The sequence below is a fragment of the Puntigrus tetrazona genome, chromosome 16 (assembly GCF_018831695.1).
Source record: "Puntigrus tetrazona isolate hp1 chromosome 16, ASM1883169v1, whole genome shotgun sequence".
Classification (NCBI taxonomy): Eukaryota; Metazoa; Chordata; class Actinopteri; order Cypriniformes; family Cyprinidae; genus Puntigrus; species Puntigrus tetrazona.
In genome coordinates, this window is record NC_056714.1 from 19,239,035 (window position 1) to 19,309,265 (window position 70,231).

The following is a 70,231-nucleotide window of genomic DNA, read 5'->3' on the forward strand; positions in this document are numbered from 1 at the left end:
TCGGCGATCCGTCTCCTGCGGCAACAACCCCACCAATAATAAGAAAGAGGCGGGGCCTGACATAAGAATCGTCAGGATACGGATGGATCTACACGATGGCAACTTATACAGAAGCATTCTGGTAGCCTAGCAAACACAAATACAAAGAATTCTTTAATCAAAGTAAAAAAAAAACTACGTGCTCACACTTTCGGGCTTTGGATTCTTTGTATTTCACAGCAGCAGCCTGGTGTTACATCAGACAATGTTTTGGCATTTCATGTCAGCTCCTGTTTAATATGAATGCAGTCGCTCTTTGTTCTAATGTATACTTTCTTTTCTGTGCTGCCTCAGGTCACCAGTAATGATAAAACACCCACTGTAATCAGTTCTGCATTAGAGAAGCACAACCAGAATGCTCAAGAAGCCTCCAAATACGAGCTGATCCAACTACTGCCGGAGGGGAAAGGTGATGTCACATTTTTCATACCATAATGTGCTGTACGTTTTTTGAAAACACATCATAAAATGTGAAAAACGTTATTCTGGGCATACTGATGGGACGGTGACTTTATGGAGAGATATATAAAAACAAGCAAATAAAACAAATATAAAATATAATGCATACTCTACCGTTCACATGTGAAATTATTATTTTTACTCAGTTAGTACACAAATTGATTAAAAGTGACAGTGAAGACATGTGATGATGCTACAAAGGATTTCTATTTTTAATAAATGCTGTTCATTTGAATTTCCTATTCATCAAGACATTGGCAATGATAATAACTGAGCAGCAAATCAGCCTATTAGAATGAGTTCTGAAGGATCATGTGACATTAAGCCTCGGGTAACGATGCTGAAAATTCAGGTTTGTAGCACTATAATAGATAATAAGTAAATTTAGAAAATAGGAATAGATAGAAACTACATTTTCGAATAGACAAGCTATTTTAGTCTTTTGAGCAAAAAAAAAAAAAGTTATTTATACCGATTATTTAAGAAAAACACATTTTTATGGTTTTCTGAGTATTTCTTTGTCTTTCATTTCTCTCTCCACAGAGTTATTAATACCACCCACAGGAAACGTCTTCTATGCCATGTCTTCAGCTAGCGTCGACTTCCTGTTGAGGAGAAGAGGAGGAAATACACCAACAGGGTCTCCGACTCTTGGCAACGAAACCAGCGCAACCTTTCCACGAATCAAAGCCAAGGGCAGAAGACTAGTCCGGACTCTATTTTAACACAAAAACAGGATATTCTCGTCCAAGTACTTTCAAAAGAAAAGACACAAAATACTCCATTCAGAGCTCTTTGGCGTAGAATCGACTCAAATAAGTCACGTTCATGAATTCTAATATTAGTAATTTGAGTGAAAGCTTGGTTGAAATGGCTCTAAGATGTTAGCTACTGCTAAACGTTGCACTATTTTTGCATTTCATAAACCCAAAATTAATTTCAAGACAAAATCCCGTACCTTTCGCTGATGCCAGCGTTTCCAGTACTTCCCCGTCTACCTCTAAAGCTTGCAGTCCATTCGTTACAGAATTTTCTGCATTATTAATGAACATCAAACGGAGAGAGAGCAGCTAAAAGATCCCAGCATAATAAACACTTACCGAAGGTACTTACACCTGTCTGCCGTTTCAAAACACTGAGCTGTTCTGCGTGGGCAAAAAGCTACTGAAAAACACCCACCTACCTGAAGATAAGTCGCAAAACCACTGCCGCTCTCCGATGTCCTCACCAAGTATGCAAACTGATAGTTGCTTACCGTGTGCTTCCTCTTTAAATATTTATACGGAATTCATTATGGTTATGGTAATATCGAGACTCTGTTCCAAAACTCAGCATACAATTTGTGTAAAACTAATTGGAAAAATCTCTTTTAAAAAGACTGATCTGAATCACTCTAAATTGGCAACAACTCTTAGGCCGCACGTGGGAGGCTTTACAATTAATTTCAGTACAGTTTGGGTTGTTTCTAAACTAACAGCACAGTAATGTGGTAAGAATTATAATGCGCTACTTTCCAAAAGTTTGGGGCCACTAAGATTTCCAAAAGAATTTATTACTGTGCTACATTTATTTGTTCAGCAAGGTTGTTACAGATAACTAAATCAAAAATTAAAACTGTCAAAATTATTTAAACGTTACTTAAACGTTAACTAAAATTATACATATATATATATATATATATATATATAAATATATAAATATATATATATATATATATATATATATATATATATATATATATATATATATATATATAAATTTCAGGTAATGGCCAAAGCAACATCTTTTATTTAAATAAATGAATAAAAATTGTATCGACGTGGGTATAAAAAAAGTTACAAAAACAAATTTGGTAAAATTAAAATAAAAACAGATTTAAAATATTCACGGATAAATAGAAATAAAATATTTAACAGTAATGATTTAAACTGATCAAAAGTTTGATCTAAAATGTATCTATTATTTATTTATGCTTTCTATTTGTTAGATAACCCTGAAAAAGTATCGTGGATCGCACAAAAATATTCAACTTTAATAATAATAATATTGAATATTAATGTTTTCTGAGCAAAAAAAATCAGCTTATTAAAATGATTTGTGAAGAATCATGTGACACTGAAGACTGCACTGATGCTCTAAAATCAATAATGCCATCACATGAATTAATTCGATATTAAAATATAAAAATATAACATTGTAAATTGTAAAATTATTTCACAATAGTACTGTTTTTACTGTATTACAGTGTAGTGAGCATAATACAATATTTTTCAAAACAACAAAAATCTTACAGACTCCAAATTTTTGAATGGTAATGCATGTATAATAGCACATTATTGGGTGATTATTTTGCAGTATTGCATTATTGAATAAAACGTATTATCGTTCCCACCGTTTTTGCTGTGCGTTTATGTATCCAAAAAGGATACATGCATAAAACAATGGCCAAAATGAAAGCGATCGTAATCATGCAGCCTACATTTGGAATAGCCTTTGAGTGTACAGCACTTTACAATGCCTTGAAGTGCTGTATACGTAGGCAGCCGACTAGGTTTTGGGACAGAGCCAACAGTGTGTCGAACTGAAGGTCTCCGGTTCTGGCTGTACTCCGATACCAAATCAACTCCTTTAAAAAAAAAAAAAAAAAAAAAAAAAATGCAACAAAGCTGTGCCTGTGACATTATTTTTGTACCGATACGAGCATGATGCTGCGATCAACAAAAATAGAAAACAACACAGTTGCTCGTGCCCCGATGAACCTCGCGTTCTCTTTCTCGTATGCTGTTGACGTCTCTGTGGGAACTGAGGCGTGCGAGAGCCCACAGCGAGGAAGAGGGGTCCGTCTCATGTTCGGAACAGCACACTTTCGTACTTGCACTTACATGCGCGAGTGTATGCTTACTACAACGTGCGGTATGCCAGAGTTTTTTATTTTTCTAAGATGATCGCTGGATGTCCCGTGCAGTCACGTGACAGCAAATGTAGCATTCTGTTGTTTGAGATCTTGGGAAAATGTCAGCCGCTTCGACAACCCTTTAAAGAACGCGATGGAAAGTATACATATACAGGAAGCAGTACGCTAGTATTCCGTTCCGATCATAGTCTTTGTTTATTTGTTCGTTAAGTGCCTTATTATCAGGTGCTCGTGTGTGATTGTCGTTCCGGTGTGTTTGCTCAGTGAAAAGCATGTTGCAGCTTCAATCCTGTCCCGTCAGATCTGTATTCTGACACCTTTATGCACTACATACCTCCTATTCTTGTAATAAACTTTAATTTTGATACAACTGACAGCTTTCGGGCCTGATTCACGCCTTTGAGATTTCACTACATTTACCCGTGATAATCAATAAAGGCATTAACTAGACGTCACTTGTCGATTAAAATCATTTTGGAGACAATTTTGGAACAAGCACAAATAGAAACTAGGCTTTCATTTATTTATCATTTTAATGTTTCTGGAAATTGTAATAATACAAATATTGCTAAAAAAAAAAAAATAGGTATCGCTGTAATACAGTTCTCTGTACGTTAACCGCTGCCTGTTTAGTTTATCATCAGAGAGAGAAAAAAGCTTTGTGTGTGTTTGCAAATCTCTGATTGGTCAAGCACTTTTATTCCTCCTACACTACCGAGAACACTTAAGTGCTGATTACGAGCAGCTGCGTTGGTGTAGAGCAGAGCTTTACAAGGCTTCTGTGATGAACGCGTTTAGGAGTTCATTAGTGCACCGCTCAGTTGTTTCATACAGTTACCTAAATCTAATTATAAAATTAAGATCACATTATTACTTAAAAGTTACCTGAAATAATATATATATATATAAATGTCAGGTAATTGCCAAAGCAACATTTCTCTTTGAATAAATTAATAGAAATTGCATAGACATGGATATAGAAAAAAAAAAGTTACATAAAATAAAATTTTAAAATAACAACTCACTTAAAATATTCATAAAAACAATAATTGTATCTCGATGATGCTCAAATAAAATATTTACCAATAATGTTTCAAGATTGATACTATTTCAGCTTTTTAAATTTTACATTTAAATACGTTATCTGCTTCTCTAACATTTTTTTTTCGATTTTATATAATTTACATAATATATGTATATATGGTAAATATTATTGTAATATAAATGTTGTTTATATATTTAATATATATACACACATATTTGTTTACATAAATATACATAAACAATACATAAATATAGAATTTTTTTATTGCATTTTTGACAGAAAACTGGTAATGTACACAGTCCATACTAGTTTTATTTTATTAATATTAATAAGTTACAGTACATTATTTAATTGAAGCCTATTTCAGTGGATGCTTTAGCCACCCTGAGTTATTCAGGATATTTTGCAGTACCCCTGTATTTGTGAAAAGCCGAAGCAGTGATAATGTAATTACAGACACATGAAGTGCTTTTATTTCCTCAATGTAATACAGCAACAAAAGCTGAAAGATTAAAAACACGTCCACCATACACATTCCAGCCCAATAATGCACTTCTGGCTTCCTGAGGTTCAAGGTAATGCGTGTAAAAATGCTGCACAAATTACACACTTCACCTTCTCTTCACATACTCTTTATTTAAAAAGAATGATGTAATCACAGCAAAAGAAAAAAATAAAATCAAATCAAATTTATAGCCCGTTTTAAGATATCAATCATAAATGTATCTGTTTGTCTTGCATTTGCATTTAAATTATTTACCTCCCATATTATTCCCCGAAAGCATTTGACCTAATAACCATACCTGTTTGACAGCTATACAGGCGGTCCTTCCGCATGACCCTGATTTAGTTGTTCTTTCTGCTGTGTCCCGCTTCATCAGCGATACCGAGCAGAACTGTCGCACGTCTGCACTTCTCTCTCGCAGGTCTCACACTGCAGGGCGGCCGAGCGATAGGCCTTCCACACCGCAGCATCCTGCCGGCACACCGTCCCGCCGCCTCTCTTCTCCTCCGCCTCGTCGCGGTTGATATCTCCCACACAGACCCAGCCGCCGGACGTCCCGCTTCCAGCGCTGACGGCCCACTTCGAGTGATCCTCCGTAGCTTTGAACGTGACGCTCTGGCCTGGGGAAATGAGGTCTACGTTGAGGACTTTCCAGCTTGGAGAACAGTCCGAGTGCAGGACGCCCGAGGAGCGACGCCAGAACTGAACCAGCAGGTCGGACTGAAGAGCAGGCGCAACCCAGGAGTGATACAGGTCTGATTATGAATGAAACAGTGAAAAAGTCATGGTTGCATCTTATTTTATAAAATGCATACACTAGCTGCATTTCCATTTATGCAAAACTTTGATGATATTTTACGTCGATTACAAAAGTTTTGTGAAATGGCGTTGTTTTCATTAACCAATTTTATGTAACTAAAACTTAACCTGTTGCTATTTAAGGCAATGAATTTTGCTGAAATTCTATGGATTTAGGCATATGCGTTTATCTTTACAGAGTGTGACAGCAAGATGCATCAGAACAGTCAAATCTAGCACTTTAATGCATTAAAAATGGTGCAAAAAGATTTAAGCTCGCCATTACAACAGTATTAAAAAGGAGTCTTACCATTGGCAAATGATGCACCTTTTGCAAAGCTAATGAACTCTGTTCCGGCCAGCGATTGGAGTGAGATACTGCGATTGGTCGGTGAGGAGGAAGTGTTGTCCCATCTGCCCAGTGTGTGTTTACAGAGCTGGGCCACAGCAGGTACAGCAGCGGCCAGTGAAGCAGGGATGCTGCAGTCGTATATGTGAGGCTGATTGATCTTCAGCTGCTCACCTGTTAAACACAAATAAAATACACGCTAAAAACATCTATCTGTATATACAGACAGACAGATGAAAAGATGGATAGACATGTATTTTACTGAGAAATAATTGCATTAAAAATACATACAATTATTATCACTTTTAATATGTATATTATTTTTCCAAAATATGGAGATGTTACAGAGAAATCAATTACATTACACAAAATTATATCACATTACAATAAGAAAGACTAATGACAGTGGACATAAAATTAAAAAAACTAAATTAAAGTACAATTTAATAGTACTACTGCTGCTACTACTACTGATACTAATAAGGTTGTTGTTTTTATAACTATTATTAAGGTTTAGTGGTGTCAAAAAATAAATGTTTTTGCTTACATAATATATGTATGCGTGTCCTGTATATATTCATCAAGTGTATAAAAAACACATGCATGCATAGCTTTAAGAAAAATATTGAATGAAAAATAATGTTTTTTGTAATTACGTACATATTTTCAACATTTACAATATATTTATATATATATATATATATATATATATATATATATATATATATATATATATATATATATATATATATATATATATACACAGTATGCATATATAATGTGAACATTGTTTTGGACACGATTAATCGTCTTTAATTGTTTGACAGCACTATTTTAATAATAAGGGAATGTATTACAAAGAAGTGAATTACATTATATGAACATCTATTACATTATCATAAAATAAACATAAGAAAATCAGATAAAAAAAAAAATCAACAACATCCACAGCAACAACATTAACAATAACACACATTACTATAGTTGTTGTTGATTTTGTTATTGTCCAACTCTGGGCTGGTTTTGGTATCCAGGCTAATAATAATAATAAACCATGTAAAGGAAGTTTAAGGCACTGTACGTCATGCCTAAAACATACAACCTTGACTCGTTCAAACTTTCCCCAATCTTTTTCCTGGTGACGCACCAAAAAAAAAAAATGCACATTTTGTACGTCTTCCTCATCTGATCCATTTATTTCAGGCCTTAGTTTCTCCGAGGAGCGCAATCAGGCATGTTTGATTAGGAATATTTCAAAATGTGTACTGCAGGTGTGTCTCCAGGAACCGGGTGGAGAAACACTATCTTATTGCTTTATTACCATTAAAGGAAAGTCTGATAATACTGTGATTCACCAACACAAGACTAAATGGACCTAAAGAGGATTTCAGTGAGAGGTGTTGTCACTATGGTTACGGTGTCAGACCATTACTCTAACTGTCACTATGGCAACTGCATCCCATAAATGTTTTGTCTTTAGAAATTGCACATGAAAAGGTTAGGTGAGAAGCATTTCAAGCAGCGTCTCCGACTCAGACTCACTTTAAAACAAGCATATGGAAATGTAAAACATGCATGGATTATATTAATCCTGCTCACTTTTACACACCTGCTTCATACTGACAGTCACAAACTATAGCATTAAAAGACAGTCCACCCAAAAATAAAAATTAAGTCATAGTTTTACCATCACGTCGTTCCAAACCTGCATAACAACATAAAAAAAGAGCATAAAAATATCGCTGGTAACCAAACATAGCCATAAAAACAATACCGGTTACCAGTATCCTTCAAAATATCTTCTTTTATGTCGTGTTGAAGAAAGATTTACAGGTCTGAAACAACATAAGGGTGAGTACTTAAATTTTCAGGGTGGACTATCTCCGTGTTTAGACTCACTTAATGCAAAAAAAGCTATTCACAAATTCACTAAATGTATTGAAATCGTACCTATTGTCTGAAAACGCTCTAAAGGATATGTGACACAGATGAAGTTCTGTCCATTACTTATGCCAGAGCTGGGATATGAAAACTGTCCCTGTGATTTAGGAGGGGGGAAATGAGGTGTGCTGTGGACCAACCAGAAGCCCTGCTGTTTATCAAAGACAACAACTCCTGGAAAAAAGATAAAGGGTATACATTAACGCTCTATTCTCCATAAACGTTTGTTTGTGTTCCATTAATATCATTTCAAGCTGTTAACTGCACTAAAACCGCACCTTTGGTGTGGCCACAAGACCTAGATGCATCTCCAAAAAGCTTCTCTTGTTGCGGTGGCTGATCATTATATAAAACGTATCCAACATCATCACTCTGGAAGAAAGTTAATGCTTAAAGCTTCTTCATAATAAACATGACTGTATGAGACGGCTGATCAGAGGCCCTTACGATGTGTTCCTCTTATTGTGAAATATGCAAATTCACCTAAAGCAAAAAAGTATACTTTTGAGTTTTGCGTAAGCGTAAACAGCAAATACTTGTTTGGTATTCTGCTACTTTTAGATGTGGTTCTAAATCTCAATAGATTTTAAACAGATTTTCTAATGAAATGTAAATGCAAACTCGGTGTTTTTATACTTCTGCAAAACTGGGAAAATGTGCCGACTACAGAACAGGACAAGCTGAGTAAGCTTCTCTAAAATCAGCCAGAAAATTACTAATAATGAAAGAAGAACCGAACAGGGTTATAGCAAAACTGAACATTTATATATATATATATATATATATATATATATATATATATATATATATATATATATATATATATATATATATATATATATATATATACTTTATATTATGTAAAGAGTGTAACCTGTACCTCATATAAAGGCCCTACTGTGCGCCCCACAGCACTTTGACTGTCATTAACTAAAGTCTTCCCATCCATCCATCCCTCACTTTCTCCATCCATGAAAAGATACTTCAGTCCCTCCTGCACAGGCTCATGAGAAAGATGCGGGAGCTTGTACAAATAAAACCTGTAAGCAGAGACAGAAAAGAGGGAAACACGATGTTTGATTACATTTTACAAAGACTATATTTATTTTATGAGTTAACCTACACGTAAAAAGTTATTATTATTAAAGTATGTTTTACAAGAAAATGGACAACTTCAGTTTTTTTTTTAATTCACGTTAAATTCATGATATTTGTGTCATTATCTGTGAAATTTACTATTCATTTCGTAATGAAAATTGTGAATCCTACACCAAATATTTACAGTGTGTGTGTGAATATATATATATATATATATATATATATATATATATATATATATATATATATATATATATATATATATATATATATATATAAAAACACAATAATTATCCTATAATAAATTATATTACATTTGCAATATGAACAATTATATTAATATTAATACAAGTACCGTTACATTAAGTAGCCATTTAATTTACTTAAATTGTTCTGTTGTAAAATTTGGTTTAATTAACTTATTGACATGAAGCTGCCTATATAATAATTCGAAAATAACTTTAATAATTAAAAAATATACATTTAAGTAATGTAGCTGAAGTACTTTTTTCTATTTCTCATGTGACTTATAGCCACAAGACTGTATTAATTTAATCAGTGATATTTTGATATAGTATTACAATATATGCATATTTTTTCTATTTGAATATTTTAAAATGTAATTGAAGCTGAATTTTCAGCATCATCAGTTTTCAGTGTCACGCGATCCTTTAGAAACCCTTCTGATATGCTGATTTGGCAAATATTTATTATTACTATTATCAGTGTTATCGAAAATAATTGCGCTGCTTAATATGTTTGTGTAATACAGTTGATTTTTCCTTTGATGACCAGAAACTTCACAGAGCAGCATCTATTTTAAATACATTTCTTCTAACATCATAAGTGTATTTAATGTCATATTTTACTGGCAAACGCTGCTTGACATGTCGACTACCATTCATAATCATAGAATTATTGGATAAAAAATTCAGTAAACTCAATTTACTTAATGTTTTCTGTTTTTAAGATATTTAACAGCATACAAACCAGTCTACAGGTTTCCCCTGATCATCATAACACGAGATGGAGGAAGAAGCTCCTTCTGAAGCACGAAGGAGGAGCAGAACAAGAAGCAACATGATGGAAGTGAAACCTGAAAGAGTGAAACATTTAACTTAACGTTTAAATACAATAACAAACCTCCTCGGCACTTTTAAGCGGTTTCAAAATCCGAACAATAACTCTGGCGCGTTGATTCGTCGCACTTGTTAGTTTTAATGCAACTTTACGTGTTTTATAGCTTATGGTCTGATGGCAAACTGCACGACTGAACTAGAAAATAAATCACAATGCCTATAAAAGATTGACATAAAGCTTACCCAACGGAGTACAGAGTGAAAATGATCGTTTCAGTCCATCGCTGAGCGAAACTTCTATTCCTTACTCTGTCACGTGCAGCAGGTCCATTCGTTTCTTCATAGAACAAGTGCATAGAATGGAATTTATCTTTAATCTTAAAGGCTGGCAAATATGACTGAGCATTTTTTTTTTTCATTTGTTGGTTTTGGGAAATGGTTATTTTCCACCGTGCAAAGGCTCCACCGTGCATTTTCATTTTAGTGCTATTGTAATTTCTCAAAGTCAGTAGTCTTGTATTCAATAGCAGCGCGCTAAACAGCAAAAGCGAACAAGATTTTGTCACGGGGGAAGTGTTACTTTTCTCAGCGGCGTTCAGGAAGAACCAATCACGGTCGACTGTGTTGACTTAATCGGGTCTTATTAAAAAACATTTTTAGCGATCGCTGGGTAGGATCTCTACTCGAATGCCAGGTGAAAGTCCTTGTAATTTAGGTATTTAAAATATGCGAGTGTTTTACTGTGCCGTTGTCTCTTACGAAGCACTAAAATAATAAATAGTTTTGAACGGAACTCAATGGAGTGCTCAGCATCCTGAGCGCCAGGGCGCCTCCTGAAGGAAAACTAAGTTTTTATTTACTACCATACGGATAAGTGTAGCAGAGTGAAGTAACCGCATAAACACCGGAAGCGATTTCCTTTATGAATGTCAATAAGGGCATTTAACTTTTGTTTACAAAGTAGAGCCCACCATCTTTCATTCGTCTGTTCGGCCCCTTTCAGTCTGTTATCGTTAAGGCTTCAACGTTGCTGAAGGATTTACTAATTTTTTGTTTGTCTGTTAATATAAAATGTTCTGAGCAACCAGTTAGTTAAAATTAAAATCTAAAAAGTCTTAAACATGAAAGAACTGTGATAGATTCTGTACTATTTCAACGAATGTTACTCTTAAGAAATTGCATTTAGTTCAATTTTCTTCTGCATTTCCAATTTCTTACCCCAAGAGGTCGCTGGGGTGTTTTTTTTAAACATAATCTTGTATTTTTAAACCACCCTGAGGCTGTAATTGTAGTTACATCGATTAATCCACAACCATGAGCACAAATTCGCTTAAAATACTAGTAGGTTGTAACTGGCTTTACTATAAGTTTTCAACAAACACCAGGTAAACTAGTATAAGTAGTAAAGTGTGTTTAGTTATTAACAAAATATATACATCAATACCCAATGAAGGACATAGTAGTATGCTTAAAGTATGATGTAATACTTGCAATATTATACTGCTCAACTTTTAGTTTACTGAAACTGTGCTTCAAAGTATACTAAATATGAATATTTATCACTATCGGTATACATGTGAGTTCACTTTTAGTACAGTTGCATGTAAACTAGTTGTGTACTCAAAGTATACTGTTATACTTAAAGTATATTTAAAAGTATACTTTTATATTAGAAAGTGGGCCAATTTTATCCCAAAGAGTACTGAAATACTACACTTAAGAGTATTTCTATTACAGTTATATTTGCATACTCGCTACATAAATGATACTTAAAAATATACTTGTGAAATTTACTTAAGTATGCTTAATAAAGTACTACTTTATGGTAAGGGTTAAGGCTAGCACATGACCAGCTAAGGATCAGTTTAAACCAGCATATTCTGGAGTTTTGTTGGTCAGTTAACCCATGGTTAATTTTCACAAAAAAATCTGTGGCTACTTTTGGTTTGTAATATTACTGAACTGTCTTGACACATCTTAAGAAAACAGAGTATTTGAAGTTATGCTCATAATTAATAAATTTAAAAATGATATATCTAATATTTCACAAATCTGTAAACTGTAAAGAGATCCCTGTAACATTAGAAAAGACAGAATACGTGTAAACTACCTATCCTTTTTGAATAAGGAAGGCAGCAAAGTCAATGTGTTTTAAATGACATGCTTCCTGCCGCCCCGGTTCCTCTTAACGTGTTTTTGTGTGTGTGAACGAGAGGGATGTGGATGTCAGCAACTTGTGGTTATTGCCTCGTGCACCTTGCTGAAGGTGGCGTAGAGTTTCATTGGAGACAGAGTTTAGAGGCTCAGAGAGACAGGAGGTGAGACAGTGGGATGGCCAGCCTATCACCACCCTTCAACTTCTGCTTTCTCTGGCTCAGCGTCCTACACTGTGTGTCTGGTGCCTTTCTGCTCCCTCTTAAACGCATGTGCGTGTCCATGCATCCACAGACGGCTGGCAGCGCTTGCTGAAGAGCATCAGAACCAGGTAGTGTTAGAGCAAAAATCACGTACCAATGTCTTGATTATTCTTGTGGTTACCAACAATCTCTCTTGTTTTAATGCACAAACAGGGCTGAGATGTGGGTGCATGTATTTGTGACCTCTGTGCTTCTTCTCTCAGGTAATTTTGGACAGGTTTCTTGTGTTTTTAACACACTAAAATGCTTGTGATTGCATCTACACTGTCTAATCTGTGCTCTTATATTACCTGAGCGCCCTTGCTGCACAGGTTATTTATATTCTATTGATCTGTATTTTTTCCTGTTTTTATCCCTGGCGTCAACAGAGCACACCTTGCTAAGGTCAGTACCAGCCTCTGATTACTCTCGTGTTGCTTTATAGGAGTCGGGGCGAGTAAGTGGCTGGTGTATTTCTCCAGGACGGACATCTGCGTTTGGGCCGGGACCACAGTAACACTGCCGTGCCGTTATGATTACCCTTCACCCTACAGCTCTACGCGGGTCATGTGGTTTCACATCTCTGCAGAAGGCAGACGGGAGGTGGCTTACCATACTGATGGGAATCTGTTGAGCCCTTCGTACAGGGACAGGATCAGATATATAGGGGGCCACAAAAGATGCAGTTTGCAGATCACGAACGCGAAGCTGAGCGATGCAGGAACGTACCATTTCAGATTCGAGACCGACAACCAGCAGGGCCGGTGGACCTCTCCTGACGCCATCACACTGTCCGTCACAGGTCAGACCATTTTAAAGGTTATTCTTCATATTAAATAAACCAAAGGCAAGTTTAATATGTAGACGCAGCTATACGCTGGTGTTTAAAGTTTAGGTGGCAGTACAGTTTACATTTTATTCATACAGTTGATTTGAAGTGACAGTAAGGTCATTTGTAATCGCTATGTTCACAAACAAATCTGTGGACCTCACAACTGTTGTCATTGTTGATAAAAGAAATGCTTGGGAAGCAAATCAGCATATTCGGATGACGTGACACTAAAGACTGGAGTAATGGCTTCCGAAAATTCTGCTTTAGATCAAAGAAATAAATTACATGCGAAAATATATTCAAATACAAAATAGCTATTTGAAATCGCAATACAATTTTACTGTTTTTCCCTATCAAATGAGCATAAGAAGACTTTTTTTTACAAACATACCAAAAAAATTATGGAATGGTTTCTTAGAGTTTTTTTTAACGCCGTGGCTACCTAATTATTCGACCAGTGGTGGAAAGAGTATTATTTACACAACCACCTCAAAACACGAAGCAACAGCCTGGCAAGTGTTTCATACAAAATCTAGTAATTCAGGAGAAATGAACACCCTTTTTTAGTATTTTTGTTGTTTATTTGCGTGGAATTGTGAAGGAAACCCACCAAAATGTCCTCAAAATAATTTAGCATGCCGCTTGGACCTAATTTTGTGAAATGTCATCCTGGTTCCAGAGCTTCAGGTTCATGTACATCCACCGAGAATAGGCAACATGTTTGCTGCTGGCGAGACAGTCTTCCTGAGCTGTGTGGCGCGAGGCTGTGCCGCCCCTGGCAAAAACTTTGCCCTTTATCGGAATGGGCTTAACTTGGGTCAATCCAACAAGCTGTCAGCCATCTATAACTTTGACAGTCAGCATGCAGGTACCTACACCTGCCGTCCAATACCTCCTCAAAACGTTCAGTCACCGGGAGTCTCCCTGGCTCTGGGATGTGAGTATTGTACATGCATATAAACAGTGTAACCGTGTGTGTATATCTAAAATGTGCTGCATGTAGTAACATCTAAATTGCATGATTTTATATATGTATTAATAGAAAAAGGATTCAACTGTGCATTAAATAGTGTGTATTAAATACATAACACTTGTAAATACACTGATGAAAAGAGGGTATTCAACTGAATTCTGCTGTCAGCATCCTCTCTCTTTCTCTGTGTCTCAGATGCTCCTCGCTACACCGCGGTGCAGATCACCCCTCGAGAGGCGGTCAGGGAGGGCGATTCGGTGACTTTGACCTGCAGTAGCGATGGAGCTCCGCCAGCAGAAAGTTTTGCCTGGTTTAAGGAAGGAGAGAGTGGCAGCGTGCCAGACAGCTTTAAACCTGAGCTGAGATTGTGGAGTTTGGACTACAGGGACCATGGAGAGTACTTCTGTGTGGCCCGCAACCCGCTCGGCACAGACCGGTCCAGACCGCTTTTACTCAATGTTACCTGTAGGTTATCTCTATTTTTATGTACCTAGAATTAATCATTTAGGTCATTTGAGTAGTGTGTTTCTTTATTTTTAAAAATAAAGGTTTGAAGAGGGAGGTTTGAATAGCAGAACCCTTTTCAGTTCCAGCCTTTTAGTGAACAGTTCTTAAAATAATAATTTGTGACCCTAGATCGCAAAACCAGTCATAATTTATACATTGTCTGTACATCAGCTGTCCAAATTAAATCCTTGGCAATGCATATTATTAATCAAAAAACTATCTTTTGATATAATTAAGGCAGGACGTGTATAAAACACGATCTTTATTTTTTTAACTCAAAAAACTAATTGAGAATTTTGACGCATACAATGTAGTTTTGGCTATTGCTACTATACCCATACTACATAATACATGTCATTATAATAATCTTAAGAAACCTTTTCCACTATAAAGACGCTTTTGTGCAATTGAAAGGTTGATGTTAAAGGTTCTTCATGGAACGATCAATGACAATAAAAACCTTTATTTTTAAGTGTATAACTGATTTTTATAAACCTGCATCTCTAAATATTGAAGCTTTTAAACTGTAAATAGGTCAAATGACAGCCTATTTTGATAAATGTCACCAGACATTTGAACTTTTCAATTCACCTAATGAGCAATATCTTGCCATTTTTGCTGATCTTACGTCTTTGTGAGTGCAGAGATTTATTTTAGTTACTGGAGCTTGTGTAATAACATTAATTTTGGCAGGACATTATGTCACATTGTCTGCCACCCTCTAATGGATCAAAGTTTAAATCAAGTGTACAAATATAGGGCAGATTGGGAAAGCACATGATGCTCAGCCATGAAAGGAGTATTTACTTCCTGTTTTCACTCGTTAGGTCAAACAACACGACCAGCATTGGTCATACTTAGGGTTAGGGGTGTGTTAAAATCATTCAGTATTAAACTTTGGTACGTGACTTTTCCCACATTGTTTATGCAATGGGCATGACCGATACACCACATTGGTTACGCTATGCTCTTTAAAACTTTGAATTATCATCTGGTGAATGATAAAACAGACAAAATCTAGCAATGAGTTTACAACCAACCAGAACGACCACATAGAAACCTATTAGAATGATTATAGTAATGATGCTAACAATTCTGATTTACATCATAAATTGTGCTAAAAGATTATTTAAAATTCATTCATCATCATCCTTGTGCATTTGTGAGACTTTTATGCAAAATGTATATTTGTTTCCAGACTCCCCAAAGAACACCAGAATCCTCATCGGTCCTAAAGGAGACATCAAGGAAGGGTCTGCTGTCAATCTGACCTGCAGCAGCAACGCTAACCCTGCTGTGCAGAAATACGCCTGGTACAAAGTGAACGGTGGTCAGCCCTGGACCAAAGGCGCTGCTCAAAATCTCACCTTTCCTAGCGTGCGTTCCCATCATGCTGGACAGTACTACTGCACCGCGTGGAACGTGTTCGGCATGGGGACGTCACCCATTATTTCCCTTATAGTACTGTGTAGGTTTTTGCTTGATTTAAACATATATTATAAACAAGTTTATTTTTAACATAGTTCTGAGAGTTGTGTAGCTTGAATGTGCACTGCTTCTGCTTCTGGTGTCGTTTCCAGTCATCTTAGATATAAATTCGCATTCCCAGAAAAAGGTTGTGAGAAGCTTGAAGTTCTGTTTCTACCACCATAAAAGCAATATACAATTGCTAGTGAAGTTACAATTCAAACGTTTGTTTTCTTGCAGTTTAGATTTTGTGAAGTGTGTGAGATTTTTGAAATTATATCAAGCCATTCTGTTCCATGAAAAGTTCATATTTTGGTTTTGGAAGTCCCCAACAACAGGTTGACATGCATGCATGATCAAAAAACACTTGTATTTTCTTATAATATGCATTTATTTTTACCTTACTTGCTCAACTACATCCAGATAATTCACTCATTGATGAATTTTTCCCAACCCCTCCTTTGCGTGACACTAATCTGCAGTGATTGGCGAGATTAGTTTCATTTTTGTTTCCTCTACCTGTAATGCCTGATAAAGCAGTGTTTGTGAGCGTAGTGTACAGCGTTTACCGGAGAAAGCACTATTTTTACCACTCCAAAAGCGCCACGAATGAATTTGCGCTTTTATTCAGACCGATGCGAAAAAATCAACAAGTGGACGGGCAGTATGCTAATGTTAGCTTGGGGTTCGATTAAAAAAAAACAACTTGTTTCAGAGTCAGAGTTGACTCTTTCATTTGAGAGACAATAACTTTATACGTGGTGCACTTTCAGATTTATAACTTTGCGGGATGTTTTTATTAGAGCTGTGTTACAAAAACCCGTAATGGGTTTAAACTTAAATATCTCACAAATCTGAGTTAAAATCTATGTATCCCAGAGATCTGACCTTAGATCTCTGTAAAAGTTAATTGTTAATAATAATATTTTTTTTATCCTTTAGAAGAAACAAGCTTCCATAATATAAACAGTGGTTTGTAACGTAAATAATCAGACCATTTAATGCACTTACCTAGTTATGTACTTATAGTGGCTAATAAATCACACGTTCTCAGAAAATAGGTTACTTCCATGTTGCAAAATAAGGTGGATACTGTACCTAGTCTATATACCTCTTTGAACTGCTAAATTTGTTCTTTTATTCATTTAACCTCCCCACCTCTCTTTCCTTTTCTCTCTCTCTCTCTCAGATGCCCCCAAAAACACCTCTGTGCTGGCTCGGCCTTCCACTGTGATCGAAGCGGGCAGCTCGTTGACGCTGACCTGCATCAGTCAGGCCAATCCGGCGGTGGAGAACTACACCTGGCACCGGATCAATGCGGCTGACGCCTGGGAAACCCGATCGGGTCCCAGCTACACCATTGCTGAGGTCAGCCCTGGAGCCAGCGGCCAGTACTACTGCGAGGCCCGAAACCGCATCGGAGCGCACAGCTCCCCGGTTCTGACGGTGAAAGTTCGAGGTCAGTGCATCACACAGTTAAAAAAAATGGGCAAAATGGATTTCCGAAGGAACACGTGACACTGAAGGCTGTAGTGATGATGCTGCAAATTCAGCTTTAGATTTAATTGCATTTTAAATATATTAAAATAGAAAACGTTTTTGAAATTGTGATCATATTTAAAAATATGATAGTTTTAGTGTGTTTTTGATCAAATAAATGCAGGCTTCGTGAGACTTCAGCATTTAAATTGTAGTTTTGTTTGCTTGTGTGTGTACGTGTGTTAGTATTTGTGGTTTATGGGGACACAAATTTGTTTATTTCAATATGAGGGTGGTTTATGAGGACACTGACAATATCCCCTTAATTCAAAAGGCTTAAAAACATACCAAATAGTGTTTTTTTTGAAAATCTAAAAATGCAGTTTCTTGTAAAGAGTAGGTTTAGGTGTAAGGTTGGTGTGGGGCAAGAGCACATACAGTTTGTACAATATGGGGAGTCCCCGTAAACCACAAATACCAACAAGCATGCATGCATGTGTGTGTTTGGTTATGGCTCCCTTGTATTGCTTACTGTTGATGATGTGCATGTACTGTATGTTCATGACTGAGCTGCAGTGGTTTATATGTTCAGGTCGACTGAAGGTTATCGCACTGGCATCTGCAGTAGGCGTTTCTGTCGGATTAATATCTCTAACCGTGGTCGTCATGATCAGGTGAATGTACAGTATGCGCGCTTGCTTTAACAGCAAAGACCTGATGTCTGTATAAACCTAAACACATCATTTCACGTCTTTTTTTGCAGTAAAAACATGCATCGCGTGGACATCGAAAATCTTGAGGAGGAAAAAGAGGTCTTTTTGATATCTCATTGTGTCATGGTATAAATTAAATCTCTATTTATCATAATAATCAAATGCCGTGCTTCTGCTCAAAAAACAGTGTTCGCCAGTAGTTGACTTGCCAGTGGACCATACACCGTTCAGTAAATCAACCTCAGAGACGTTTCTCATAAAGAACGCAAAAATGTCAGACATTCCGGTGAGTTTTCTTGGCTCAGATCTTCCTCCATTATTATGCCAGTCTCTGTTACAAAGCCTATATGGCGTGTGTCATCACTGTGTCCAAATTCACATATTTATTCAACACATTAAAAGTATGTGCCCTGAAAACAACATATACTTGTCAGTATGTGCAGTACTGTATCGATATAGAATATAGTTTAATTTCCCATCTCAGGATTCATCATTACATATTAAGTTTATGCTTTTATAAAGTCAGCAATAAAAAAGCCTCTGCCTCATTCTCTTCCACTGCACAATTAATTCTTATCAATATTAACCCCAAAACAATCTTGCATGTATTAGAAAGTTTGAAAGTCTACCAGAAATAGCATTACTTCACAGGCGCTATACAATGCATTTTATAACACTAATTGTAGCAACTTCGAAATGAGTTTTATTTGGTTCAGGAGGAGCCCGAGGAGATTTACGAAACCACCCACCCCGCCATCATGCCCCTGAAAGAAGCCTCTCAGAGCGCCGAGGAACAGGGAAAAATCAACTACATTACGGTGCATTATTCTCGCATGCCCAGGTTAAACACAATTACACAGTCCACGCGTGCTGGTTTGCGCCAGTCCTCTGTCGTATTAATGCCACGGTTATTGTGTCTGTTATCTTTATTTACAGTCGGGACCAGGCGAAGGTCACAAACATACCTCTAGATGGAGACAAGACGCTCAAAGATGGGCCTAATGTTGTTTATACCGTCCTCACCAACCAACCGATAGATGAAGTAGACGAATCTGGAGTGTAAAGCGGTCAGCCGATGGAAGAAATTGTGAAAACCGTTTTTTTTAATGACATGCACTTACGGACCATTTGGTGTAGCCTGAATGTCAGAGACTTGAAAATAGGATACAAAAGTAGAAAAAATACCCACTGGATGGTCAGTCTGATTGCGTCCAGCTGCAGCTTGCCCTGATCAAATCCAGCTGCTCAAAACTATACACTACTGTTTAAATGTTTGGGATCAGTAAGATTTTTTAAGGTTTTTTGAAGCAGTCTCTTACGCTCTTTATTCCTTTTCACCAAGAACACAGTAAAAACAGGCGTATAGTTAAGTGATTAGAATATATAATAACTTTGTATTACGTTTTAAAATGTAATTTTCAGCATCACTGAGCAGCATTCGGTCACATGATGCTTCATCAATCAGTTGCTTGCTGATTTTCATTTTTATTAATGTGTGATATTTTTGTGGAAACGCATTCTTTTCGTTTATGTTTGATAAATAACTTTAACAGAAATTTAGAAATAGGCATTTTTTGGAACATTATAAATGTTTTACTGTCACATCTGATGCATCCTTGCTTAAAAAACAACAACAACAAAAAAATATGTTATATGTTCATGTGTGATACGATTAAATGCAACATAAACAAATGATCCCACTTAGTAAATACTAAATTTAATTAACATTAACAAACAAAAAAACAATATCTATATGCATATTCTTGGCATTACTGCCATATCAGAATACTGAAGACACATGCAATATCCGTTGTTGTTGTTGTTGTTGTTGTTGTTGTGGAGCTGATTGAAGATTCAAGGGTAAGTAAATAACAACACTGATAACTGAAGGTAGAATGAGAGGCGGTTTTCTATGATTTACAATGTGAGATTTCTACTGTATCTAACCTGCTGTCTTAATAAATTCCTCACTATCTAAACATAACCATTATTTTCTCTTTTTACAGACTTTGTGAAAAAAAAAACATGTTGTTTAGTCTGTAGTTCAGTGGCTGAGGGCATAACCCTGAAACATGCAACACAGCGGCAGTGACTTGCAAAATGTAAGACGCGATACGATGATGCTAAAGGTGAAATAGGAAATCCAAAAAATAAAAGATGTGAATCAAACATCGTGCTGCTTGATATGCGGAAAACGATATAAGCATTTAAATAACAGACTCCGTAATGGATGCATAAATGAATGCAAAAAATGTAACCCACAAGCAGAAAAAAAGCAGAACTTTTGGTTAAAATCTTTGTTTTGATCAGTTTTTTTTTCCTCCTTTGTGGTGATAACTTGTTTAAAGTGATCGTGTCCTCTCTGCTCTGAAAAACAAAGCTACAATCGATTAGTTTCTAAGACCAGAAATGATGCCTTACAAGACATTTATTGAGCAGATGCTTTACTTACCGTGCCTTCCGACTGATGAATATCACAATGCCTGCTATTATGATAACCATGATAATAATTCCAAGCACAATGCCAGTGGTGGATGAAGATGCACTTCTTGCTGTGAAGAATTATTGTCATTAACAGGCTAGTTTACAATTACACAATGACTTCCTGTCTACTTGGTTGTGCCACGGTATTACATTAAAAAGTGTCATTAATATAGCTGCGCTAAATAATGTTTTTTTTTTTTTTTTTTTTTTTTAATAAACCCGCTACTGTTAAGGTCATGAATGCAAGATAGATTTCTCTGAGGAAGTGCTTCTGGAAACATGCCTTCTTGTGAAAAACTGACATTTGCTGTGGGTTAAAAAAGGAAGTTTTGATTTCTATGAATTAAACAACAGAAAACAGCCAAAAGATATTTACCAATTCATCTGGTTTTGTTTTTTTTTCTCATATATGTTTGTCAATAATCAAGATTTTTAATTCTACGTATGATTTGGATATATACTAAACTATAGAAACGATATGTCATTGTTGAAACAAATAAATGCCAAAAAAATAAAATAATAGCATTTATTAACATTCTGATTTACTAACTGCTTTAGTTACCGTTAGCTGTCAATTAAAAAAACTTTCTATATTAGTATTAAAAACTGTAAAAAAAAAAGTGCTGAATCTGCTAATAAATCATTAAAATCAGAAGTTTTGATTGTTAATATTATTTAATAGACCTGACCTAACATGAACTGTCAATGCATTTGTTTTAATACAGTTGTATTTTATTAACAAACATGCTGTAATGCATTATTTGCATTAAACAGTAATTAATAAAACCTTAGTTTAAAGTGTTAACATATAAATAATATAAATGTCACACTATTTAGTGCCGTTTTAGTGCATTTTATATGATATAAAATGTTTATTTATAACTTTAACATCCATGGAATGCAATGGAAGGTTTATCTTTACAGTAAGAAAAAGGTTCCTTTAAGAACTGTTCACTGAAAAGTTCTTTAAGGAACTCAATTCTATGCAAAATCCTCTTTTGGAGCTAAAACATTGCATGTCCAGAGATTGTTCTTACTTTCTGCCCGATGTGTGACCTGTAGATTCACTCCTCTCTGTCCTGGCAGCTTGGCCTTCAGGTGGTTGGTGATGAACCGGAACACGTACACGCCGCTGTCTTCTGACCTTAGATCAGAAATCATCAGAGAGCAGTTTCTGCTCCCCGTCTGCCCCAAGAACTTGACTCTGCCCTGGTACGAGGGCTCAGGGAACACCCCTGCGCTGTGGTACACGTATCTCGGAGTAATGCAGCAGCTTTCATTCAGACACCACATCTCCGACAACACTTTGTGAGGTATCCCTTGCTCAGACTCCTCGGGGTAGTCGTAGGAGCACTGCAGAACCACAGAAGAACCAAGAGGAGCGTATACTGGATCCATGGGAACATGCACTGTCCAGTCGGCTGCCAGAGCACCTAAAATGGTGAAGGAATGTAATGTAAAACAGCTGGTTCTGTATTCTAAACAACATTCTTCTGCACGCTTAGACGACTTATATTTTCTACGTCTCAGAGAACCTTCTCCAGTGAGTCTTACCCGACAGAATCAAAGACGTCAGGGTCCATATGCTCGCGGGGAGAATCACAAACATTGTTGCAGCCTCGAATGTGTTTCCTTACAGTGCAAATGTGGAAACGTCGCTCTTGTCTGGTTTTTGTTCCTCCTACCCCTTTTTTGTAACTACGTCATTAATTATGTCGTTATTTCCTGCATGTTGCCAGTCACTTGTTTTTTTTTTGTTTGTTACTGCATAATATACAACATTTTATAAACAACAATCCATTAGTAATCATTTTAAATTGTTAACAAATGGGTTTCACTTCATAGTTAATATGAAGTAGCGTGTGTGAGTGCATATATGGAAATAACTATTTTTATTTATAATACTCATAATTTATTACAATACACACACACACACACACACACACACACACATATATATATATATATATATATATATATATATATATATATATATATATATATATATAAATGCACAGACTGAGGTAATTAACACTATGTTTTGTAGCTGTGTGTGTGTGTGTGATTTTACTCTAGCTGATAAGTAGCTACCTTTAAATTCAAATAATTTCATATTTTATCTTAGTAACAACTGCTTTTTAAGTAATCGTTATCATCGTTGTTTAAAAATAATAAAGCTGGCATTATTAAAGCTTTATTAAAAATAATAAAGCTGGACTATTGTTACGTCTTTTTAATGACGTGCATAATAATCACTTACATAATAAATATTATTACATGTTAATAAGATTTGAGAACGTTATGATAGTCCTTATCATTATTGATCGATTCCAACGACTAGTTTTCGTGTTTTAAATAGAAGGCATCGTCGTGTCTCTCGAGCGCTTGATCAGAAGAGCCGGAGCTGAAGGGCATCGACTCACAGATTCACCTGAGATCTCCTGAGACTCGCTGCTGACCGGAAGAGGGAGGTTTCCACTCCAGCGAGCAGCGCAGAAAGAGCAGAGAGAGAGAGAGAGAGAGAGAGAGAGAGAGAGCGAAGCGAGGAGAAGAGCCGTCCCGCGCGCCGGAGAATAGCTTCATTTAACGCACAATAAAAGAGCGAAGGACTCCGGGGAAAGTGAAATGTCAGCGCGAATATCTCGAGGAAACCACTGATTTACTTCTTCGCCTCTTTGTTTCGCGTTCGAGAGTTTATTCAAGAGCCAAAAGGTAAAGGTGAGAACTTTGGTTTTTACTATTAAGGGCACTGGAATTAAATAAAGGCGCTAATCTTTTATCTCCTGCCCAATATGAGCATTTCCATTCAGCAATCATGCCAATAATTACTTAGAGATAATTTATTTTTTCCTGATATTTTCCACCTTATGTAACGGGTAATCAGGAAAGTATTAGATAGAGTTGGATTTTTCGTTCTTATATATATATATATATATATAATATATATATATATATATATATAAAACTTTATTTATTTTTTAACTTACACTGAATTAAAAAACATAAGTAAAATGATAATAATAATAAAATACATGTGAATATTTGGAAACAGATAAAAAAGTGAATATGTAGAAAAGCAGTTACAGAACAGGAGACACCTTGGTTAACTTTTTGTTAACTTTTAAAGACCAAATATGAAGTTATAAATGCATTACGCTTCAACCAGTTTGAATTTAATTATTAAGAAAAAAAAACTAAAAAATATTTGTAAAAGAATGCACAGATTAAAATTAGGGGAACAAAATCGGGTTGCGTTGCTATTATATTGAAAATATTTTTACAGTGATCCTTAATAACAGCACAGACTGTAACCCTCTGATTTTTTTTCTCAGTTTGCCCTTTGGTTTATTTAACTTGCTTAACCCATCTTTGTCCACGACAGCGGTCGGATTCATTTTTATACGAAATTTTATTGACGCTTTCAGGTTTGAAGAAGCAACAAATCGAGGTTTTCAGGAGGAATCATCGGAATCTACTCCGAGCTTATTTTTCAGTTTTTTCCGTTTCGGATAAAGATGCCAGAGAAGAAGATCGGTGAGTACTGAGCTCTTTCTCTCGTGTTTGACATCGGCCGTGTTAAAGATTAACATCGATGGGTCATGTACTCGATTTGTTTTGGTCAATCTGGATCTGTGTATTACTTTGACAAAAGGCCAAAAGGTGTCAAGACATGACATGACGTGATGTGTCATGCAGCTGTTTACCTGAAGGTATGATTTTGCGATGGGATAACTCCAGAAGAACAGACGTTTCATTGTTTGACAGTTTAGCAGTTGCTAGATATCGTAAGGCGCATGTCATATCGTCCCTACAAACTTGAAAACGATGGAGACGTATACAGTTCTCTCCTTAAATATAAAGAGGTCAAACAGATTATTAAATTTCACAAAAGCTTGGATGGGCAAAAATGTTTTTTGAAGATGTCATCGTTTGGCGATGAACCACACTGAACAATAATGGTCAGATTTGATATGTTTTTCATCTTTATGAGTGATAGATAGGGTCTCCGTGCCAGATAATATTTAGGAGTTAGTCCAGTAACAGAACGACGGCGAACATTTTCCCTTATCATTCAGACAAAACGGTTCATGAAACCCCACAAGCATGAGACTGAATAACAACGAAAATACATAAGCAAGGAAAAATGAATAAGAAATATAGAAACATAATAAATGAATGAATTAATCAATTAATTAATAATAATAATACTACAATAAAAAATAATGATAAATGTAAAAACAAAAACAAATAATAAATCATATGAATGACTAATGGTTGTAAAAAGATTATGTAAATAAATTATTATAAATGAATTAAAATTCAACACTTCTTTCTATTTGAATTATGTTGTCTTTGAATTGGAGGAGAATATAGAAAAATACTAATTAATTAATTAGTTTACTTAGCTGTGATCTGTTCTCTAAAGACTCACAAACTCTCTCTGACGTTCAAATCTTACAAAAATGATTTGCGCTCCTTGCTCCGAAGTTCTAATCTGATTCAAATGATTCTTGATCCATGCTGATTTGTGAACCATCATTCCAGATTGTGAACTTAGACTGCAAATGTGTAATGATTCAAGAACCCACTCTGAGGTTCAGATCTAATTCAAATAATCTGATTCAAATAAAATGATCTAAATCAAATGATTTGAGACACATGACCGATTGAACACGGTATTGGTTTAACCGTTTCACAGGTTTAAAAAGTACTGTTCGCACATTTCAAAATTACAAGACACAATGAATAGACACTTTTTAATCAGATTTTTGCTAATGAATGGCTTGAACTAAATGTTTGAGGTCATAAGGTCAATCTGGGCTAGGTTTCCCATTAGCATTGTATGTTGAACATATAGCTCCATTGGTGGCAATGGGTCTACAATGTTCTTCAGCCAACTGATATAGTTGATAGAGTGATAGAGTGATAGACTGATAGAGTCTACACTTAATATGATAAATTGCACTTCGGAATATATGTTAGATGGAAACACTGCTGGACCTGGAGTTAAAAGAACTAGATCAAAAGAGTCCTTAATAGTGAATGCGTTTCATTAGATTCCATCTTAGAGGCTGTTGTGATGATTTCATTTGGCCGCAAATCTTGAATCATCCAGGTAGAGAGAGAGCAGTGTACCATGAAGAAGCTCTGTCTTATACAACCCCCCACTCAGACAAAAGTACTTCTTGTTCTGCGGTCAAATGGGTCATGGCAGGTGCTGTAGAAATGATCTGAGGCAGTGGGGAACTCTTTAGGAATGAAACCAGAGAGAGCAAACAGGAAAACATCACACTGTTTCAGTTTTGTTCTGACCTCTAATGTAGCTGTTCAAAGCTGGGCTTGGACAAAACGTCACCAGTCAGGTGGGAGTCAAGGTGAGATATGGATGGTCTCACTTTCACTTGATACTCTGATATGTTTCATGCTCATTGTTTAACGGCTCGCATCAATGATCGAGGCATTTCAAAAAAAGAAGTGCAACAGCTCTCAGATTTTCAGTTTCAGTCCAACTTGTAATTTAAATAATAAAAATAGTTGTGTTATTAGATGCTCTCTGGAAAGCCGCTTAACGGCATAAATCACACAGACAACTGATTTTCTACCGGATAATTATAGACGGGGTCGTACTGACATAATAATTGTTCAGTTGATGAAACTTTCTTTCCAAAACAATATTTTTACGATTTCAAGTAACAGTTTTCTGTTCATATATAGTGTAAAATAAAATTTAAACATGAATTTTCATCATTTAAAATAATTTTCTTACTGTTAAGTTTTATACATTTTATTACAATTTATTTTATGATTCTTTTAGGAGTTAAGAGTTAAAAAGAATTTATTTGAAATGGAAATACTGGAGTGTATGTAAGATATAACGCTAGTGACTTGCGGGGTCCCAGGTCCCAGGGGTCTTGGTGTTTAAAATTTAAATCAGTTTTTCTCATCATGTGTTAAATATCAGTCTGTAATCTCTGCGACCATGACCTGTGATTCCCTCAGAACTGATGAGGGCATGAATCATTGAGTTCCAGCATCAACGAATTTCCCAGCAAACACATCACACATCATACCCCGAACGACAATCCAGCCAGAAAATTATAATGTCATTTACTCCCTTTGTCATTTCAGACCTGAGTCTCTTCTGTGGAACACAAAAGATGATATTTTAAAGAAAGCTTTTAATCAATTTGTTGATTCCATTTTTTGACCATACTATGAAAGTCAACGGGAGCTGAAATGCTCTTCAAAATATCTTTTTTTGTCCTCCACAGAAGATGGAATAATCTTTGAGTAGGCCAAGTAATTAAGAAATGTACAGATTTTTCAAATGCTTGTTTGGGTCAAGAGGATCATAAGCGCCTTTAAATACTGTAAAGAGATACTTCTGCGTAATATGTCCCTATGACCCAAAGGCTTGTGCGTTCAGTCCTGATGCAAAGCTCCAGCAACCTGTTTTGTGTGTTTGTTTGCTCTGGGCTTATCAGACAGCACAGTCTCTGCAGAAGTCTGATGTCGCATGGGCCGACTGTTAATCATCACACCGGAGCTTCTGCACAAGATCGTCACAGTCAGGAAAACACATTTTGTGATGCACAAATCCCTGCGCTTTTCAACAGAACCTGAAACCCTCCAATCACAAAATCCTACACATCTCATCTCTTTTTTACTTGTTTCTTACACATAGAAAGTTAAAATTCCTGCTCACTTTAAGTGGACTATATTGTGTCTTCTCATTGAATGTAGTTTGGTTGAAGCTATGGTTCATTGGTACGGTAATGCATTATGTTTGCAAATTTGTAGGAGACGCATGTTTGAATCTGGCTCATATATTTTCTAATACTCCAAAGGAAGATTTATTGCTCAGAGGTTGCCCTTTTTAGCTAATGAGACATTATTTTCTTAAAAATATTATTTTTGACTGAAGCGGCATTTTACACCATTAAAGAAAAAACGTAAAATGTAAACTTAAGAAGAGCATAAAGATGCATTAATGATCCCAGGTGTGTATATAAGTTCAGTTCATATATAATAATAATAATTATTATTATTATTATTATTATACATAATTAATAATAAATAGAAATCTTTGAGGTCTTTCTGTAAACTGTACATTTTCTCTGAACCTAAGTATCTTAGGAACCACTTGTGAGATTATTAGGGCCTTTTTTTACTTCAGGATAAACATTTGAGAAGCAGGATACCTCATTTGTATATCAAAGTCATATTTATGTTTATGTGATATATCTAGGATAATAATGGTTATGAATGAGGAATACTGGTAGAATGACATTTTTGTAAACAGTATCTGTGGTGAATGTTAAGCGCATGCAGGTCTGGATATGACTGTCACTTACCACTGATGGTTACATCTCTAAGAACATGCTGACACTGGTTTATGTGTGTGTTTGTGTGTGTACGGAGAGTGAGCCGATCATGGCACTGAGATGAAGTCCCACGTTTACTTTAGCAGTGAGGAATTGATGACTTTGGACTATTGATCTCGTTCATGGTTCTGTTCTTTTCATCAGCTCTTTCATGATTTATGTTTGCTCACAGGCGTGTGTTTTAAGGTTCACAAAATCTTACATTACTTCTTTGAATATGCGCTTCGTCCTGTGCTGACCTGTTTCTGTCCTACAGGAAGTCCAGGGATGAGCATCTCCAGCCGGTGTCGGGTGGCCGCTGCGGTAGCTCTGATCTTGGTCATACTGGGCGGGCTCGGAGCCGCCATCTGGGCCCTTGGTGAGACTTTCTGCCCGCTGATTTAATGGAAAACTGCAGCCGCCTCAGAGACACTTTACACTTGATTTTGTGTTTGTTTGTTTTTCAGTCACATATCTCAGAACAACAGAAGATACTGGATTATTTGATGGTAAGCATTGTTCATTTATATTTATGCATACACGCATAGATAGATCAACCGTTTGCATTTTACGTTTTCCAACACAATGGACATGGAAGTTGAGCACATTGCATCGTATCATGCTGTATTCGGCAAAGTGCATTCTGCTTGTATGCTGTATTCCCATGCAACATAAAAGCGCATTGGGTCATCTATAACTGTATAAACATTCTCATTGTGTTGATCATGTCTTGCAGTGCAGGTGAGCGCAGCAGACCAGAGACTGCGGGTGTTTGACTCCACCCAGCGGAGGTGGAAACACGTCTGCTCATCCAACGCCAATCAGCTCATCGCCAACATCAGCTGTGAAGAGATGGGCTTTGTCAGGTAACAAACCCGCAACACGTGAGAAATTTGGTCAAGCTGGTTTTAAATATGACTGGAATTCATTATCATCTCAGACATTTGCTTTTTACTCTTTATTCAGAGCAGTGAATTTCTCAGTGACGTGTGCCCCCGATAATGGTGGGGACCGAGAATTTTTCTGCGTAAAAGAGAGTGAGTTAACTTATGGCAAGAAGATAAAAACAGCCCTATATCCTTGGTAAGTAAATATATGCACCATTGACTATTTTGAATGGTCGTCAAGGCCATTAGCATATTAGCTGATTCATATTCATTTGATCGTATGAGTGTCATAGGATGCTGAAGACTGAAGTAATGATGCTGAAAAATCAGCTTTGCATCACAAAAATAAATGGCATTTTAAAATATATCAAAACAGATATATATTTGAGAATATTAATGTTCTTACCGTATTTTTGATCAAATAAATGCGGCCTTGACGAGCACGAAAGACTTGAATTGGTTTCGCTTGTGCTGCAGAACTCACAAGATTCATCTTTAACAACGAATCAGATTGCTTTTTAATCTGGCACACTGACTCAAAAAAGAACATTACCTAAAAGTGAAAAACTAATTTTTTTTAACCTCTCTAAAGCATTCTAATGTGTCGTTTCTGTTTCAGTAAATGTGACAAAGGTCAGATACTTGAGGTGATTTGTCAGGGTAAGTGCAACAAATCAAGCATGTTTGCAGTACATTGAATATGTGCACTGCAAATGCACGAACTGTTGTTTTTCCATCTTCGTAGACTGTGGCCGCCGTATGCTGCCCGAGGAGCGGATCGTGGGGGGAGTGGATGCTCGGCAGGGTTCGTGGCCGTGGCAGGTCAGCTTACAGTATGATGGAGTTCATCAGTGTGGTGGATCCATCATTTCAGATTCCTGGATCATCAGTGCCGCACACTGCTTTCCTGAGTGAGTGACGTGCTTTTTACCATCTTTAAAACATTCTAGAAACATGCTATCAGCTTGGAGGGGAAGAGACAGTCAGACTCTGATATCGGGTGACAGAATAACTTTATACTTCATAGACTAGGTTATGGAGCACATCAGCCTACTTCATTTGAGACGCAACTAAATCATGTCAACAATGTGCTAAAACATACTATCAGCATCCTAAAATAAGCTAGAAAATATGGCAAAAACATGTTAGCGGTGTGTTATACCATGTGTGAAACAATGTGCTAAAACTTGCTATCATTCTAGAAATCATGCATAAAACATACATGCATAACAGTATGTTAGTCACACATTAATACATGCTAAAAACCTGCTAGCAACATAACTTATGTTAGCAAATATGCTACAACATGTAAGAAACATGCACTTATACGATAGCAATGTCTGTCCATCTTGCAGATTGCATGGCTTTAAAACCTTGAAATCGAAAGGTTTTTAAATGACTTTATTCTTACAAATGCATTTTTAAAACTATTTCAAACTTTCTGGCTAGGCCCTGTTGAAAAAAAACATGCATATGCTAATTATAGATTTTTGAGCGTGTTGGTTCGAGCTGGTTTAAGCTGGTTCTAAGCTGGCCCTGAGCAGGAACGACCAGCTCAAAAACCTACCTAACCTGCATATGTTTGTTTTTTAACAGGCTTTCCCAAGTCAAAACCAAAAATTGTCTACAGACTAGTATGAACCTTTAGGTCTGACAAAACTTGATTCCTCAATTTCAATTATTAGATGTGAAATGGCACTACAGTATTTAAAAACATCACAACATTTATTTTCTTGTGCGGCCTCTAGTGACGTTTAGAAAAATGTCATCCTTTTGCAAGAATTACACGCATTTTACAAAAAACTATCTACGAAAAGTTTGGGTGAATAAGATTTGCTATGTTCTCTGATGCTCATCAAGGCTTCATTTGCTTGATTACAAATACAGCAAAAACAGTAATACGGTGAAATATCGTTAGCATTTACATAACGGTTTTCTATTTTAATAGATTTTAAAATGTCTTTAGTCTTCAGTGGTGCATGATCCTTCAGAAATCATTTTAATGGTTTTGGTTTTCTGCCCGTATCATCAGGAGGTATCGCCATGTGTCTCGCTGGCGGGTTCTGATGGGATCGATCTACAACACTCCCATCCGTAAGAACATCGTGATCGCTGAAGTGAAGACGGTTGTCTACCACAGCAGCTACCTGCCCTTTGTCGACGCCAACATTGATGACAACAGTCGTGACATAGCGGTCCTGGCTCTGACAAAACCTCTGCAGTTCACCGGTGAGTTTTTACTCAGAGCTACAGGAAATACTTAGCCGCCCACCGGCGGAAACCCTGCTCTATATAGATGATAGTAAACATCACGTATGTTCTGATTGGCTGTAATTATGCATATTTGCTTTTAGTTTAGACCAAAAAATTACTGGAAATGTTTGCTTTTAGGTCTCTGAATAAAAGTATGCTAAATTATAGTATTTGAGCAGTATTTGAATGCGTTTTAATACAAAAAGCATGTTCATAAAACAATGCATTCATAAAGGAAATGGTTTTGTGTAACAAGGCAGCAGTTCAAGCAGGGTCTGTTTTGAGGTGTTTTTCATCAGGTACAGGCCTGTCTGACTGAGCATTATAGTAAAACCTTGCTCCGGTCTCAGGTTGCTCGTCCTGAGAACAAAGCTCCTCTATTTCCAAGGGGCCTTGAATCGAAACAAAAGACGATACCTGCAGAATTTTCCAGAAGGACAAAGCTATTCCTCATATACGCAGTTTCTGTAAACATGAACTGGAATGTCGTGGAAAAATGATGGATTTGAATCTGAAATGTGTTTGTTTGTCATTGTAAAGCCGAGGAAATTGATTGCGATAAGCTAAAAAATCACTCCCTGTTCCCTCTAGTGTCCCTTCAGAGTATTGCGTCTGGCTGGATATGTTTCCGACTTTTGTTTTGGTGTTTTAGATTATATCCAGCCGGTGTGTCTTCCTACCTACGGCCAGCGTTTGGCGGATGGGCAGATGGGTACAGTAACCGGCTGGGGTAACGTGGAGTATTACGGTTAGTGACGTCTCAGTCTGTGTCTTTAATTAATGAATCAGTTCACTGAAGTGCTGTATTTCGGTGTTTATCATGTCTTTACCTGGAGCTGGAGACTCTCTGTCTGTCTGTCTGTGTCTGCCTGGCTTTGACCTTTGTGTCAGTGACCAGAGTGTGTGTTTTTGTGCTGGAATGTACCGCATGTGCGACCAGCTGTCGATTAAACTTCCCTCGCTAGTACACCAACTTGTCATAAAAGCCTAACTGGCTTATCAAATCATTCCAGTGTTATCACGTGTGAAAAAGAAGCATGCTTAACCATATTGATTATGCTTATCTTAATGTACAAATCTTTACGTATATTACATTTTTTTTAGATAATATATTATACTATAATATATAAAATATATAGAAACTAAACAAAAGAACACTAGTACAAGTGTTTTTTTAAAGATTTAAAGAGAGCACAGTTTCTTAGCACACCTTGACTTTCACTTTATAATGATGTCTAAGTAGTTTTAACGCTCTTAAGTTAATTGCATTTAATATACAATTATATTAAAAATTATAATACATAAAATCACAAATTTTACGTCAGTCTCAGTGCCCAACAGTAACTACAGAAGAGTCAAGCTTTAAATGAGAAAAATATCAAAACTCTTTGGTTTTATTTTTAGCAAGATGCTAACTGTCCAATCTAGATTCAATGATCTAATCTAAGCTACAGCTAAAAATTCGGCTGAATAGAGTTGAAAACGGTAAAATTCCACATCTAGGGCAATGAAAAATGACCTTATTATGAGTATTTTAGCCTATTTTAGCCTAAAATGCTAAATAGTCACAGTAAGCATGTATATACAATATAGATAAAAACTTTTATTTCGGATGCGATTAACCGCAATGAATAGATTGACAGCATTAGTTGTAGTACAATAATTCCAGCATGACATGAAGTCAGCAGTAGACACGAATATTTCTAGTTTTTTAGAGACTTTCACACAAACACCCTCCTTCACGTTTCTTGTTTTGCTTGCAGGCACTCAAGCCAACGTCCTCCAGGAAGCCCACGTGCCCATCATCAGCGATGCAGTGTGCAATGGTCCGGATTATTATGACAACCAGGTCACAACCACCATGTTCTGTGCCGGTTATGAGAAAGGAGGAACTGACTCCTGCCAGGTACCTGCCTCTCCGGTGGACAGGGCAGCATATGTCCACTAGAGGGAGACATTCAGAACTAATGCGCATGATGTGGCTGTGCGGAATTATATGTTATATTATATGTTGTCAGGGGGATAGCGGTGGTCCTTTCGTAGCAGCGGACGTCCTGTCTAAGACCAGCCGCTATCGTTTGCTGGGGGTGGTGAGCTGGGGCACGGGCTGTGCCATGGCCAAAAAACCCGGCGTCTACACGCGTGTGTCACGCTTTCTGCCCTGGATATCCACAGCCATGAGGGTGAGAGATGCAGGATCACACTTTCGACAGCACGTCTGTATAACACGAATGCAAACCCCCTCTCATGTTTTGCTCCATAGATGTATGAAAACTCCCCAGGAGTGCACAAAATGGCACGGGCGGTCACACCATAGCCGTTCGGAGCGTTTCGAAAATGTTTCATATGAGACTGAAGTGTTGCCTGTTGAGGGCAGATGTGTTGCTCGGGTCAGTGTGAGATCAGACGTCTGGCGTTCTCAGATGTTCTGTGATGATCGACGTGTCCCAAGGACATTATCTCACTCACAGAGGCCAAGAACCATTTCTGATGCTGTACTTTGGGTAAATATGTCTATGAACTTAGCATGTGTTATTAACATAGAATATGCCATTTTTCTTTGAAAATCTACCAAAATAATAAGATAATAAGATAATCAAATCAAATTATCAATAATGACAGAAGCCAAAAACTCCATATATATATATATATATATATATATATATATATATATATATATATATATATATATATATATGGATTTTGAGTTTGTTTGCAAAAACAGATAACTCTTTTTTTACATTTTCCAAAAATCATGTTTTTATTATGTTATCATCATTATTATGTTTTGTTGTGTTATCTGTGTTCATGATTTTTAAGAATTGAAAAATAACTGAAAATGATCTGTTTTTGCAAATAAAGTCTTCATACACACATACATATACACAAACACACACACACACACACACGTATGTATATATATATATATATATATATATATATATATATATATATATATATATATATATATATATATATACTGTATTTTTCCCAACACACAAAAAGAATTTAGAGTATGGGGTATTTTTATCCTACTTTATAAAAGTTTGTACAGTATGTATGGTAACGAAACAAATGAAATCCATTTTAGGAAAAAGTTTAGCTCAGATAGCAAAAATATTGGTATTCATTTACCTGTAAAAATAAATAAATAAATAAAAAGTATTTTTGTCAATTTAAATAACATAATGCTATACAAAAATAAATAATATTGACTCCAGACAGCAAAAAATACAACTTATTTTTAACACAATCCTAAATCTGACTCTCAACTTTATATCGAACTACAGTTATATCTCAATTTTGTTTACTAGTGGCACAGGTACAGTATGATACATAAGTCAAATCTGTAGTACATGAACATAAAGAAGGATCGTTGATTCGCTGAATAATACTGAAATGTGCCATGATTAAACATGTACTTAAATAGGTTTTAGACATTGAAATGGCCAGAATGGTGTATTTGAAAATGTTTCATGAAAACCTCACTTTCATGTATTTTACATGTAATATATTTTTATTTTCTCTTCTTTATTCTTAAAAGATGGGTTAAGCATTGATGTGACAAGCACTAAATGTAAAGATACAAACCAAAGACTGGTTTAAAAAGCAGTATGAATAAACTTATCGCAGTGGCAGTCAGTATTTTTGCTTATATTGTTGTACATATGAATAGCTCCATTCCTATGCAATGCACTGTTTAATTCATTTTATGTCTAATTGTATGTTAAGCTGCTATATTGTTATCCAGATTTTTTTTTTTTTTACCATAACCTTCTGAGTAACATTATGTAGTAATTTGGTAGCTCTTTAGGCCTGTTGAATATGACAACAATAAAACTCAAACAGCATTTAGCTTTTATTCTATAAATATGCTTTTTTTTTGTTTTGTTTTCATTCATGAAACTGCTATGAATATATGTACAGTACAGAAATTCTGACTTTTGATATAAAGTAATCTCACTACTTTTTCCTTTAAATTCTTTCGAACCAAATGCAAATGCTGCACCCATTATATGACTTTTAAATGCTGAAATAAAGACTTAATTTTTTATATAAATAAGTAATCATTTGTGGTTATTTTTGTTTGTGTTTTAGAAACTTTACACGACAACCCAAGCATGTAAACATTTAAATATACACTTATATTAAATAAAATAAATATTTGCGTAATGTGTGTGTGTGTAAAAAGTGCTTATTAATAAAGTACTTAATTGTTTTTTTTTTTTTAAATGTTCTAAACGTTTTAAAAATTGGCAAAATCTCAGCACATAAATAAACAAAGACATATATTTTAAATAAAATACTTTTATTTATTTTTTTATTTAAAATTTTTGTTTGTGCTTTAGAAAATGTACACACACACTTAATTGCTTTACTATTATTATTATTAATACTGTAGTAGAAGAGGTAATATTAATAACAACAACAATAAGAATAATGTAATGTGCATTTCAGGTATCGCAATACAGAGCTAATGTTAGACTTTTTTTAGCATTTTTATTAAAGATTTGTACAAATGAATGCAACACGACTGAACGGGCAACATAACTCCTTCATTCACAAAAAAAAAAAAAAAAACCTACCTGGGATCCATGGACTATTGCTGGGTGGAAAAAATGTGTCTTTCTGGCTGATGTAAATTTTAGTTTTGGCAGTAAAATGCCTTATACTCAAATGGCAGTTCAGTAATGCTTGGAGGAAGGGAAAGCATAAAGAAATCAGCGCTAAGCACACAAGGAAGTGTAAAGAGAGCGACACGCGTGGCTGTAAAGGTTGGAACAGGGTATGTCCCAGCCCTGCCTGAAACTTTCTTGGAAGAGGTCTTTGCAAATGAGCGTCCTCCGTCCGTCAGGGTGTTTTTCAGCGCAGTGTCTACTGAGAAAGAGCACAACTCTCATCCGCTCCGCTACTGAGCCATCGCCCGAGGGACTGGACCGGCAGAGAGGGCTTTTCTTGGCCCTGTGAGAAAGATGAAGAACCAAACCGCCGCTCATCTGATGTGGCTTCTGATTTTAGTGCTACACTTTGCTTCTCTTACGAAAGGTCTGTTTTTAGATTTCATTTTAATCGTCACTGTTGACTGTTTTACGATAGATACGGATAGCTCATGTTCCTCGACTTTTAAACTTAAGTTCAGTACGCTTTTGGATTTAAGAGAACAATACAAACAGCTGTTGGTAAAAAAATTTTTCAATGTTTTGTATTGCTCAGTGGTTCGAAATTTGAACATTTGATCTTTTTTGTTTACTTTTAGCCTTTATTGACTAGTTTGTTTACAGGTGTAGTCATTAGAATAGTCAAGTTCATCATTTCTTAGTCAAATGAGCGATGGCCTCCTCCTTACGCTTTTGCTTCTCTGCTCTGCTTTAGGCCTAAATCACTTTATAGTTCCTCAGAATTTGACCTCGGAGACCGGAAAAACTGTCACCTTTGAATGTGGCGTCGCTGGATTGAATGGGGAAAAAATCCATTTTTACATTATGGGTTCAAAGGTCAATGATTCCGTGTCTTGTCCAGGAGACAAAACCAAGTACTTGCCCGCTCAGGTGACTTCTGTTTAAATTACCGTGGCGCACATATTGTACGCTAGCAGTCGAGTTTGGACACACCATTGCAGAATAATCAAAACTAGGACACAATACAGATGGAGCGATTAACACCGGATAAAAAAAAAACTTGCAACACTGAAATGTTTTTTTTTGCTCCAAAGAACGTTTCAGTGATCGATTCTTAACAGAACCACTTTGGTTCAAAAAACATTTGAATAAATTATAGAAGTTTTTTTTCTATTATAAAGAACATTTGGAATGGAAAGGGTCCTTGGATGTTGAAAGTCCTTTGTGGAACCATCAATGCCAAAAAGAGCCTTCATATTTAAGAGTGTAGATTGATTACATCTCTTCACATTCATATATGGTTCATCCAAGGATACTTTTTAAATGACCTTCCATCAAAATGATACAAAATAGGGCTCAAAACTCTATATTTATTTATCAGTTTATTTTACCTTCTACCTTATTTTAAATCATCAAACTACTCCAAATTAACCTCAGCAAAATCCAAAATATATATATATATATATATATATATATATATATATATATATATATATATATAATTTGTAGTTATTGATAAGCATATAAAAAAAAACCTCTCATAAGTCAAAGAAAAAAAAATCGTACATAACAAGTTTAAATGGACGATCTTGACAAAAAAATGCTTAACACCACAAATTGTGTAAAGAATTATTTACAGTCATTTTTTTATGGATTGTGAAATATAAAAATCTAATATTTTATTTGTATTAATTTTATTTATTGATTGTAAATAATTCATTTTATTAGCTGATATTTTTCATAATTAAAATGTAATAATACGTTTGAGTTTTTTTCATTTTACACAACACATGTGTATGCATTACTATAATATTTCAACAATATTTTAAGAAATGTAGTTAAATTCAAATTCAAATTCAAATTTCATTTGTCACATACACATACATACATGGTACGACATGCAGTGAAATGTTCTTTACAACCGTCCAGCATCAAAATAGAAACAAAATTTAAATGTATATATAAATATAAAATATAAGAAATATGTATAAAAAAAAAGAAGTGTGCAAAGTAGAATATAAAAAAATAAAATAAAATAGAATATAAATATAAAGTATAAGATATAAAGTGTAAAGTGTATAAGTTATTTTTATGTACCCTTAAATGACATTAAACCATTAATCGTTTTCATTAACTCTTAACTCTTTTCTTCAGTCAATGAAAGCCTACTGTTATACAAAATCTGGTGGAGACGTAGCTGCTTGGGAGGTCGCAGGAACATCAGAAGATGACAATGGCACTATTTTTTTGTGCAGAGTCAATACTGCAGATGACAAATTCGGACACCTTTATGTGTACGGTATGTTACTAGCAGTTATAAATGTGTGTCAGTGTGAACAGACACTTGTCTTCAAGTGTCCCTCTCTGTGTTTCTTTTTAGAGAATGACTCTTACTACGCCAAGCTCATTGGATACGTGATCGGAGGATTTTTAGCCGGCCTCATTACCATCGTTGTGGCTTATATCCTGTTGAAAAGATCAGAGAAAGTACAGCACTGCTTCAGTAAGTTTCTCACTACTCGTGCGCTCAGTACATTAGATTATAAATGTTTCGCTCAGACAGATAATTCTGTCTTGTTCTGCGTTTTTAGGGTCAGTCGGTGGAATCCAAGATGACGTGCAATCGCCACGGTCTTAGCAACACTGAAACCCCTCTAATGCTCTTAAGAACAAATGTGGATTTGATAACATGGCACAAACAACATAATATAATATATGCGACATACGGCATACAAATAGTTTCTACAGATTTGACAGAAGGCCTGTGCTTCTCAGGTTTCAGTCCAGTAGAGGGCGTCTTTACTTCTCTGTTCACAAGCATTGATGTTTTAGTTTCTCATATTCACGATTCATAATCCTTTTTCGAACTTCTGGAATCTTTTTTTGTCATAGAGGAACTTTTTAAGCAACTACCATAACCATACTTCAATCTCTAACCCTAATGTACGCTAAAATGAAAATAATTTTCACACAGGAGTATATTTAGTTGGCTAATCCGCTTCAAGCAGCTCCACCTTTCGATGTTTTTTATTTATTTATTTATTTATTAATGCAGTTTTATGAATAATCAAGTACTCTGTGTCAATGTCATGCTGTTTACAATACGCACGTATTTTAGTCGTTTTTTTTTTATTTTATTTTCAGTGTAACTTTGACCAATTTCATTTCATTTAATACTGCTTTAAGAGGCTGAATGACAAAATTCACAGCACACATATGAGGCTTTTGGGTTGCGTCGAGTAGATCAATAGTAGATGGGTCAATATTGACACAGGTGGTTCTCTGCACCCTGGAACGGCCGTATTTCTATTCTACTGCTTTTCGTTGCAGATATCAGTCCGTGAGCATTCAGTTTGAAAGTTTTAAAGGCTCGGAAACTGTGCGTTTAAGCTCCGAGCATTTGCATATGTACTCTGGCATTTGTAAACAGTGGAGACGTCACATTACAACCATCTGCTTTAGCTCACAGTCACATTTAAGTTTAAGGTTGGATGATATTTTCAGCATGTGCTCGTATCAATTAAACATGTAAACATTATTGTAAACATCTGAAACGTAGATGAGAGCATTTCGAATCTGATTACAGTTAAGTCTAAAACATACTTTTATGTTGCCTTTGGTTTCATTTTGACTTTGTTGTAATGATTTCTGTTCTCTCGAAAAAACTTATTTTTGTTTCAGATTCTTGTAAATTCTTGTCAGTTTGACCTTGGTATAAATACATTTTAGAATAATAAAGTAAAATGAATAAAAACCAACAAGTGGCAGGTGAATATTTTTACGGTGTGTTCATCAATGAAAAAAATCAAACGGGAAAAATTATTGCATTCACTAAAGACGTTTCTAAGGCCCCTGATATACAATAGTTTTTAATGGAGAATTAAAATTTCCTTTAAAAAAAAGAAAAAATGTATTAAGATTCAGAAAAGTAAACCTAAACTTAAAATTGAATGTCAGCAGATTTAGATCTTTAAGTCATTTTATGTTCGTTTTCATTTTTTATGGTGTTTTGGACATCATCACAGCAAAATAATGAATGTTTCTGCATGTAATTATTCAGTCGACTGCTCCTGATTCCATGTGTTTGCTGGAGATGCCCCAGAGAGCAGCTCCTCCCTGACTGTGTGTGTAGGCATAAATACTGCGGTTAGGGAACATGATTTCTTCTGTAACGGTGCAGTAGGGCAGATTTTTTGTTCTCTATGTCCATGTCAGTAAATTGCACTGTGAATCTTTGTTTATAACCACCACTTTGGTTACTTGGTTTCTTGACTTGAAGCTTTTCTAGAGACTTCAACAACTATATAATATACACCGAGGTATAAAAATTTTTTCACGACAATTATATGAACAAAATAATAAAAAAACACGTAAGTATATATATATATATATATATATATATATATATATATATATATATATATATATATATATATATATATATACATATATATATATATATATATATATATATAAACATTACTGTAATATTACTAAAACATTACTTTTAGAAGTGTTCATTCTTTTTAGTGTTTAATACATATTTTTATAGTACATAATGCATACTGTATAAACACACACATACATACACACACACACACACACACACACACATATATATATATATATATATATATATATATATATATATATATATATATATATATATATATATATATGTGTGTGTGTGTGTGTATAGTAAAAATATTTTATTTAGATAGGATATCATATAATTTCTATTACAATACTCTAATAAAATGTCTTTAGGTAAGGTAACATTGTAATTCAAAAAGTGCCAATGGTGTATATCTTTCCATGAACCGAACCAAACAGAGAGACACTAACACCTTGCACCCTTCAAAGTGCCCTTCAGCGTGATGCTTACTTCTGCCCACAGTGACACATTACTGGTGACTGTTGGGTAAAGGACGTCAGCTATGATTCCTATAGTAAAGAACGTTTAAAGGACACTGATTTGTCGCTGTACTCGCGTCAGCCTTCATCTTAAACAACTTTTAAGCCGTGTGTAATTCATCAACACGCAGGTCATGTTTTGGGCTAAACAGTGGACACGATGACGCGATAATGCACACACCCAAAATGCATCGATCTGATATGCTGCGCTGTGTTTATGTGTATACAGCGAGGAGGAGTTTTCTTTAAAGGTTATAGAAAAGACAGAAAGGTTGTGAGATCAGCCCACCTGAGGAGCCTCATCCAACATCTACTGCTCAGAGAGCCATCAGTTCCTCTGCTAAGGTAAGATCAGGGTCTTCTGATATATCGGACTGTGCCGAAGTGACACGGGAATGATGCTATGAAGAACTACTTCCTTTAATAGCGTTTACTCATCTTGCATGCCAGTGTAAAAATCTTCATTAATGTTTGATTCATTGCCGTTTGCGAATTAATACATAACCTGAGTTATTTGAGCATAAATGAACAGCGATTAGATAAAGATTCCTTCTTAGAATCAGGTCGATAGATGAAGGTGACCTCCGCACCTGCCATTTAGAAGATATGCGAACTGTTCTACATAAAAGTCCCGTAATAGTTCAGAGAAAGCCATGTTTAAAAGGATAGTTCATGCAAAAATTCTAATTTACTCAACCTCAAGTGTTTCTTTCTTCTGTTAAACACAAAAGAAGATATTTTAAAGACTGCTGATAAGCAAACAGTTGCTGGTAGCCACCGACGTAGAAAAAATACCATGGACCATGGAAGTCAATGGCCACCGGCACATGTTTGGTCATCAGCTTTGTATATTTATTTATATTTTTTGCGCTCAGCAGAAGAGAGAAACTCGTACGGGCTTGGAACAGCTCGAGGGTCAGAATTTTCTCAAGCGAACGGAAATTGCGTCCAGACTTCAGGGCCCGCGTGTGGTCAATGAAAAAGAAAGAGCTGAGCTACAAATCCGAAGCATTTCGAGACGATTCTATAACCAGGGGAGGTGGGAGGGCAAACTTTCCAAAACACCTCCAGGCGTTCAAGGGTACACCAGCAGTGTCCTGGGACGTGCTGCGTCCTGACTGCTTTGACCCACGCTTTCTGTTTACTTTCAAAACACGAATGCTGTTTTCTCTCAGCTGCACTTATACAGCTGGAGTTTCTTAACAAACATTCCTCGTCTCGCTGTTGACCCGTACATGGGAACAGAATATGTGCTGGAAGCCGGCCCCTATATAATGTATTGACGTATGAATCATTTCAGTATAAAGCTATTTAACACGTTTACTGTAAAGACACATATTCAATATTAGTCATTTTTACTCACTCTTCAGGTCGATTTCAAGAACTGTTGTGTGATCTGAATCAACTGATTCGTTAGATTCGAAGATATGACTCAAAAGATTCATTCACATACTAAGCATTGACATTTCTGACATGATGATTGCATCAGAGAGAGCTTCAGAATGGCTTTAAAACACTTATTATAAATATTATAAATCACTTATATGACTAATTTAAGGTGCTTTTTGTCATTTTGAAAAACCAGACCTTATTATATTGGGTTTAAAATAAAATGAGGGTAAATAATTACATAATTAATTGAAATTAATATATTACAGCAACTTAGAAATTAATATATTACAGCAACTATTTTTGTAATATAAAAACAAAATGTCTCATTTAGTGCGTATGTGTGTGTGTGTGTGTGTGTCCTTGATCAGGAGAGGTAAAAATGAGCCAGCTCACAGAACTAGTTCTTCTTACAGGTAAGTCGTGACTATTTATGTACACAGTAAAGATTACAGCCAGATCTGTGCCCTTGGGCATGAAGGTCAAGCATTCAGAGAAGACTGTCCATATTTACAGTATACTTGCTGACTTGATGGAAGACAAAAACAGCTTTTTAGTAAAATTATGGTTAAAAATGCTCGTATTTTCTTTCTAAAAACGTTTCAAAATACACATTTTCATACTAAATCTTGAAAAACTATGAGCGCAGTATTTTGAGTGTAAACCCTTTTCTGAAAATGTCTGCTAGTTCATTAGCTTATTAATGTCATGAAGTATTTTCTTCTTTGTGTATGTTTTTTTTACGAATCTTCATTGTCATTTACAGTCTTCTTGGCATTCTTCGGTCAAGCTGAAGCAAGTAAGCCAGAGGATTTTGTTTTTATTCAACTGTAACGCTATTCTACTTGAGTCTATCAGTCTCATGCACTGAGAATATTACTTTTCTGGCAGAAATGTGGTCTGTTTTCAACAACGATCTAACTTTTCTTCTTATTTAATTGCCTTTGCAGATCCTTTCGTTTACAGTAAGTCCTCGGAGGCAGATGCTCATGAGATCCTAATAATATAACGTTCATTGTATATAAAAAAAAATATCCAATCTATAATAATGCTTCTGGTTTTAGACTATGAGGCGCTGAGGATCGGGGGTTTGATCTTCACAGCCCTGCTCGTAGCCGGAGGGGTTGGAGTTCTGTGTTGTAAGTAGCTCTGAGTTCTTACACGCGCATTTTACACCTAACCAAAACCTTATGTTTGACAATATATGCAAAAAAGAGTAACAGACTGTTCTCTTCACAGGGGGGCAGTGCAAACCACGGAGAAAGTAGGTCACATGACCTCACTGTCACATTCATACTTTTACATCTCAGCAAAATCATATTAGTATTTATGGTTAAGAAAATGCTATTATTACCGCATCTCTTTGACGCAGGAATGATGAAGACGCAAGCAAAATCTAAGGATTTCAGACTTCATCTGCTGAAAATTTCCATTGGATTTGATCGAGCGGAAGACTGTTGGGTTTTTTTCTAGAAAGCGCTAATGGCGAACTTGCTTCACTTCTCACCTGTACTTTATTTTATTGTTGATTCTTTCAATATTTTTCAACCATTTAATTTATGCATTAATTACAGTCCCTTCCCAAAAAACTGAGCTGCTGTTATTTTGAATTTATAGAATTACTCTATAAATGTTGATAATCTCTCAAAGTGGCGTTTTAATAAAAATTCTCAGTCATGGGCCTGCAAAACTGATTTGGTTGTCATTTTATGTCTAAATGAATTTTTTGGATGAGAGATATTCAAACATTGGCTGGCCTTGATGGAAGTTAAATGTATTTATTTTATTTTATTTATTTTTTTTGTAAAAATCTAAGTACAATGAAATACTGAAATGCATTATACACAGCATGCATTAAACATAGATGGAAATAAATAAAATAAATAAATGTGGTTATTCATATATTTATTTGACCTGTTTCTCAATGATAATGTCCAGGCAAAAAAAATTAATGAAAATAAAATACAAAATACTTTTCAGTTAAGTTAAGTTTATGTGCATTTCCTCCAACCCTAAAACAAAACAGAATCCAATGCATAATTTAAAATAAAACACATGTGAAAAATCTATACTAAAAACGTCTTTATGTTGAGGCATATTTTTTGCAGACTTTTCTTACGAGTTCTGCTGGATCATTGTGTTTGCTCCCAAGTAGAATAAATTCAGCCTGAGCGTGCATGACAAACTAAAAACTTAGTTGCTCTCCCAGAGAAAGGATCCTTCATTCAAAACTCAACCCACTCAGGACTGAGCCAACCTGTTGAGCGGATGGTGTAGGGTGTTGGTTTCAGTCTGTCTAGATCAGATCTTTACGGGTGGTTCCTTCACAACCACGTTTCAAACCTCAACATTTCACTTTCTTTCTCCTTGAAAAGGGTGAGTAATCAGCTCCGATACCGTTTTAATGTTTTTATAGTGAAACATATGTTACGGCAGGTTGATGGTCAAGTTCACTGTCTATTAATATATAATAATTAGGGTATTTAAGGTGTTTTGTGTTCATACTTTACGTGGTGTATAATAGGGAATCTCTGTATCGTTCTGATAATCTGTTCAACATTACAATTTAAGTTACTAATAAGTATTTAATAATAATAACATTACTATCCAATACGGTTTTTATGGATGGATGGATACGGATAGATGACATTATCTGACTCATGGTGTCTTAAAATCTAAGATCTGATTTAATATAATGTTATTTTACGAATTACGTGTTGTCAGCATAACAAATTTAACTAAACATATGAATTTCATAGTATTTTGCTTTCATGCAAAATGTGATCATCACAAAACATTTTTAAAAAATCAGCTTTTTAATGTGATCCCAGGCTTTTGGACCTCACTGTTGGTTTTCCTCCAGTGATTTGGAAACTGGAATGTCATGCAGCTTTACTCTGGAAAGCAGCTGCGTCCTGTTTCGCCGCAACTTTTAAAGCTCACAGGCACCTGAATTCATTGCTTCAGACTAAGTTTAGCCAGTCCTTTATTGGCATACGATTCTGTGAAGAACCATTAAACTCCATGGAACATTTCAACTGCACTAAAGGTGGAAAAAAAACTGTATATATATTTTTGTAATGTTTTTTCGAAGAACTCAACATGTTTTTTCTATTGCATTGCTGCAAAACCCGCTTTTGAACGCTTTATTTTTAAGAGTGTAGATCTTGGAGGCTAAATCAAGAGCAGGCCATGTATAAAACATGGATGAAATCCAGTCCTTCGATGAAGTAAACACATCAAACGCGGTGTTTAAAGTTTGAGATGCACCGAGACGGCCCCAGCATCTGTCTCGAAGCGTGTTTTGTTTGGTTAACCTCTTCGAATTTATAATCAGAGTCCAGCGTTCCAGAAAAAAAGTGAAGCGCGGAAGGGTTACACTTAGATGATCATGGCCATGTTTTTGAACTAAAAATGGCCTGAAATGTATTTGTACTGGGGGATAAGATTGGGTATTGAAGTGATCTGCTCGTGGAAACTGATTTTTGTTAGCTGAAAGCAACACAAAGACTGCACTACTTTAACCACTGGAAAGGGCGGGACTGTGGTTTTTGGAACGATGATTCATTTCAGCAGAATGTCTTCCTGTGTCACTTTGAGCACATGGCCGGCAAAGAGCTGAAGTAAACTTCAGTGTAAATATATAAATATACATACATATATATATATATATCGTTTTCTAGATAGGTCAATCTGTGAAAACTCTGCTGAACTAGCTGGTTTTACTCCATTTTAAAGGGCTTGTGTTACTAAAGGGCATCTGTCAGCGTGTTTGTGCTGGAGTGTATAATCATACAATACTTCAAAGTTCACAGCCTGTTCTCAGGGGTGGAATTTTGTTCCTAATATAGCTGCAGTCTGGATTCCGGTGTACATGGCTTGCATCCTTTGTGTGCCATGTGATTGTGTCAAGTTGTCTTATATGGAGCTGGGATGTTTGGAAAAAAGTAGGTGACAACAAATGTGACTTAAATACACTGTACTGACCACTCACACACACAGACACACACACACTTCAACCAATCAAACGCAGTATTAACTGTTCACTTCAGTATTTACAAGGCATATGCAAATATTTTTAGCCTTGGTTAAGCTCAAACTCCAAAAGGTTTTTAAGCTATGTAATCTATATTCCTGTTTATGCAGATCAGTCAATTAGCCTTTATGATGTTGTCTAGTGACGGTTTTAGTTGTTTTCAACTGTGAGCATTTGGCAACACTGGCCTTTATGTTGAATTGGGTCAAACCACGTAGACTGCTATAGTAAAAATAAAAACTGAAATAAGTAGAGAGAAGTGTAGTTCTGACATTAAGTGTCTGTTCACTAATTTAGGTTTGCTAACTTTGCTAGTAAGCTATCAACAGTCAGAGCTGTTTCGACACTCTATTACACTCACAACCATGTTGCTATGTTCTGGTTGCCATGCAGTTGTTAGGTGGTCTCTAGGATGTTCTGGATGGTTGCTAGGTGGTTACCTACTGGAGCAAGTCAAAAGCACACAATTGTAAGTTAGATCACTCAGTAAAACACCTTCTCACCTTTAAAAAAGAAATAAACCCATTGTTCGTCTAGTTTTCCATTATAAATGTGTCCTTAAATCAGGACAAATTTACTTGAATGCAATGATTTATGAAATTAAGTCTTATTTTTATGAAAATGCATCAAAATTAAATACATATTTTAAACTACAGAAAAGTAATAGTTTTAATTTTGAATTAAGTTCCGTTTTTGGCTTATGCCGGTTACGTTTTTTTAAGAATAAGCTCACCTGATGCATTGAGTAAACACTGAGCAAAACAGTATTTTATTGTTTTCCAGTGCACAACAAGCCACACAATTTGTGTATAGAGTATAGGGTTAAGGGTTTGAAAATCACTATGTGAAATTGAAACCAGACACAATAAATGCATTCAGACTGAAGTATTGACTTGCTCAGACACTGAGGTTTAGCGATATTCCTCAGATGTCTTTTTTAAATTTCTTGTTTCCTGTGAGAATTTAATTTTGCACATGAGGAGCAAATACAAGGAGCTGATAGAGAGTAGGCCTATTGTTAGTAGAACGAGCTATGGGAACAGTGCAGACAGAAACAAGGAATTACATTGAAAACGAGAGGGTTGGGTTGTAATGTGAGAAGAGGAAGTGATGTTAAACACTGTAGGACACAATTCCTCATTCTTTCTCGTGACTCACACACACACACACACACACACACACACACACACATTGGCAAGCCAACGTGACCGTGCCCTATCACAAGACTTTCATCAACATGCACCCTGGGAGATTCTGCCTGGTATAAGGTGCCAAAACGTCCAGACCGTCCAAGTCGAAAACAACGCTCTCTCTCTCTCTCCTTTTCTCTCAGCTGTTTACAGTAGACTAACAGACTAACAAAAATGACTGTAAACAGACAGCTTGGCAGAATTACATTTGCACTGCTTGGTACTGGAGTTATCTGTCTCTGTTATTTAATTTATTGGACATAATAGACATAACAGAAAGCTGTGAGCATGCATAGCCTAACCCTTTTAATCTCTTGAACAAAAAACTAAAACTAAAAACTTCAGACTGATATCTTTCATTAATAGGTTTTTATATAGGCCTGTCCCTCCAAAAAGGAAGGTCTTATTTTTACACTAAAAACTTAATCACTCCAGACCAGAATTGTAACTTTAAATAAACAACTTAACCTTCTCACATTTTAAACAGCTGGTCTGCTTTGTCAACGAAGATCGTTTCAAATGAATCCAAAGAGGTATAATAGATCAGTGCTTCCAAGAAGCGCACCGCGTTACCTGAATGAATCATTGTTTTTGATTGACTCGGTTAAGAATGATTCAGCGTCTTGTTAATAATACCCGCATGATAGTCACATTAGGTCACCTGATGGTTTATGCAACTTGCAGAAACAGTCACTAAAATTAAAAACACTAAGGTCCAAACTGTCCGTCTCAAAGGAAAAAACACTTAGTCCTTGGTGTGACACGGTGAACAAATGTTCCAAGAAATGAACGAATCAGCGTTTTTGAACGAATCGGTTGAAAATGATTGAAGCAATCGCAATAAACGAGACAAATGTCACAAAAAGCTGACAGTTCTTAATAACCACACATCTGCCAACCCTAAAAAGGACCAAAAGGGCACATAAAAGTAGTAGGCATAAAGTTTTGAACTATATGTGAAATCTATACCCAGACAAACCATATTTGAGAATGAGTAAATTATGACAGAATTGGTGGATTAACAAACACACAGAAAAGTCATCAGACAAGCACCTGTTTGCAAATTTCATGTTCTGCATGCAGAATCTAATTTGACTTGATTTACATAAACAAACTGCAGGCTTGCCTATTATGCGAATAAACTGAATCCATAATTTTTTTTCCCCCATTACACTCCAAAAAAATATGGCGCGCATGTTTACAAGAAGAAGGAAATTAGATAATTCACGGTCAAGATAATAGGGCATAAAACAGACAGAGGGATTTATTAAACCTCTCTGAAAGCTCTAGATTAACCGCTGCCTTGTTCACTGCTCACGCTGGCCCAGGCTGCTCTGATGAAAGGCCTGAAATACTGGACTTTATTTTGTCTCAGCATGTCTCTGGTGAACCCATTATTTTTCCCCTTCTCTGCCACCATGATTGGAAGCTGAAGGTGGAGACTGTTACATCATCCCATGCTGGTAGGGATGGGCACAGCATTCCCTCTGGTCTCCCAGAGACGAAATGGAAAATCCCAGCTAAGCTCAAATGGTGCTCCAGCGTGTTTCCACAGTGCGCTTTTAATTACGACGTAGACATAAGTCAGCATCTGTCAGGTCACGTAAACCCCTAGCGCTTTCAGTGTGTGCTCAAAGGCTGTCTTTCATACGAAAGGGCTTAGCGTCTTCCTGGCAGTTGTTTTGTTTGGTGTATGAAGGTTTGGTTGCTGAGATGTTCCAGGCCTTTTGCTGAAATTTGATCCGGGTATGCTTTGTGTTCTCAGAGTTGCTATTTGTTGCTCCAGTGTGTTTAATCAGATCAGATGCATTGGCAGGGTATGTGATCATTTGATTTACCCCATTTTCGTTGATGTGAAGCTGGCAGAGGACAATAATTCAGGCATTAAGGGGATTCATGTTATATTTATAGCATAATGGATTAGAGTGGATTGCAAAGCATAATGGGAATTAGCTCTCATGTACGCAACAGATACACGATCTGCTTTTTAGATCTTAACAGTATTATTTTCCTCCTTTTAATGTGAAAAAGCTCACATTGACAATCCGTTTTACATTAGTCAGTCTGACTTGTGTCAGATAGAAAAATGTACATTTAAGGAGAAAAATTATCTCAGGAGGAGCTTTTGAAAAGGAATAGATCAAGACTTGACAAGATCAAGAGGGCTTGGGTGATGTCAGCAAAAAGGAAAGAGATGGAAATATGTATTACTTTTTGATTAAAGCATGCAGTTTCGTGCCTTAAGTGAGTGGAATTCACTGTCGTGATTACAGTAGATAGCCGGTGCGCATGTTTTTTTTGTCGCTGTTGTAAAGCAATTTTCCTACCCGATTAAATGCTCCCAGGAACAAGCCTTTCCACCCTTGAGAAGTCATTGCATCATCAGAATTGTTTTAAAACTGGTATTTCAAGGTAAAAAACAAATAAAAAACAGATTTGCTTGAAAGATTTGATGATAGACTGATACGCACAATAAGACCTAGAAAATGCATAAAGATATTAAATAGGAATATTATATGTTATCGCTTTATTAATGGAAAACCTAATTTTGTATTGCAGGTTAAATCCACACTGTCATGATGAAGACTTTGGCACTAGTTTTCTTGACACGTAAGTGCTTATGTACCAATATCCCTGCAGAACCCCCCCCACACAATAGAACCCTACCCAAAACACAATAGAAAATTTAATGGATTTAATGGTTATAATTGGAATTTGTATTGGTTTTAATGGCAAATATAATGGTGTCTACTGGTATGTGATGGATTCTATTGGTTGGACGTTAAATCCTATTGGAAATATGCCCAAAACACACTCCAAAAAGGAATTTTGTAATGGTTTTACTGAACAAAAGTTAATGGTTCATGCTATTTTAATGGAAACCATTAGCATTTCTGTGACGGTTTCTATTGGGCTTCTATTGTTTGTTGTTTTTTTAGCAGGGATTTAAATTGCTTGCTGTCTTACTAAGCTTTACTGAACTATAAATGTTCCTGTGAACACACACCAATACTATGCCATGTTGCTTTTGTAGTTTTGTCCCTTGTGTTGGCAGAAGGTCAGCAGACAAGTAAGAGATTTCAATTCTTTCTGTTATTTTTTCTTTATTCGTCCTCATGATAAAACAGTATTGCACATGCATGCATTTTTTAATGACTTTTCTGGCTTTGACTTTGCAGCAGAGGAAGACCCCTTCTCTTTTGGTCAGTTGCACACATCTTTTACCATCATTAATCCATCATAATACTTAAAGAGGTCTCAAGATCATCTTTTAACTTTTCTTTGATTGTTCTCATTCTGTCTTACACTAGATTATCACAGACTTCGGGTTGGAGGTCTGATCTTGGCAGCAGTTCTGTGTCTGATTGGCATCACTATTCTTCTAAGTGAGTGTGCTATCGACTTCTTCAATTTTACAAACTTCAGATTTTATCCGTGTTTTGTCAAGCAGAGTAACATAAATGTAGACTATATAAAGTGCAGTGATATATATTATATTATGTTATCTGTATTAAAGGCCTGTAAAAATTTAATGTCATAGTTTATAGGCCTTTATATTTTCATGTTTATATATTGTACTAAAATGTTTGTTACACAGTTAGACCGATAGGTGGCGACAAGCGAGCCTGTTATGTGTATTGCAAGCGAGTCATTATATTACTCTCAGCTGATTTGTTCACATAATGTGATTCATTGGAAATCAAGTACAGTTTATAATAATGAGTCATTATTAATCCGGTTTCACAGGATCATTAAAACAAAACAAAACACTGCTACTCTGTCTTGGATATTTATTTTGACTTATTTTATTATTTAAACTATTTAAAATGTATTTGAACTGTCAATATTGTGTCTACAATGTAAGTTGCGTAACATTGACTCATTGAATCTTTCAACCGGTTTCACAGAATCTTTAAAAAAACAAACACCACTAGCGAGTCTTTTCGGTGTTGTTTAGAACTATTGTTATTCATTTTAACCAGAATACTGTTTAACGTGTAAGTTAGGCACTCTTTCAGCTAATTTCTGTAAATCATTAAGAAACAAAACACCACTACTGTGTCTCTTGAAGCGTTTTGTTTTAAACTGTTTTGTTTAAACTATTTATTTTAACTGCCGATAAACTGTACCCCACTTTGTTTTGTTGTTTAATTAGTACTAGAGGCTTGAACGCACATATTCGCAAATATGCATTTGTCGAACCGACAATATTCATATGCGCTTATATTCACGTTTTTTCCCTTCGCATTTCGAGTTGAAACGTGACCTTGACGTATTTTGGATTCTCTGTTCAAAACATCCTTTGCCTTTATTACAGGTGGACACTGCAGATGCAAATTCAACCAAGACAAGAGGTATGAAGAGTATATATTTTGGACTTCTGCATTACTTTGATTTACGTTTAAAATGTAGAAACTGTGTAGGTCTAACAGAGCAGCTCTCTTTTGACAGGAGGAGGACAGGAAGCAACGCTCAAGCGATGCTCAACGATACAGGTCTGTCAGCTTTCTTTTACCTGTGCAGTTTACAACCAATAAACCAGTAACGTTAAGATAAATCAAGGTATAAGGTATAAAGCACCTTATAAAACGTCACTATAACCCTGTGCGGTCCATCTGCTAATTGTTGCTGTGCCAGAGCCCCGTGATGCAGTGGGATGCGGTGGGCCTGTCCTCAGTGGTGGGCCCGTATGGTCCGTCTCCACAGCACCACTCACATGGTTTCCAGGATGAGTCATACATTCTCCCTTTGGTGTATTTACACACCATGATCCCTGTGGGTGGGACTGGAGAAACAGGATATAGATGTGCTATGTAAATATTTTATCATATATTCCGCATCCCATTGTCTGTAGTGAGGAATAAGTGAATTAGAATTGAATTAAAAACATTTCTTGTAATTGGGGTTTTAATTATTCAGAGGGGTGTCAAATTTTCCTTGATGTTTTGAGATGGAAGAGTTCATGGACACATGCTTTAACTTTCAGGCCTTGAATTTTCCATTGAATTTTATTTATTATAATTTTTTTTTTTTTTTGCAGTTCTGCAACTTGCGTGTACTTTTGCATGAACAAGTGAAATTAGTAAATAATACAAATGTTAAATGAAATAAATTAAATCTATAAAGATAAAATGGAAAAATGATATTAAAACATATTATAAAATCATTTTATTTACAAATAAATACAATTAGATTTTAATTAAGATAATTAAGCTAATTAAGATTAACCCCCCCAAAAAATGTGTTAGCATAGTATAGCCCTGTGAGTACTGTGTATATTCAGAATATTCTCAAATAAATATGATAATAAACCTCGAATTCCCAAATTAATATCATAATGAACCTACCATTTTATATAGATTATAAAAAAAAATTAAAAATACAAAAATGTGACCCACTTGATAAACGATTGTATTTTATGTCATGAACATGTAAGTTCAGTTAGCCTATATATTTTTAAATATGATATTACTTTGTTTTTCAGCAAGGGCCAGCGAATGCTAAATACCTGCTGGCCTGACCTGAACCAATCAGAGGAGACGGTCCGTCTTTATGTGCTGGTTTATCAGAGGAACCGTTTCTCTTTTAAGACGAGGAACCTGATACGAAGGTTTTCTGTGTTTTCACTGCCTATCTGCTCCAGAGGAGGAAGCTGAAAATCCATATACCGTTTTTTTATATGCCAGACGTGTCTTTTTGATATCATTTAATATAAATCGATTACCAAAAATCTTTTTTTTTCCCTCCTGTCAGTAATTGTATTAAATTATGTTGGATGTAGGTGCGCAAGGGAAGGCTTTCGATGGAAGTGTGCTGAATCGTATGAAAACCTGTAACCAAAAATGACTAGCTCTAGCTGTTCCGCGCAATATTACGCTGTTGCATTCTGTGTGAAGTAGTTTACCGTTCAGGCTTGCTTGGCTAGTTAAAAAAAGACACGAAAAGATTACGCTATCATATTTACGTCGCGATGTCGTCATGTGCTTGATCCGTTTTCATTCGCAGCCCGTGCGTCACGGGATTGCTGGTAGTATTAAGAGTTTATTTTTATCTGTCGTGTGAAAAATGTCAGAATCGGTCGAACATACACTAAAATAAACTGAGAGACACTAAACACACCTGCATCAATGTTTTCTGTTCTCTGACTCCAGCTGACTGACACCCTGCTGTTTCTCAAAGCTTTTAGATGAGCATGAGGTTTGTTTTTGGATTTTTTTCCACGATTAAGGCGAGTTTAGCTAAAGCCCTGGTACTTTTCACATCCTTTCAATGCATGCGAAATGTTTTGAAGAAGCTATATGAAGCTAGATAAAACAGTGGCTGGTAGAACGGTCAGAAAACAGCTACAAAGACCAAGATTTACTCAACAGCTCCCTCTACTCTCTTAAATGTTTAGCCATTACACAACCAATCATAAACATGCAACTGTCAGTATTGATTTCAATGAGAAATAGCTATGTTTGCACACATTTAGATTTTGGCAACGTAAGTTACAGTTAACTCTCAACATTTTCGGGATTAACAACCATGTGCTGAAATGCAGTTTTACATAAGTGACCTTCAGAAACTAGTACTTATTCATATATAGAATCGGTTTTAGTTCAGTCATTTGTTTTAGTAGGCTACATTAAGTGAAAAATGCCAAATGTTGCCTTTGAAATGAGCTGAAACAAGTTTTTATATGTATATTTAATTTCTACCGATGTTTAGTTAGTATAATAAAACAAATCAGACCATTGAAGGAAGAAAGAATCTGTTATTATCATTTATCATACTTGCATTTTACAAAGGAGGTTTTGATCGTTTTGCAAACATGGAAGAACAGTGGCGTTGCGTGGTTGTAAAAAGTAAATAATAATAAAAAAATGTTCTGATTATATCAGAGAGAAAGAGAGTGGAAGTACTGGAAATTGCCTACATTTTTTTAGTTTTGTATAAAAGTTTTTGCAGTTTAAATTGTTGTGATGAAGCATAAATTCGGTGGTCTGCTTATCTGTGTGCACAGCCTGGATGCAGTCTACTGTATGTGCAAGCACACACTCATTGGTACAAGGTGGTTTTGGTTAGGTTTCAGAGAAACGAAACCTCAGGATTAGAGCTGGTTTACCACTTCACTGTCATAAGCAAATCTAGATCCATCCTACGCTTTCTTCAAAGACGTCACAAACTAAACGGAGGATATTGTGGACTTTCCAAAGAAATGACTTTGAAAAGATGATTCAGTTTTTAGAAGGCGGACTGCTGGATTTCTGAGGTGGCCGATGGAAAGTATTACTTGTGAACTTTCATACCGATTAGGCTTGCCACGATATTAGATTTTTCACACCACGGTTATTGTGCCCAAAAGAAAACTTTGGGGAAAAACTTTAGCATTCAAATATTTTTATACTTGTCTATTTAGCATTTATTTTGTACCCATTCAACAAACATAAGGAGGCAGGTAGACAGGGCGCATGCACTCTGGGTTTCTCAGTCTTCTTTAAAGAGCCCTATGAAATTACAAAATATGTATAAAAGATTTATAGAGCACTGAAGTGTGCCAGACGTGAATTGAAATTGTATTTTTTCACAGAGGGGTATGGTGTAACCCTGGTCCGCGTGTGAAGACGATGCGCAGCGCTAATCACTGAATAAATGTTCCCAAGTGAAGTGAACTTCACGGATTCACCCTCATCAGGGAGTAGGGAGCAACGCTGTGTAGCGACCATGTCAATCGGAACACAGTTCATGCATAATCTGATGATCAGAATCGGTGTTAAAAAAAAAAGAGATACATAACATGCAGAGCGGAGGGTATGCGAGGACTGCTGCTCTACGGAGAAGTTTCTCTGAAGTCGAAAAACTCTCATGGTGGCGAGCTTACTTTTTTCGAAACGTGGACAAAACCTCGTGCGGCGTGACTCTCGCGTGCGCGCGCACGCGCGCGCTGCGTCTTCTTCTCGTTTAACAGCGGGCGTCTGCATTAAGGTGCAATACTGCCACCTGGGAGATCAACCGGGGACTAGCTGGGGATACGGGTTGTCGTAAGAGTCCTGTTCGGTTATCGCCAAAATAACGTCGATGTCGATATTTCACGGTTTTATCGCGCCACCCCTACCGTTTTGCGTCACCACATTCAATATCGATCTTAAATACAATGTGAGCGTTCAGTTAAAGATTCTGAAGCAAGACCAGTCAAGATCTGCTATTCAAAATGCACCATAAATAGCTCATATTATTGGTGAAACTTTAAATGACACAGGATAACTGTGGTTAAACAAAAAAGTAGGCCGCTTTTTTTCTTTCTTTTTTTTTTTTTTACCTCAACCCATTACCTTTCACCATAAAAGGATGCTGAGAAAAGTCTCTCAGTATTCGATCTGAAAAGCAAAGTGCCTTATCTAAAGAAGAAGGGTAGACAAGATCAGATATGGACCAAGCTTTTGCTCCAGTATATGCTCAGGCTGGTAGTAACGGATGTCTTCATGCAGTCCATCCCGTGAGCATCCAGCTCCATCCCCATGTCCTGAATCAACACAACCAGCCTGTGGTCATTGTTCAACCCTCTGCGAACATGAGGCACCAGCCACAAGCCAAGCCTGTGCCGGATTACATGGGTTACTCCATATTTTCCACGCTGTGCTGCTGTCTCTGTCTGGGACTTTGTGCTCTTCAATACTCTCGAGATGTAAGTTTTAATTTATTTGCGGTTAGTATGATTTTGAAAGAAGTCTCTTAGGCTGAATTAATTTCATTAAAAATGCAGTCAATGCAGAAATATTTAAAAATGTTATTAGAATTTAAAATAACTATTTTCTCTTTTAATGTGTTTTAAAGTTAACTTATTCCTGTGATGAAAAACTGAGCATCATTGCTCCAGTTTCCAGTTCCTTCAGAAGTTATTCTAATATGCTGATTTGGTTCTCCAGAAATATTTCTATTCAATATAATAATGATTAACAATGACTAAAACAGCAGTATGCACATATACTGTATAAGCACATTACATTTTTAATTTTTTTGTATTTTTTAGTATTATTTTTTTAAATAATTGAAATATGTTTGTGAATTGATGTGCTCTATCACCTGTCTTTTTGTCTCACTGTAAAGTAGAAAATATTTTCACTCAATAAAATTGCCAATAAAATTCTTGCCAAATAAATTTTTTAACACAATGAATATTTGGAGTATAAAGTATTTTCATCTAAAAGGACATCAATATTCTTGGTTTTATTACCTTTTATTTTGTTATAAAAGGAATATGGTATGTGCTTGGATAATTCAGGGGCTATAATGAAGGTGTAACCATTTTTTTTCCAATTGGACTTTTTGTCTTCCATTGTTCATTGATTACTATTACTTATTGTGGTAATGGAAACTGATGTTCTTCACTGCACTAGCTTTATATGAGCAAAGCTGGTCTCTTACTGGCAGACTAGTAGATGATGTCTCTAAATAAGCTCTAGAGTCAGGATATTGACATTTATCTTTACTTTCACAGACTCGCTCTGCCAATGCTGCTGGACAGAGAAGAGAAGCTGCGAAAAGCTCTCAAACTGCACTCATCCTGAACCATGTCGCTGTTATTGTGGGAATCATCCTGCTTGGAGCATATGTCTTAAACACGTTTTACCTATCAGGTCAAACCGATTCGTAGTTATCTTCCCAAAGATACATCCCATCTGCTTTTCAAGCAAATTTGGTATTGTACACTCCTGTGCAATTTTATCTTTTTTTTGGTTCTCTTTGCAGATCTGGATAGTTTTATCATTACGTTACACATTGCAATACGCTTAAACGTGCAAAATTATATTTTTCAATCTTTTTATTTTTTACTAATTGGTATTAAAAAAAAGTTTCAATAGACAAATAAAGGTAACTGTATTGTTGTTTAATGTACTGCATAAACGCTTCAAATGTAGCCACAATGGATTTTAAGAATATTCATTTTTAATCTTTGTTTTCTCGGAAGTCTCAATAATCTATGATTGACCTGATATTTGTGAATAATAAAGTCCATTAACAATATAAAAAAACCTTTTTTGTTGTTGTTGACCGTTGAGCTTGAAGAAAATTAATTTACTGATTTTTTTTATTTTGAAATAAACCTCAAAAAGGGTAAATAATATTATTTGTTATTAAAATGATAAAATTTTTTAAAAGTTTAATTTAGATTTAATGATCAGGTTTTAAAGAAATTTTATAAATTACCTATAATCAGGAATGTTGTTTTAAGCCATATCAATTCTGCATTTATGAATTATGTGTCTCTTAAATGTTAAATCCATATGGTGTGACCTGCAGTCAATGAAAATGATATTAGAAACGAGAGTTGGAGGCAAGAGAACGTCAAATAGTGTTGTCCTCAGAAACTTTTAGCAGGACTTGATAACGCAGCGCTGGTACGAACTCAGGAGATGCGGACAGGTAAAAGCTTAACTGGAGAAGCGAGCGATGATCACACCTGAGGCTGTACGATCCGGAGGGCAGCGCCACTGGCAGCAGGTGACTAAGAGAACGAGTAGAAATCGGGTCAAACCTTTGACAGCTCGGTGACAGGGCAGATAAGACAGGACAAAACACAGATAGAAATGGCAGCAAATCAAAGAAAAGCAAAACGAGGAATGAAAAGAGCTGGAGACACCCTGGGTGCTTCTCAGATGGAAGGCGGCGTTTTACAAAGGCTGCATATCTAGCTTCCCATGTCATCAAACGTCACTGAAGGTCATCTCAATCGGAGGGACCCTTAGTAGACAGCTTTCGTTTTGTGTCCTTCATTCAGCTGAATTTGAAGAATGCATGGGATGTATCCTCTGCAGCCTTCAGTCACCCACAATCCATTGTACTCATTCCATTTTATGAAAAAAACTGACGAAAAACATCAGATTCCTTAAAAATGTGCAAAAAGAAATGAAATGCACTTTATTATACAGTGCGTGTACTTGTACCCTGTTACATACATGGTAAATTTGTACCTACAGGCAAAGTGAGTGCTGACGCAAGGTATTTACCTGAAGTGAATGCACGTGGTATCTTTACTGCCAATGCAAAATGAATACTAATACGCATCTTTTTAAATGTCTTTCCATATGCAAATTGTGGTTTGACATAGGTCCGATGTTTCAGAGATGTTTTTGCATGAGGTGGTTGTAACCTCAGAATGAGAAAAACAGCTTTTAGACGGTACATAGCAGGTTGATTTTACTTAACTTCATAACTATAATAACATACTTAACTTCATGACTATCAAACAGATGAGAGGTTAAGCTTGAGTCGTATCAGTGGTCACAAAAATACAAGAATAATAAACAAGTTGCAATTTCCCAACATCTGTCGTGCTGTATTGTAAATAAGTCACAACTATAGGGCCTTGTTAGCCATTTCAGCACAAAATAAAAATATTAAAACCAAAAATGCATGTAATGATATGTTTTTAAAATAAATGAATAAAAACAGCTCAAATAAAAACAGGGAATAGGAGCAGTTCTCATCCACTGATCGATTTATTTTTTAATACTATATAGGCCTATGTGTCACGAGTGAGGGGTCTGAGGCGTGCGGATCCATTCGCAGACTTTTATTTGATGAAGGCATGGTCAAAGGAGGCAAACGTCGAATCACAGCAAACAGGAGTATCAGAGGCAAGGCAACAACAGAGTCCAAAAAAGAGGCAGGGGTCGGGTCGGGCAGCAAACAATCAGAGTATCAAAAGACAGGCAGGGTCAAAACCAAAGAATCTATAACAAGGGAAACACAGGGCTAGGCTAACTAGAAACAAACCAAATCAATCAAACAATCAAGTCTCTTTTAGTCTGATTCACTCATAATTGTTGACTCACGTCTAATTGCAGAACAATGTAACTACTCACCATTGCAAAGACAATATATAACATTATTAAACACTACTAAAAAAAAAATATATAATGTATGGAATAGTAACACTAAAAATTGCTAGGAAATTTGGACAATGGAACAAAGGCAGCGCTCTGAGCATTAAAGCTACACAAATAACAGAAGAAATAGATAATATAATTAGAGACCAGAATGTTTCAGGTTTAACCAATGAACCCTAAACAGCCTGGAGCTACCATTCTCGAATATGTTGAAGCAAATTTTCAAATAAACTTTATCTTTAATAAGAAACTGATGTATGCTGAGCATCTTGTTTTTCTTCAACACAGGAAGGATGAGTTTGTAAACCATTTAATGAGTTTAGTTGTGCCGAGGGGATGAGAAATAGGGTTAAAAAAGAGGAAGATTCGTTGTCACTAGGTCTCAAAAATATGTTTCAGAATGGTGAAATACACCTCCTGAATACATCAAAATAAATGCGATAGACTGCAGTCACCTGGTACAATAGAAATAGCGGTAAACTTTTTGTCACTCCTCCCCTCCAACCTACAAATTGCTTGACTGCCTTCATTAACAATGTATAGAACACCAGAGCACAGAAGAATGGATCCCAGTCAGTCTTTCAATCAGCCTCTAGTGGTCTGCAGTTCATCTGAGAAATTAGTTATGTTACTGCAGACAGCTGCACCATTAGCACACCAGGCCAATAAAACCAGAAATCCTTCTTCCTTTCCAAACCAGCCAAACTGTGGTCGCCGCCAGCCTGCAGTTTTTGTGACCACTGCTCCACTGACCAATCCATTGCCAGATTACATGGGTTACTCCATCTTCACCATCCTGTGCTGTGCTGATTTACTCCAGCTTTGTAAGCACATTAGTCCATATTTATAAACTATGAATTTTATTTTTATTTATCTGTTATATAGGCATAATTGCACATAATTCTACAAAATAATGCCTATTTTTACCTTTCAGTGTAAATGCAAAATCCATGGATATTTCAAGTGATTCTGCAAAGATGCATTCAGCAGGATGCAACAAATAATACATGTAAGGTTTCGTTTGTTAATCAAGAATAAAAATGTGTCTTATGTAAATAATAATTTGTTGCTTTTGCTGAAATGTAACATACATAAATGTAAAAAGAGGACTTTCTAACATACTGTATTTGGAGATATTAAGAGGGAAGAAAGTTTTTTTTTTCCCTACTCCACTACTTTTATATATTTATTTTCTTTAGCTTTTTTATCTTTAATTTATTGTGTGATATGTTGTACAAAGCGCGATATGAAAATTTAGATACAATTTTTTTCGGAACAGAATGGTTTTGTTATCGTTCAACAAGCATATATATGCTCTATATAAATAGCTGTGAGACACATTTTCAGTCAACCCCCAACAGAAAAGAAAGAAAGAAAAATATAGCAACCAATGGCACTGTTGAATAGACTGGGATGTGGGCTGTCACTTTTTCCAAGTACAAACCAAACGCTAACCAAAGGTTAACATATTCCACAGTGTGTTATTTCTCATTTACATCATGCTATCATCTGGCCCATATACCTCAAAAAACGCTATGGCAAAGCATATTTGGTAAAAGTTTGGCCCATACTGCATATGCTCAGCCATGCCGGCTATCAACCACATTTGGCCCAAATGAGTACTGTGTGCTTAAGTTAAAAACTAGTCCACTTCGGTTCTCCTTCACCATAGCCTAGCACTCTTCACACTGTTCCCCATTAAGGACCAAGGTACTGAGAAAAGGTTGATTTGAAAAAAAAAGAGAGGCATATTTCTCTACAAGAAGGGTGGACGTGACCAGGCATGGACCTGGAATTATCTCCTCTGTATCCTCAGGACTGCAATGATACTAATCCTCATGCAGTCCAACCTGGTAGCGACCAGCCTGTGGTCATTGTCCAGCCTTCTGAGAGCGTGAGCCATGAGCCCCCAGACGAGCCTGTGCCGGATTACATGTGCTACTCTAAATTTTCAGCGTGTTTGTGTGTCTGTCTGGGATGTGCCGCTCTTTATTTCTCCAGAGCTGTGAGTATTCATATATTTGTCTTTGGTTGAATTCTTATTCGCTTTGCACAGAAGCTATTTCTTCCCTAATGTGAGACACTGCAGGCAAAAACCTAGTTTTTTCATGCACCGGTCATATTTGATGTTTTGGGCTTTTTGATTTTTTTCAGAGTAGTGAATTGATTGATTGATTGATTGATAGCACTTTCTCTATTTGTGTCAATAGATTTCAGTTGCAATGCATATTTTTAAAGCCCGTTTTCTCAAAATGAGTTGGTCAAAATGTATTGTTTTCTGTCTGTTATAAGTATTTTCTGAATTGTAGAGCGACAAAATGGGATGCCCAAAATTTCCTCTGAAAAAACATTTGACTCTAATATGTCCAAAAAAATTAAATAAGCATTTTGGAACTGGCTTCATTCAGTGTTAAGATTTTTGTTAACATTCATTAAAACTTTTTTATTATTATCAACGTTAAAACCACTTGTGTTGCGTAATATTTTTGTGGACGCTTTTTTTCAGGATTCTTTGACAGAAGGTTCAAAACAACAGTATTACAGAAATCTTTTGACGCTACAAATGTACAAACTGTCTATTTTTTATTGCTTTAATGCATCCTTTCTGAATAAGAAATGTTCATTGATTTAAAGAGTTTCTAAATAAACTGTAGTGTTTTATTCATTCTTATGTTAAATTACTAAAGAAGGATTATGTACGCCACATTTTGACCCCTTATAAGAACACAGCCTTTTACTTGTCTGCATTGATGTTGTACTAGATACAATGTTGATTATTATACACAATGGTGATCCAAAGATCCAATGTAAAACATGTTTGTACACAATTACACCAAATGTTTAAATGTAAGTGTGTAGTAGTTAAGGCCACAAATATAAAGTGGGACCCAAGCAAACATATATTCAGCCTAAATCAATCTTAGCCTCAAAACCCTTTTTCTTCTCTCTCTCTCTTTGGCTTCTTGCAATGCATCAGGTCAGGTGCATGCTTTGGAAAGTCCTGCAGTGCAGCATTGAAAACCACAATGCTGAAGGTACTTAAAGCTAACCTCAAATCAGCATTAGCTTCCTGTAATCTTCAAAACAATTCTCAACATTGACTCTGTAGAAAGCCATATATTTGTTTCTTACAATTCATGCATATGATAATGAAATCATTTTTTTTTTTCAATCAAACCCAGAGCTGCGTTATATTTAAGTTTTGTATTCCAACATTTTTGCTTTACATTCAAAAGAGTCATTTAGTGCTATGTCCTCTTTTACTTGGACGTACACTGGCTTTGTTTTCATGCTTTCATACTTGCTGAATGTAAAGACTGAAAAGTTGTTTGACCTCTAGCATGCAGGCACCGTACGTAAGCAACCAATCACTGTGTGCGAGAAGGTGGGATCTAGAGAGAACAGTCTAAGAAATTCAAATGCACCTACAAGTCAGCATGAAAACAAAGCGAAAACCTGGACATTTTAGGGAGTTAGAAATCCCAATCAGGACATGTCCTGGAAGAAAACGACAAGTGGTTAATCTAATGTAGAGATTTTCTCATCTGACAACTGTCAGCAAACATTCAGCAATTAGCTTGTCTCTTACTGACACATACTGAACTCTAGAGTCAGGAAAATCAATGTTTCTTTGTCATCAGCTCGTCATTATATCAGACATATGAGTCTCTGCATTGTTCACTTCAGAAGCAAAGAGGCATTTCCATGCTCTTGCTGTAAATCGACAGTATTTCTGTGAGGTAAGTGATGTAGTTGCTATTAAAAAAACAACAACAGCAGCAACCATTTCTGAATCTTAAGTGTAGTAAAAACCATGTAAATAATCTTGGGTGATGCTAAAATGTGTGTCTGTATAAGCACTCTTGCTCATAGCACATTGTGGTTTGTGGTTGAAGGTCTGATTTCCCCATAAGGTGCTTTTCTGAAGGTACTCTCGACTAGTGGTTGACATTTAGGATTTCATCTCTGCTTTTACAGACTCGCACGGCTAACGGTACTGGACAGAGAAGAGAAGCAGCGAGACACTCTCAAATTGCACTCATCCTGAACCACCTCGCCGTTATTGTGGGAATCATCTTAATCGGATTATACCTCCTTCATGAATTTTACCTAACAAAGCCAAGTCGTTATATGTAATTATCTTTCCACACTGGAGGACCTTTTCATAGTTCCTTTGAATATGTTCCAAGATTAGAAGGACTTGTTTTTTAGCGTGTCAACACACCACAGGAACTGGGAATGTATTTGGTTATATAGCTCCATTTGGGGAACTAATTCTGAAAGTGGAAAACAGCGGAAACCGCTTTAGCTTACGCCTACTGTTTGCAACATTCTCAGCTTTGATGATATGTACACTGCAAGCAGCTACAGGAGATTTAGCCAGATTTTCATGTTTCTTTCAGTCATGTCAATTGTGCATTTATGCTTCATTAACACAAAACCCACGGCACACAACAAAAACAGATCCAATCATGGTGCGATGGTGAGATTAGTTCTTTAGGAACCACCATGCTGGCTAGTTCCCAGAACTAAGTTCCTAAATCGCAGGGTGAAAGGCCCTGATGTCGCCATTGCGGTGGCCTTCCTGCAGCTGCATTGATCATCAAATATAAATTGCATATAAAACAATGAAAAATGTTATTATGCCTATTTGGTACTGTACTCTTATCTGCAATGTTTTCACAATGTTGACTAAGTGCCATAAACTTTTTTTTATAACGACTGTTGTTTTTTTCTAAGATTTTAATCATTGCATAAAAACTTTTACTGTAATATATGCAAAAAAATATGCTGAAATATGTATATATTTTTTAACTAGCATAAAAAAATGATTGACTAATTAAAGATATTATGAAATTAAGGGTAGTCCATTTTGCATTTTCAGGTACGGGAAGTGGGATAGTGATGGCAGAATCTTTATTTTTCTGCTCAGTGACTGATTTTTAGTGTTGATTTTGTTGGTCTTTTGGATCATCGTTCCAGCCATAACCCATCAGGCTTTCTGACTCTGGCCCAAATATTTTGTGCAATGGTCCAGCTGTAATCCTTGGAGAGTCAAACTATCCTCCTCATGTTGCATTAAGACAATATAGTCACATAATAACTCCTTAATTAATTTCCCAATGATGGAAATGGAAATGTTAAATGCTTTAGCTTGTTTTTATGTGCTATTTTCTTGACTTCATATTTATCATCGTGATGAATGACAAAGACAATGTGACTCGTTGTATTTATATTGTGAAACAGGAAATCATGGCTGCATCATTTTGTGTTCCTAGCTACCCTGGTGTTCTAAAAATATTTACATAATGTGATTTTGTTGGAAAGTTAGACATTTGTGGTTTTTAAAATTGTGTTACTTTAAAAAAAAAAAAAAATCAGAATAAACTATACAGATTTATATTCACAATCCTCTTTGATCATATTTTTAAGGTGCCAATATATTTCTGACCACGACTCTCTCTAAAACAGCTGCTTTGTGTATAATAATTGCAAAAAAAATTGCAAGAATTTGTTACAAAGAAATTACTAAGCGTTCCTTTACTACACCTTTTTAACAGTTTACTTTGCATGCTTTAAAACAGGTTCCTCTTAATCAGTAACTTTTTTGTTTGTTTGTTTTTGTTCTATTGTCATTGACTGCAAGATTTGCTTGGTTCAATCCATGCTTTACATGCAAGTGCTAGAGCAAACAAGTTGTTCATTAATAGCATTGGCCTTATTTTCATTTAGAATAATGCTACGTACATTTTTACCCAACCTTGATTATAAGTTGAACCTGAAAGGTTATGTCTAAGAAAGTCAAGTTGTCTGGACTTGTTTGATTTATAACTTTGGCAATTATGCAGGTTCACATTAGCAGAGTCATGGATCTGTCAAGTTTTGCAGTTTAATCGGGTAGTGCCATTTGGTGCTTGTTTCTCATGTGCTCCAGCACATTAAAAGACTCTACTTTAAGTAACTCTAGTTTTAGTACAAAGACATTGCATTGCTCATGACTTTTTGATAGACATATTGCAGATACTGGACACTTGTTCAGCCACTGGCCAATAAAAGGTCCTCCAAAACCACAGACCCCCTCAAATGTGTGGGTCCTTGAGCTTAAACCTTTCCTGTTAATTCTGCCTTGGGAAGACATAATTATTCATTAAGATCAGTAAGACAATATTCATACCTTTCTACGAATAATAAAAATAAGAAACTAAAAATAGGACCTAAGTCTTCCCTTACAGAAAACAAACAAACACTAATTTCTTATTTTCCTCATGTGATCACATGTGACCACAGACTTTCAACCATGGCTTTCAGTTTTGAAATAAACAAGCAAGCCTGGTTTGACTACCAACCAGCAATATAATGACAACGTTTAAATATGATTATTTGAGTGAAAAGACAATTTCATTAACGATTTTTCTAAAACCCCAAAATAAAATCATAACAAGATTGATAAGACTGTTCAAAATGATCAATTTAAATATTAAGCAAAGATCATGTTCTATGAAGATATTTTGTAAATTATTCAGTAATTCAGTAATATGGATTGCTAATAACTTTTGGACAACTTTCTCAATATTTCGATTTGTTTTGCACCACCATTCCAAAATTTCAAACAGTTGTACTTCTGCCAAATTTTGTCTTTTCCTTCTCAAATCCCAATTGACCATTATGACGGATTTTAAGCCTTTTAAGCCATTAAGCCTTTTATTTATTTATTTTTATTAAACCAGATAAATTCAACACTATGGAAATATTATGTCAGTACTGTATGTTGCTTTATGGACAAGGGAACTAAAGCAGTCACACCTGCTGTCACTTCCTGAAACACCATCGCTCCTCCTACAATCCTCCTCCCGTTCGATTCCTGTAAATCTCCTCGTGACCGTAATATAACATTCAGGGTTCGTGACTAGAAAAACTTGATTGCTCTAAGCCAGAGTCAACAAAGGTGTGTCATCTTTGTAAAGCACAGAGAAGATAAAACAGTCTAAGATTACCAAACAGAACAATGGAGCCCCAAGAAGACTGGAATACATCAGAGAAATCCAAGCTGCTGCAGCCTGGGCCGCCTCCATACCAGGACCATCTTAGACAGCCTCCTCCAGGGAACTTCCAGAGCACTTCTGGCTATCAAGCCCAGCAGTATGGAGCTCCAGGGCCTTACGGCCAAGGGCCTTATCCAGGACATGCTGCGGTTACTGTGCAACCTGCAGTTTATGTGACCTCCACTCCACTGGTGTATCCACTGCCAGATTACCTGGGCTACTCCATCTTTACCACGCTGTGCTGCTGCTTACCTCTGGGTATCGCTGCGCTGGTTTTCTCTGTCAACGTAAGCTCATTTCTTAACCTATTTTAAATGGCTCAAAAATAATATACACAATCTATATAGTAATTGTTTTTGTCTTTGACAAAATAAGTTTAATTTCAAGACAAAGACCTAATATGATAATGTCATAATCATATATATATATATATATATATATATATATATATATATATATATATAAAATAGGAAATATCTTCAAAGAACATGATCTTTACTTAAAATGCTAATAATTTTGATGCATGCAATATATTTTTGTCCACTGCTACAAATGTCTTTTGTCTGGCATGCAGGCGAGCAATGATCTCACTTTCATGAATGGGATTAATGAACAATACTTTGATCATACATGATAATTCATAATTCATAATTCAAAATAACATGTTTTTATTTTATGGTTTAAATAAAATATTTTTGAAAAGAAAGAGAGCAAAGCATAAGAGTTAACTTCTGATCACATGTCCGTGAGCGTTCGTAACAAAAGTTCACTTGTATAACTTCCTCATAGCTGAAACACTTGGATGAATATGGTTAGAGTTTCTAAATTTACCTTATTTTCGAAGCAGATGCTTGCCCCCAATTTTAAGAAACATCTTTGTTCCCGTAAGTGGTGTGACATTTTGTTATTGAGAAAGTGTTGTGGCTTTGCAGAACCTCCCAATTTAACCATTGCTTTATGCGCATCAGTGAACTTTCTCTAATTCACTGCATACAAACTAAAGTCACTAAATGGGTAAAAGGAAACTAAACCATTTCCGGATATAACAATTGATACGCAAGTCAACTGACATTGGTCTCGACACTTGAAACTTGCCCTGTTTTTCCATTATTGCACAATGGGATCATAAAAGATGGTGTATCATTTTGAAATAGCACCTTTAGTGTCTGTTTAATTATTAATTTATGAAGAATATTGTGAAACACGGTAGGATATAGGTCACATCGTAGATTTGCTAATACAATGTAAAAAAACTATAGTACAAAGCATACTTGCTGAAAAAAACAGAAGTGGCATAATTTGTTTCATAAATTGTTTCACATTTATTTTCACAGACTCGGAATGCCAACATGTCTGGGCAACAACAGTTAGCAGAGAGAAACTCCAAAATGGCGTTCACTCTTAATAATATTGCTCTTGGTATTGGCATTGTCGTCTTGGTGTTGTATGTCACTCTCATCGTTGTCCACAATAAACAGCACTCGGATCCATAACTGTTCAGGAACACAAGGAATGGCAAGATAGAGGGCTTTCCAAAAAATAACACTGTATATGACATAATAAATTGACATTTCCTTCTGGCTCTTTTGTAGTGTAAAATTATTGTTACTAAAACATGCTTTAAAGCTGATTATCTTATGTTTTAAAATCGTGTGAACAGCGACCATCGCTGTATAAATATTGATGCTTGTTTTTCTTCCTGTCTTTTGATTATGTATTTTATTAAAACTTTAAATGACCAATAATGCCCACCTATTTTCTTTTTAATAACCGCTTGAGCACTGTCCGTTCTTATTCCTAAATAAATCACTCTTATAAGACGGTTAAGGCAGTTCTTTTTGAGAATGTTTCACACACAATTGCCTGTGCATGGATGTACTTTTTATTATTATTAAAAGCTGCGTCAGGATGACTTGTAGTAACAACGTAGCGTACCCTTCGCTAATTTTGGTACCCTTGGTAAACATGAGCGAAGGTGGCTGTCACAAAAGCCACAATTACAAAAAATCACAAAACCTCTACAACAATGGAACAGTGGATCTCAATATGATATAAATGGGTAACACTTTACAATAAGGTTCATTAGTTAACATGAACTAAGAATAACTTCTACAGCATTTATTAAACTTAGTTAATGTTCATTTCAGCATTTACTGATGCATTATTAAGATTAAGTTATTATTTGTTAACATTAGCTACTGCGAACTAACATGAACTAACTACGAACAACTGTATTTTTATTAACAAAGACTAATAAATGTGAGTGTAGTAAATGTGGTGCTCATTGTCTGTTCATGTTAACTAATACATGAACTAATCTTAATATAATCTTAATCTTGAACTAATCTCATTGTAAAGTGTTACCAATATTTTTTTCTCTCATGTTGGTCACAATTATTGGCACCAAATTATTACGTTTTCTCCTAATGTGAATAAGCAATAATAACAAGTTTGGAGAACACCTTGCAAGAGATCAGACCATTCTTTCAAACAAAATCCTTCCAAAACATTCACATGCAGTTCCATGTTGGTACTAATACTCTTTAGTTCCCCCCACTCATTTTTTTTTTCATAGTTCTAGCACGAAACTGCAGTCCGATCAAGTCTAATTTAGTCTGATCTAATGACATCATTATCACATGGCAGAGCTGATTGGTTCTCTGCTGTATCGTTAGCCAATGAGCTCTCTGCTCAACATTCAAATATATGACTAGTGTTTGAAAATGGAATTCAATTAATTTGCTCCCTGTTCATTAAAAAATTCTAAATCAATTAAGAACCAAACACTTGTATGAACACAGTATGTTGCTAGATGAAAAAAATAAAATAAAATTTATAATAGCATGCGTGAAATTGTCAGTTAGACAAATTAAACATTTCGTTTCACAGTACAACTTTTTAAACAGGAAAAACCTGTAATTATTTTTTGCTGGGTTTTTTTTGTTTATTAGGCAGTCTTTTACTGCAGACAAAATTGTATTGATATCACATGCTGTCTGCAAATTGTGGTTTGAGGTTAAGGCTCAAGAAATGTTTTTGCAAGAGGCGGGTTTAACCTCATAATGAGTAGTTCCGAAAAACTATTTAAAAAAAATCAAAGCAAAGAAAGTATGCCTTTGTTCATCTACAATACGCTCCTTCTTTGTTTTGGTTGTCTACATTTTATATTTTTAATTGTTCAGTTGTGTTTAAGTCTCTTTGAAACCATCTGCTAAATGCATAATTGAAAGTGAGCTCTTTTGAAAGTGATTTTGTCACATTATGATGTCATATAGTGAAACAAAAGCCCACAGCACCATTTTAGATTCAGGGACGTAGTCTGCACTTACGAAAAAGAAGTTTTTTCAAGTGTGTTAATAATATACTTCTTTTAAATTTAACAGGAAATTATCATTTTAGTCTACTTTTAGGTATTTCCCAAAAGTATACTTACAATGACATTTAAGTATACTCAATTTATACTCAAGTCTAAATATATTTAAGCTATACTGTGCTTCTAGAATCGTTTTTTTTTTCAAGATTATAAGGTAGGGGTGGAAAATCTAGTTACTTTCATAGTATAGTTTAGAAAATGGCTCAGTCAAA

The 70,231-nt window shown here is 35.8% G+C and overlaps 9 protein-coding genes across 21 annotated transcripts in view; 7 read left to right on the forward strand and 2 right to left on the reverse strand.

The window, feature by feature from the left end:
• rgl2 (ral guanine nucleotide dissociation stimulator-like 2) overlaps window positions 1-1,605 on the forward strand; it is a 26,154-nt gene extending 24,549 nt beyond the window's left edge. For all 6 annotated transcript variants that reach the window (XM_043261351.1, XM_043261347.1, XM_043261349.1 and 3 more), the window contains 3 exons: window positions 1-121; window positions 334-448; window positions 1,042-1,605. The exon at window positions 1-121 is cut by the window's left edge and continues 107 nt beyond it. In XM_043261351.1, coding sequence (XP_043117286.1) covers window positions 1-121; window positions 334-448; window positions 1,042-1,223 — 418 coding nt within the window. In that variant the 3' untranslated portion in view covers window positions 1,224-1,605. The remainder of the gene's footprint in view (window positions 122-333; window positions 449-1,041) is intronic.
• A 3,302-nt stretch (window positions 1,606-4,907) lies between these two features.
• dnase2 (deoxyribonuclease II, lysosomal) lies at window positions 4,908-10,615 on the reverse strand. The gene is made up of 7 exons (XM_043261885.1): window positions 10,471-10,615; window positions 10,139-10,244; window positions 8,931-9,090; window positions 8,329-8,422; window positions 8,060-8,224; window positions 6,071-6,283; window positions 4,908-5,717 (listed from the first exon to the last, which is right to left on the reverse strand). Exons 2-7 carry the CDS (start codon window positions 10,228-10,230, stop codon window positions 5,335-5,337), a joined length of 1,107 nt encoding a protein of 368 aa, XP_043117820.1. The 5' UTR covers window positions 10,231-10,244; window positions 10,471-10,615; the 3' UTR covers window positions 4,908-5,334.
• A 1,706-nt stretch (window positions 10,616-12,321) lies between these two features.
• On the forward strand, window positions 12,322-20,569 carry si:dkey-33i11.1 (B-cell receptor CD22). Of its 7 annotated transcripts, none has more exons than XM_043260223.1 (12): window positions 12,322-12,712; window positions 12,798-12,847; window positions 13,069-13,425; window positions 14,135-14,392; window positions 14,624-14,893; window positions 16,134-16,403; window positions 17,592-17,861; window positions 18,474-18,555; window positions 18,645-18,693; window positions 18,782-18,880; window positions 19,281-19,435; window positions 19,531-20,569. In XM_043260223.1, exons 2-12 carry the CDS (start codon window positions 12,805-12,807, stop codon window positions 19,655-19,657), a joined length of 1,980 nt encoding a protein of 659 aa, XP_043116158.1. In that variant the 5' UTR covers window positions 12,322-12,712; window positions 12,798-12,804; the 3' UTR covers window positions 19,658-20,569. The 7 variants fall into 7 exon arrangements, with proteins under 7 accessions (XP_043116158.1, XP_043116161.1, XP_043116163.1 ...); XM_043260226.1 differs by having other exon boundaries at window positions 19,281-19,412; XM_043260228.1 differs by having other exon boundaries at window positions 19,311-19,412.
• Window positions 20,290-22,760, reverse strand: LOC122359968 (sialic acid-binding Ig-like lectin 14). The gene is made up of 4 exons (XM_043260230.1): window positions 22,633-22,760; window positions 22,116-22,511; window positions 21,047-21,146; window positions 20,290-20,961 (listed from the first exon to the last, which is right to left on the reverse strand). Exons 1-4 carry the CDS (start codon window positions 22,685-22,687, stop codon window positions 20,937-20,939), a joined length of 576 nt encoding a protein of 191 aa, XP_043116165.1. The 5' UTR covers window positions 22,688-22,760; the 3' UTR covers window positions 20,290-20,936.
• Window positions 22,761-23,579: 819 nt separating this feature from the next.
• hpn (hepsin) lies at window positions 23,580-34,237 on the forward strand. 2 transcript variants are annotated; one of them, XM_043262056.1, is made up of 13 exons: window positions 23,580-23,796; window positions 24,504-24,612; window positions 28,720-28,821; window positions 28,910-28,951; window positions 29,179-29,308; window positions 29,409-29,525; window positions 29,949-29,989; window positions 30,075-30,240; window positions 31,362-31,558; window positions 32,235-32,330; window positions 33,346-33,488; window positions 33,601-33,765; window positions 33,846-34,237. In XM_043262056.1, exons 2-13 carry the CDS (start codon window positions 24,594-24,596, stop codon window positions 33,897-33,899), a joined length of 1,272 nt encoding a protein of 423 aa, XP_043117991.1. In that variant the 5' UTR covers window positions 23,580-23,796; window positions 24,504-24,593; the 3' UTR covers window positions 33,900-34,237. The 2 variants fall into 2 exon arrangements, with proteins under 2 accessions (XP_043117991.1, XP_043117992.1); XM_043262057.1 differs by having other exon boundaries at window positions 23,580-23,790.
• A 7,111-nt stretch (window positions 34,238-41,348) lies between these two features.
• On the forward strand, window positions 41,349-44,406 carry fxyd11 (FXYD domain containing ion transport regulator 11). Its single transcript, XM_043261073.1, has 7 exons — window positions 41,349-41,460; window positions 42,876-42,920; window positions 43,271-43,303; window positions 43,455-43,469; window positions 43,569-43,643; window positions 43,744-43,768; window positions 43,877-44,406. Exons 2-7 carry the CDS (start codon window positions 42,887-42,889, stop codon window positions 43,902-43,904), a joined length of 210 nt encoding a protein of 69 aa, XP_043117008.1. The 5' UTR covers window positions 41,349-41,460; window positions 42,876-42,886; the 3' UTR covers window positions 43,905-44,406.
• Window positions 44,407-44,726: 320 nt separating this feature from the next.
• Window positions 44,727-53,845, forward strand: fxyd3 (FXYD domain containing ion transport regulator 3). Its single transcript, XM_043261071.1, has 8 exons — window positions 44,727-44,880; window positions 50,290-50,340; window positions 50,765-50,800; window positions 50,910-50,933; window positions 51,042-51,116; window positions 52,049-52,085; window positions 52,183-52,226; window positions 53,216-53,845. The coding sequence occupies exons 2-8, from the start codon at window positions 50,307-50,309 to the stop codon at window positions 53,233-53,235; spliced, it is 270 nt and encodes an 89-aa protein (XP_043117006.1). The 5' UTR covers window positions 44,727-44,880; window positions 50,290-50,306; the 3' UTR covers window positions 53,236-53,845.
• A 147-nt stretch (window positions 53,846-53,992) lies between these two features.
• LOC122360453 (synapse differentiation-inducing gene protein 1-like) lies at window positions 53,993-57,755 on the forward strand. The gene is made up of 2 exons (XM_043261070.1): window positions 53,993-56,398; window positions 57,212-57,755. Exons 1-2 carry the CDS (start codon window positions 56,141-56,143, stop codon window positions 57,365-57,367), a joined length of 414 nt encoding a protein of 137 aa, XP_043117005.1. The 5' UTR covers window positions 53,993-56,140; the 3' UTR covers window positions 57,368-57,755.
• An 8,719-nt stretch (window positions 57,756-66,474) lies between these two features.
• Window positions 66,475-68,466, forward strand: LOC122360927 (synapse differentiation-inducing gene protein 1-like). Its single transcript, XM_043261764.1, has 2 exons — window positions 66,475-66,933; window positions 67,981-68,466. Exons 1-2 carry the CDS (start codon window positions 66,610-66,612, stop codon window positions 68,137-68,139), a joined length of 483 nt encoding a protein of 160 aa, XP_043117699.1. The 5' UTR covers window positions 66,475-66,609; the 3' UTR covers window positions 68,140-68,466.
• The last annotated feature ends 1,765 nt before the right edge of the window (window positions 68,467-70,231 follow it).

Coding starts and splice junctions, on each gene's coding strand:
- dnase2 (XM_043261885.1), bottom strand. CDS start 10,230: ATGTTGCTTCTTGTTCTGCTCCTCCTTCGTGCTTCAGAAGGAGCTTCT. Junction 8,423..8,930: donor CAGTAGGGCCTTTATATGAG/GTACAGGTTACA, acceptor ACTTTCTTCCAG/AGTGATGATGTTGGATACGT. Junction 5,718..6,070: donor AGGTGCATCATTTGCCAATG/GTAAGACTCCTT, acceptor ATTCATAATCAG/ACCTGTATCACTCCTGGGTT.
- si:dkey-33i11.1 (XM_043260222.1), top strand. CDS start 12,805: ATGTGGGTGCATGTATTTGTGACCTCTGTGCTTCTTCTCTCAG. Junction 16,404..17,591: donor TATTTCCCTTATAGTACTGT/GTAGGTTTTTGC, acceptor TCTCTCTCTCAG/ATGCCCCCAAAAACACCTCT. Junction 18,881..19,280: donor CAAAAATGTCAGACATTCCG/GTGAGTTTTCTT, acceptor CACTAATTGTAG/CAACTTCGAAATGAGTTTTA.
- LOC122359968 (XM_043260230.1), bottom strand. CDS start 22,687: ATGTTTGTGATTCTCCCCGCGAGCATATGGACCCTGACGTCTTTGATT. Junction 21,147..22,115: donor GGTCACACATCGGGCAGAAA/GTAAGAACAATC, acceptor AATTCTTCACAG/CAAGAAGTGCATCTTCATCC. Junction 20,962..21,046: donor TTCATCAGTCGGAAGGCACG/GTAAGTAAAGCA, acceptor TTTGTTTTTCAG/AGCAGAGAGGACACGATCAC.
- hpn (XM_043262056.1), top strand. Junction 29,526..29,948: donor AAAACAGCCCTATATCCTTG/GTAAGTAAATAT, acceptor TTTCTGTTTCAG/TAAATGTGACAAAGGTCAGA. Junction 32,331..33,345: donor GGGTAACGTGGAGTATTACG/GTTAGTGACGTC, acceptor TTTTGCTTGCAG/GCACTCAAGCCAACGTCCTC.
- fxyd11 (XM_043261073.1), top strand. CDS start 42,887: ATGAGCCAGCTCACAGAACTAGTTCTTCTTACAG. Junction 42,921..43,270: donor AGAACTAGTTCTTCTTACAG/GTAAGTCGTGAC, acceptor TGTCATTTACAG/TCTTCTTGGCATTCTTCGGT. Junction 43,644..43,743: donor AGGGGTTGGAGTTCTGTGTT/GTAAGTAGCTCT, acceptor TTCTCTTCACAG/GGGGGCAGTGCAAACCACGG.
- fxyd3 (XM_043261071.1), top strand. CDS start 50,307: ATGATGAAGACTTTGGCACTAGTTTTCTTGACAC. Junction 50,934..51,041: donor GGAAGACCCCTTCTCTTTTG/GTCAGTTGCACA, acceptor GTCTTACACTAG/ATTATCACAGACTTCGGGTT. Junction 52,086..52,182: donor AAATTCAACCAAGACAAGAG/GTATGAAGAGTA, acceptor CTCTTTTGACAG/GAGGAGGACAGGAAGCAACG.
- LOC122360453 (XM_043261070.1), top strand. CDS start 56,141: ATGGACCAAGCTTTTGCTCCAGTATATGCTCAGGCTGGTAGTAACGGA. Junction 56,399..57,211: donor CTCTTCAATACTCTCGAGAT/GTAAGTTTTAAT, acceptor TTACTTTCACAG/ACTCGCTCTGCCAATGCTGC.
- LOC122360927 (XM_043261764.1), top strand. CDS start 66,610: ATGGAGCCCCAAGAAGACTGGAATACATCAGAGAAATCCAAGCTGCTG. Junction 66,934..67,980: donor CGCTGGTTTTCTCTGTCAAC/GTAAGCTCATTT, acceptor TTATTTTCACAG/ACTCGGAATGCCAACATGTC.